Below are 60,948 nucleotides of genomic sequence, written 5' to 3' on the forward strand. Positions count from 1 at the left end.
TTATCATGTGTGCATAACTTGTCTGGGCAAGGCTTTTTCATCTATCCTAATGCTCAAGTGTAATATCCATCATAAGGCTCTGGGCTTATCCTAATGAAGGTTAAATAATCCACTCCTTTGTTCCCAAACAGATTAGTTTCTCATTTTTTCCTCACTGCTTACATGTAGATCTTCTCTTCTTGGTTTTCTTTGTTAAGATCATCATTCAAGGGCACACGCATGTCTAGTTATACCAGTACCTCCAGATATGCGTACGTCCACTGATGCAACTAATTTTGTAATCTTGCAGTCCGAGTGAACAAATGAGTAGCGGTTCATGTGTGTGCAAGCTATTTGTCTGAGCAAGATTTGTGGCACTATTTAATACAGCATAACTGACCGGCATCATCAGTCTCTATTGATTTTCAATTTAAGTGGAAGATAGATCTTTAGAAGAGGGATGGAGTTAATATCTCTAGCTGCCGGTAAAAGAGAATTAAATGCATCTAAGCGTCTAAAACTGTTCGCAAGACTTCAGCATGAAGAGGTGAGTTGACAGAGTTAGAATCAATACCTTACACATTTACTCCGGCTGTAATATCTGACCGGTGTTTGTGGGCAAACGAAAATCAGCAAGAAGTCAAGAGTTTTATGAAAACTGAACCTTCTGCTGTATAAACAAGAGCACGCTCTAAGAGTTTGCACTCCTTATCAAAACAGCAATCAGCTCTATAAATAGCTTCTACAGACGGTGCTGGCCAATTATTTATGAATAATAATGGAATGACTTGCATGGAGACATGTCACAGTTCAAAATAACATCATCCATCTTTCCTTCCATCTCGGCTCTTATTGCCCAAGGGGAAGTGGTGGGAGTGGGGGTATAAGATGTTGGGAGGGGGCGGGGGTTGTAGCGTGAGAGGGGGAGAGACCTGCAAAACGCAAGGATCTGTCATTGTTTGCAATGTGTGAGGTGAATGACTGCCTGGAGTAGGATGTAGAGGCTCCAGAAATAGCAAGAAATCACGTGTTATCTTATAAGAGTGCTTCAAGAAAAATGTGAAAGTATTTTAGGTTTAAATGTATATCAATGTATAGTTTATCTTTTTCACAGTGTAAACAAGAAGGTGAATGAGGGAAACGAGGTTCCAGCGTTCAGCCACGTGTGAATAGATTCCTCATTCTTCATCCCCGAACAAGTGCGGCGCTACAACAACAGTGAGACGGTAATGTAATCAGTATGTCTCTGTCTATCAACAAGGCTATGCAGAACTCATATTAGCAAGTAAATAATATTATTTAGTAAGAAAAGCAATGGTGATAACAACTCCACGTGAACATAATTTCATCATTTAATGTCTAACCGCAGCAGTTTATTGCAGCACGCCTGTCATTAAAAGTGCTTCTAAAGGATGCTCGTTCTGAGTATAATGACCAGAGCCACCGAGGCGCATCACATTCGGGGAACTGAACAAGCTTGGGCCATCATCAAACATTACTCAGCATCAATGTTCAGTTCAGTGTATATACAAACCATTGCTGCACATAAAAGAAGTCTGTGTCATCTTTTTTTAGTGCCGCCTTATTTGCATGAAACACATTTGCAAGGATCAATGTATTTATATATGTACATGGTAATGCTGCTGAATTATATGGAACAGTAAAAAAACAAACAAACTTTAAGATACCTACACAACATCCACCATGCAGTCTGTCAGGGACCCAGTGAAGGACACCTCAACAACTACGAATCCCTAGAAGCTCCACCTTAATCCCAATCATGGTAACCAGTGCTTCACTGCATAATCTCTATTATTTGCTGAACTCCTTTAGTGTGGGATCCTGCAGTTGCCTGACAAAGGCAGGGATAATCTGTCCTTGATTTTTAGTCACACTTCATCCTTCCATCAGTCCTGCATGTGAAAGACACGTAAATCAGGGCAATGCCCCCCTGAGCTCTCCATGACTTTTCTGGGTCACGATGACAAGAGCCAAAACTGAGTCTATATATTTTTATCTACATTTCATGTCTTGCATGACAATATGGCTTTCAGTGTCTGTCAGTCCCTCTTTTTTTTTTTTTTTTGGCACACGTGCATGGTATTCTCTGTCTGCCATCAAAGAGATCAAATCAAAAGTCCTAAATAGATGACCTTATACTGGCCCAAATAACACTGATCCACATATCTCTCTCATACAGACAGACATTATTGAACAGTGATAAACTAGCCTCGGGGTGATAAAAAAACAAAAAAAAATAGGTCAAATTGTTCCTAAGCAAGAATACTTAGATTAACGAGGACATATTCATCCCTGGACAAAGCATGTTCTTGATTGTAGGGCTGGAAATATTTGGGAAGCTCAATCCAATTACAACTCTTGTTATACTGTTCAATTCCTCTATCCGTTGGTAAACTCAAAATCGATCCTCTATTCATTAAACAGAAAAAGGGAACTAATTTTAGAGTCTTACTTGAGTAGTTCATCAAACATTGTCGGCTGCCAGCTAAGTGTTTTCTTGATTTTCTTTTTCTTTAATTAAAAAGGCTACCAGGCATTATTTGGAAGCATGTTGAAGCCTTCTATTGAAGTGTGGTTACATGTTTTTTGGTAAAATAGAAAGTGTTCTGTGTATCATGGAGTAAGTTTTGTGTTGTTACGTTATTATCGTAGGCTAAATTATATTCTTTGCTTGATGAAAATTGACTGGAATGAACTGTTTCAGTTACTGCTGGCTGGGTGACTCATTTACGATTGCTGGATTTTGTTAGTCTCTGGCAGGAATGCAATGCAATTGCATCCCTAGTCATCCACGTCAACTATTATATATAATAGTTAAAAATCACTGAAAAGCGCAGCAGCATTTTTCCATAGCATACCAGAACCTTTCTAACCACAAAACTAGAATTCTAGTCTTCATCATGAAATTGAGGAACAAATTAAAGAGAGACCAAATTAATGTAATTAAAAATAACACCAAATAACAACTTCATTAGAAACTGAAAAGCTCCCATATCCACTGATCCCTGCTGAAAACTCTGAGCTAGAACAGATGTTCAGGAAAAAGACTCAAACTTTGTGGGGCATTGATATAGCACATCACTTCTGCATTCATTTTGCTGAAAGCACGTGTCGCCAGAGCGCTGCTGTTCCTGAATGGTAGCAGCGCTACTCTCTGAAACTCAGCTGTGTTCATGCAGAAAGTGCTTGCTGTATCGGTTAAATATGCTAGTTTTGACACTAGATACTAACTAAAAAGGACAGTCTGAAAGACTTAACTGAGGTTAATCAATATTCTGATTTATTCTGAGTAAACTTTGAAATATTACAGAGGCCAGAATAAGTGGCATCCATGCAAAGTGATCATTCATGCTGCCACAAAGTAGTTTATAACAGCTTTGTTCGATGCAGGCATAGATGACAGCACCTCCTCTTTGCTGCCTACACTTAGTGTTTTCTTGTAAATGAAAAATCTTCACCACCTGCTACAGTAAAGCAAGCCAGCAGCCTCTAAACCAGGCCCAAACACACATCTCCTGGTCTTCTGAGTGTGTAGGCGGACAAACTCCTTTCCACTTGGTAACTGCAAGAATGTCCCCCTTCGTGTGTGAATTTCAGTACTTCCTTCTGCACAAAGCCTCTTATCTATGAATGTCATTAGAATACATGAGCATTACGTGTCTAAGGCTTTGTGTATTTGTTCCAAACTGTTTGGTACAACATGTTCGACTTCCTAGGTTCAGTATCCCTCAGAATTTAGAGGACTGTCAGAGTAGTCTATTTATGTAAAACACACTTGCCTCCAAAATGCTAATCTTAGAAGACTGTCACCAGCCCTCTCGTGCTAATAGGGTTTGTATTATAAAACTGGGGAAATGGGATTTTTATTATTCTTGTGCTTTAACTCTCACCGCACACTTTAATGTGCCTCCCTGCCTGGGCAGAACCTGCAGATTTCTCATCTCACATTGTATGGGTCAATTGTCAGGCCATAATGTGGAGCTCACAGTGATGAAAAAAATATGGTTTTAAATAGTGGAAGCTGAGTGCCAGCAAGCGAAACGGACTGAATAGCACAACCACTATCTTACTGTAACAGCGAACTTTTGGCTTTTGTGCTTCAAAGTGTTTCTTCTACAAGATTTATGCCAGTAAAGAGTAATCATTACATTATAGCATTATCTTTTGAGTAAAGTAACTTGTTAAAGCACTCTTGGATTACAAAAATTAAACATCCGTTGCATTTTGCGTGTCCTTAAAAGTATTTTACTTTTTTCCGAAACTCCTTGAAAACCCCATGTGTCATTTCCATAAAAAAAGAAAATCTGTATGTTTGATCTGATCTTTTTACAAACTTTGTCTAACATGCTGAAATCACCTCTGTGAACTCACTAAAAACAGACCAGGTGCAGATGACCTCCTGGTGCAACATAAATAAAACTGAATTTGCAATTTATATAATGTAAATATTTGTCATTATACAAAATATTGTGATGCTATGCTATATTGAACCCCCCCTCCTTATGTTCTGCAGCATGTACAGCATATTGTAAGTTTATCTGTGATTGTAATTCCATCTCAATACATAGTAAGCTGAGCTGTGTGCTCCACCACAACAAGCCTGTTAATGTTCCCTGGACAGTTAGCCAAACTAAAAGGCAACCACTGTTGTTTCTGAGCTGTGGGCAGCAGCCTCACTACAACTGTTGCCGTGCTGAACTGGCCTCACATGTATTTCTTTGATACCTGAACCAAATCTCGTTAGCAATAAAGACTTACTGTAACAGGTGTCATTTCCCAGCAGGCAAGGTGGGCATCTACTTGGCTCCCCAGGCCTGTGAGGGGCCAAGAGGGCTAATAGACTTTAACCTACCAACCGTGGCAATGTGCAAAGTTTGCAGTAACCTTCCTAGGGGAGATCCTCTTAACTCATTCCCATTGCCAGTGGTGTTAATGATTTGAAACCCTATGACTGATGCCAGTTTGGAGGACTTTTCATTTGTGGGGTAAAAAAGATGGAGAAAAAAGGGAACTAGGGTGACCAACCGTCCTCTTTTCCCCGGACATGTACCCTTTTGACGTTCTGTCCAGGGCGTCCCGGGGGATTTTCAAGATGGATGAAAATATCCGGGTTTTCCTATAGGCCTACAGAGGACCCATATGTGCAACGTCATCAACTGCTGTGTTGTAAGTGGTTGTTCCCCGCTCACAGACGGGACAGAGCGCGGAGCGGCAGGCTGAAAAGATGCCAAAGTGCATCTTTTCAGACAAACTGCAAAAGAAATTTCCCTCGTACCATCCCGGTCGGAATAAATGGGAGGCGTAGTGCACTGTGTGCGGAGCTGGCACATACGTTTGTTTGTCTAACAAAGGTGCCAGAGATCTTGTTGCTTACATGGACACAGTAAAACATAAAAAGGCTGCGCGAGGCGAAAATTCATCTAGTAAGTTGACAGTTCTTTGTTACACCTTGGAAAAACGAGGATGCTATTGTATCTGCAGCAGAAGGTGCACTGGCATTTCATACTATGAAGCATCACAATAGCAACAGATCCAAGGATTGCACTAGTGTGTTGCAAAAAAAAAAGCATTTCCAGACTTTAACACAGCTAAAAAGTTCAGCAGTGCCCGCACCAAAGTTATTTTCACTCTTGAAGCTAATGAAATCCAGTACTGGGGCATTTCTCAGACTTAAGTAACCATGGGACAGAAAAAATATTCCCAATCATACTTTGACTGTAAGAATGGTGGCGTGCAAACAAAATTAATAGAGGTTAATTTTGTACAAATGAAACAGCAGAAACCATTGCACAATACCTCACTGGTAATTTTTCTTATACAGATGAGGCATTATTTCTGCTACATTTTTTAATTCCAGAGGTTTTTAAGTTATTTTTTTTGCACTTGTATACTTGTAAAAGCCTATATGACATTTTTTATTTCACCATTTACTAACCGCACAGAGAAGGCATCTTTTAAATATGTTAACATTTTCTTTAAACAAACAGTATTATTAAAATTCTTCATGACTGGGCCAAGTGTCCTCTTTTTTGGAAATCAAAATATGGTCACCCTATTAACTTTAGTGTTAATAACTAAATACTGCTTATCTGTAACATAAATGCTACTAGCTTCACACTATTTCCTTTGTTTTCTTTGAAATTTAACATTTAGTTAAATTATCCAGCAGAGCAGCCTGGTGTGTCTCTCTCTGCTAGCTACCACGTGACAGTCACCTTGCATAGCTAGCAGGCTAAAACAAGCTAGTAGTAGTTATATTATTAGCACTTTGTAACTCAGCTTAGTTTTGGGCATTGTTTTCGAAATGATCTCTGCCATTAGAGTAATGTTTTACCTGCTGTTTGGCAGGACACCAGCAATAAGGTGATTGGATAATATTTTTTTTGTAGTTAACTGATGAAAGATGTGTCTGACAGAGCTAAAAGTCAGGCTGTGAATGCAAATTTATAAAATTTAGATACATTTAGACACATACTCTAAGTTCTTGTGGAGTATTGGTGTAGATTATTGTCTTAAATGTGCAGTGTGGTGTCCGTATGTTTTCATATTTCCATGCCAGTCAGTACAGGCTCCAGTACACAAGTTTAATCACCTGTAATGGAACTATATCATTACATGTATCAAATGAAAAGGAAATAGTAAACACTGAATAGTGAACGCTGTACCCAAGAAGAATATTCCAAATTTCAGTTTAAGCAATTCTAATTATATAGATCATCAAACCGTGTATTTGTTGATATTTATTTACCCTGATATTAAAAACGTATATATTAATATTGTGCCAATAATGCAGATATGTATGCATATTACTGTAAATAACCGGGTCATTGCTACATTTTCTAAACATGTTTTCTATTTATATCACAACAATGAAGTTATTGAGAATTTTCTGACCACAACAACAGTGAAGAGAAAATCTGGCAGGCAGCCACGTGACAAGGAATGTTGCAAATGCATCAGTGATCGCAATAAAAGCGAACAGGGAAAAGCAACTTATTTTAAAACTTACCTAATTACCAAATTGTTAAACTACAAAGTGCTGCGTTACTCATTACAACAAAAAGGTAATCTGAGTACTCAAAGTACTCATTGCATAATACCATACAATGTAATTTATTTATTTAATAATTCAGTGCAAGACGCTGGCTGGATAGTGTGCAGATGACTATGATTATGCATAAGATAAATGACATGTAATGTTTTATGTGTGGTATGTGATGTTTTGCATATTAAAAAAAGACCTCTACTTAAGCGTCATCAGTTTTTAATAAAACCAGATGATCATGTCTTTAAAAAATTATTACTCCTTTTAAATGATAGGTTTCTAAAATGCAATAATATGTAACTCTCACTGCTTAAAACACACTGAAGAGAAAATTGTAGGAACTGTTACATCCCTAATCAACACCGCATCATTGACCACAGTGCAGTACAGATGCAGCACAAAAGTGAAGCGGAGACAGACAGAGATAGACAGACAGATCTAAGGGAGGGCACAGAAAGGATGCATTGAAAAAGAGTGTGAGAAAACATCAGTGCTACAATACAGTATTCGTGAATTTAGAAACGTTAAAACAAATACGATTATGCAACTGACACTGTGGGATTTGATTGCATAAAAAGTCAAAGACAGAGGAGGCAGAAGCACAGTTGTTTGAGTGCTGTGCTTTAAAGACTAGATCTGAGGAAAGAGTGGGAGCGAATGTATCCACCCTCTTAAAAAATGACACCTTGTTTTAATGTAGACAGATGGCCTGACATCATCCATCCTGACCATTTTTTCCTTGCATTTTCTTCCACATGCCCAACCTTGCACTGGACTGACAGGGCCCTGTTGCTTGCCATCTGTTTGCCACGTTTGGCACTGTGGCATGTATTTCCTTTTTGAGATCTTTCCTGTTGCGGGGCACCATCGATTACTCACTCTGCCACTCCTTCCATAAAGACAGCTTATCGTTTCTTTTTGAATCAGTTCAGCTTCTTATTCATTGTCGTACATATTCTTAAGTCTAGAGTAAATCGATCTGGGCACAAGGTAATGTAAAAAGACACTTCGAATCAGTTGTTAGATGTTTGTTTTTGCTAATGTTTCTGGTAAATTTGTCTGGAGCCAAGCAGAATCCAGTCTCATCCAAACAGCAAAAGAAATTTCAATCAATTTGTCAAGTGGAACGAAAATCTAATCTGTCTGTTTAATGATACGAAGCTCTTTTTACAGGGCCCACTAAACAGCCTGTTTGCAAGCCCTGCGCCTTCTTGGCTTATCACATCCAAACTTTAGATGCCGCCAAGAACCTCGCTCTAGATCCACACAGTCGCAGAATCAGTTTTAGAGCTATCATCACCGTACTGTTAGCTTAAGGGTTTTTTGTGTGACAACATGTGCACATTGCTTGAGAGTTGTCTGCCACATTTAAAAGTGACACAATCACTGGTCACAGGGGTAAAATGTAGATTCCCTGAGTGGTTCTAGGAGTTTGGTGGTTGCTGTTAGGGGCGCTAAGAAGGTGCTGCATGATTATAACACCCAGTAGGTCACAGAAGATCTCAGAAAAACATCGAAAGAACTGCAGCCCCCACTAGGCTCAGTTGATGTCGTGTTCATGATTCAACAATAAGAAAGAAACTGTGCAAAAAGGGAGAGCTCTGAGGTCAAAACCACTTCTTGTCTCACATTTCCCAAAACACATCAAATGATCCCCAAAACATTTGGATAAATGTTCTGTGGACTGTTGGAACAAAATCTGAACTTTTGGACAATTTGATTTCAGTTACATCTAGCATAAAAGTAACACAGCACTTCATAAAAAGAACATCATAGCAACAGTCAAACATGGTGGCAGTAGTGTGATGGTCTGGGGCTGCTTTGCTGCTTCAGGACCTGGATGCTCAGTGTAAATGATGGAACCATGAATTCTGCTCTCTAAAAAAAAACACTGAAGGAATCAGTTTTTGCTTTGAAGGTCAACCAGACTCGGGTTCTACAGCAGGACAATGATCTGAAACATACCAGCAAGTCCACTTTTGAATGGCTCAAATAAATACATAAATAAATAAAATGAAGTATGGATTTAAATCCAATTAAGCTGCTTTGGCATGACAATAAACATGCTCAAACCCTCCAATATCACTGAATTACAACAATTCTGCAAAGGAGAGTGGGCCAAAATTTCTCCACAGTGATGTGAAAGACTCATTGCCAGTTATTGCAAATGCTTGATTGCAGTTCTCGATGCCAAGTGTGAGACAACCAGTTACTAGCTTTAGTGAACAATGAATTTTTCACACAGGGGTGGTAGGTCATAGTAGCTTTTTCCCTTTAATACATGAAAACATGATTTAAACACTACATTTCGTATTTATTTAGGTTACCATTGTCTATTATTAAAATGTGTTTGATGGATCTGAAACATGTAAGTGTGTGTTACTCACACATTCCACAATAACTGGATTTTGTTTCAAATGCTATCTGAAATCATTTTACAGTTTTTCTCAGTCGCTTTGGTGCGTTTCTCAGATCAGAATTGAAATTCTCATAACTATTAGTTCAACCTCCACAACACTCAGTCATTTGTGCACATCATAGTAGCAATTTCTCCTCTCTCTGAACAAACTGCAAATGATTTTGGACATGAATCAGTTGCTTCCATACATTTCCCTGCTGCTTTCTGACATTTCCATTTGCTTATGTCATGTCAGTCAAAAGTAATCATACCTATGGATGCTGAATAGTCATTCCCAATAAAACTAATAGTCATACATCCATTGCTTAAGTCATCACACACAAAATTGTTGAACTAGTTATCACATGCCAAATATTGGCCATCTGTCAAGCAAATCCTATACCTTTCTGTATCATTGTTCCTGGAAATGTCTCCGAAATTGAACAATTGATCTCAGGTGAATTACAGCTGTCACTCATGAGGAGGCTCTACCAAATGGGTGATTTTATGTTTACATGTATTCTACAGTGAACAAGTGACTGTAGCATATTTTTCTTTTGCACAATTCTGTAGGATTACAAACACTTCTACACAATGGAAATGTGAAACGTACGTATTCAGTGTCTTAGTTACTCCCAAGACTCCCATAACATCTACAGTGACTTTACTGCACATTTCAGATGGCTGTACAGGTAGGCCATAGTGCTGTTGTCAGCATTTTCAGGTGTCACCAATTGTTTTTGCAATGGGAAACACTGAAATTATAAACTGTCATAGTGGAAACATGACAATGCCATTTGACTATCTTGTTCATAAAGATGGTGTCAAGACTTTTCATTTTGATGGCACTGACTGTTTCGTTGACATGGATACTTGCTTTTGAGGTATGGATAATCAATTCTGTGCATGTGACGTGCTTTTGCAGGCTATCCACTAGGTTTTGCAGTTTGCACTAATTGTTTTGGGAAATGCACTAACTGCTGTGCAAATGTTAATGGTGTTCTGAGGAACGCACCAAAGCGACTGAGAAAAACTGTAAATGGAGAGGGTAATAAGACAATAAACCCTAGTATTTATATGCAAGTGATGTCACTTACTTTTTCTTTCCATTAAAATAATATGACCTGCATATTCAGGCTCAGCCTACCTTGCTAGTTTATAAAAAGAGCAAAAAATAATATTACTAGGGCAATAGATACAGTGACTGTAAGAAGGACCCCTGCTGGAGTGCCATTTACCTAGAATCACTAAGATAGATAGATAGATAGATAGATAGATAGATAGATAGATAGATAGATAGATAGATAGATAGATAGATAGATAGATAGATAGATAGATAGATAGATAGATAGATAGATAGATAGATAGATAGATAGATAGATAGATAGATAGATAGATAGATAGATAGATTCTTTGTTTTCTTGTATTTTTTTGTTTTTTTAAAGTGACAGTAATTTCACCCACCGCTATTTTACACCATCACCCACTCAATTAAATTCCCAAGTCACCCTCCCTGGATTTCTGCCTGGATAAAGTACGATCAATTTGCATTCTGCTGAGATGAGTAAGCTTCCTCCATGCAGACAGCAAGACTTATTCATAGTGGAGGCAAAAATCTCTTAATGGAAAATGATAGCTAAATAATAAACCCCACAGAGATGTGTGAATAATATTCTAGGTTCTTCCTACTTTTTGAATGAACTAGTGCACAATTTCCTGTGACACTACCGGATGAAACTGTTTGATCACAGACTACAATTAAGCGCACGAAACAGGATGTGCATGTTAGAGTGCAAGCGGATGAGTCAGTCACTATGTCATGTAATGATGTACTGAGTATATAGAAATATTTTGGCAGTCTACTTTAACATGACTAATAGCAAAACATAGGAAGAAAAAAAAACAGCATCAAAATTAATAGCACCTTAAAAGAACAGACCGGACACCTACGAGCAAAAACACTTCAGTCACACACATCTGAGTGTTATTAAACTACGTGCAGTGAGAAGTGCAGACAGTACTGACCAGCCCTCTTACCTTGACCCTGTGCCAGACAATCAAGGGCAGGAGCCCAGTATGCACACAGACAGGGCCCATACCCTACAGCTGCCACCCACGCAGACTGTCACACTCCTAAGCAGCAGTCATCTCAGTGAAACATGGGAGACTGGACTGAAATGCACCTGGTGTCACTGATGCTCTGAAAAGGCTAAATACTCTGCAGTGACACTGCAGTAATTCTGTGCAAGATAAATCGTCCACGCCACACCCGTCAGAGGTCGAGATCCATCCATCCCAAAATAAAATAAAGAACTCAATTCACAGCTAACGTCGTCTTTGCAGTAAGCAGCGGAAGATGAGCAGCCTAGTGCTGAATTTTACCCTAATTATATATAATTGACATCTATTTCATCCCATTCACACAGTCAAGAAGTAGGAGTGAGAGCTGTCTTCATGCTTTTTTTTTTTTTTGCACACATTGAGACCCTTTACATCTTGTCTTATGGATTAGAGGTTAGGTCAATTTTAATTCCTTACTTTTATATGATTGATAGTAGCCTTCACCAGCTTCACTGACTTGCTTCTTTGCTTTCACCAGACGAGCGGACATGCAGCCACGATACCATCCCTGCTGAGGCGTTCGAATTGGCATGTGGATTATGAACTGAGTCTAAGGAGGAGCCGAGATGCTGTGAAGATCCCCAAATGCTGTGGCATATGCAGACACAAAGGCTCTGGTCTTTGTGCAACAGTGGCTTGAGGCAGGCCTTATTGGTAGCAGGTGAAGAAGATGGGCACATCCTGGCTGACAGAGCCAAGGGAGTAGGCCATTAGTGGCGAACCGCTGACAAGAGTGGCCTCAATGACAAGCGGTGACTAGGCACAAGGCAAAAGCTAGCAGTGTCTAATTATCGTTAGGCCCTACTAAGGAAAGTGAGAAAGAGGAAAGTATGCAAAGGCACAAGAAAGGGCAGAAGCAAAAAAAAATTCAAGGGAGAGAAGCACAGCAAAAAGGCTTGTGCTATACTGCCTGTGTCTACAAGGTGTAATATTGGAACCCTTCCCTGCAGACAGTAGATTTTATTTATGAGGCACTTACAGTAAATGTAATTGAGAAAACAATTTTGAAGAGACAGAGTTGAAGGAGAGAAGAAGAGAAGAAAAGGATAAAAGTAAATTCCAACGTCCTTGGTGTTTTTTGCTTGGGGCTTGACCACCGAGCAGTCCTCTTTGGCCTCGGTCCAAGTGTACCTTTGGAAAAGGTGAAAGGAAAATCGTTCTCACATCCTCCTTGAGATTGATGACGAACAGGTGAACACGAGTCTGAATCTTATGGGTAGTGAAAGCGTGTCTTTTCCCAGTTATTGAACAGTTTTATTGTTCTGGCTTGTGTTATACTGTGGCGCTAAATGAAGAGCTTCAATAAAAGCTGTGATTTAATCTTTTTTATTTAATTTTTTTTTTACAGCTATTACTCAACAGTTGAATATACAGGTGCCACCATTATGTAATCTTTGTCTTCCTCTCTCTCTCACTCTGTCATTTTGTGTCTCTCTCTGTCATAGTCAATCACCTGTCCTTCCCTGCTGTGCTTAGATATGACCTTGGTACTCTGCCTGTGATTTGCAGTCCTGATGATGCAGCAGGTCAGTAGGGCTATAACCATAAAGTTGTAACTAGGTGAGGTCAACTGTTTAACTTTGAGCAAGAAATTGGCGATTGTCCATCGAGTTTCTTCAATCCCCAATAGGCTCCGCAAATGCTGACGCCTGGGAGACATTCCTTGCTTTTTTTCTGCTGAACTGTGACCTCGTCACTGTTCTCTGTCACTGAGAATAACAGCTTTTTTTCCATCAGCCCCTCAGAAGTCCATTTCCTGTTGCAGCATAACATCTGTTTACGTTAGCAATGTCAAAGAGAGTTGACCAAGGCGTGGGAACGCAAGGCGATGCATGCGGGACCCCCACACGCTCACAGGGAGGTACGAGTGCAGTGAGAGCCTGAATCTTGGGGGAAGCACGTACAGGCAAACCACACACATTCTGCAGATAAACACGCAGATGCACACGTTCAGGCTACTCCCTACAGGCAGGCGGCCATCAGAGCAACACAGTGCTTGTCATCTCAGCGTTTCATCAGGCCAAGCTGCTGCCCTTGGGAAATATGGCTTTTTTCTTAAACAGCCACTCTATATGAGCAAGCAGTTAAAGGACTTCAGTAACCAATTTGTTGTCATTGACTATTTAGTAACTGGTTTGGGGGATTTTTTTTGAATAGTCCATGCTTTGAATACACATCAGGACAAATTGATTATTTTTCAAGCATGCTTTGTGCAAAGGACATCTCAGCCCCAGAGGCTTGAAGTCGGTCTGCACACGTCTTTGTGTCTGTTTTTATTGTGTTAGTATTATTACAAAAAACAACAACAACAAAAAAGAATTCAAACAACTTTATTAATCCCTGTAGGGACATTTTTAAGCAGCTTGCTCTACATAGAACATAGTAACATTAGAAAACATAACACTAAGTGACACTGCCAGTGCCCGAATGTTGTCGGTGCCTTTGGCTTTCTGACTAACTACTAATACAAATCCAAATTTCTGTGCTCACTAGCCATCGGAGACCCACCACAGAAGGAAATCCTTGTTTGAAACACACAGACAACAAAGATCATTAGACTCTGAAGGCCACAGCAACACTGGGTATCTTTGCTCGTTAGGAAGGGATGGAAAACATGTATACGAAGTCATCTTTCCGAAGGGATGATCATGATCATCATGTAAACATAACACTGCTCCAAAAATTTAAAAAAACACTTTGAAAAACACATCACATCTCAATGGGAAAAAGAAATCATAATGAGTATCTATACTGGTGTGGACTGGGTAATGATTTAAGAATGAAAGGATGCCAAACTGTTTGATGGAAATAAAGATTATCATCCTACAGAGGGCTGAATTCAAAGGCAACACTGAAATGTAAAAAATAAAAAAATAAAAAAATGCTTGTATGCATGCCTGACAATACCGGAGCATGCTCCTAATGAGATGACGGATGGTGTCCTAGGGGATCTCCTGCCAGATCTGGGCCAGAGCATTACTGAGCTCCTGGACAGTCTGAGATTCAACTTGTTGGAGTCGGATGAACGCAAACATAATGTCCCAGAGGTGTTTTATTAGATTTAGTGTGAGGGCTGGTCCCTGCTATCAATTCCTTCATCCTCCATGAATTGCCTTGATGGACGGCCACATGAGGCCGGGCATTGTTGAGAATCCAGGACCCACTCCACTGCACTAAGGTTCTAACAATGGGTCCAAGGATGTCATCCTAATACCTAATGGCAGCCAGGGTGCTGTTGTCTAGCCTAAAGAGGTTTGTATCTGATCTTTAAAAGACCTTCTACAGCCCTTTCAGTGGCCTCCAACTATAAAGCTATTCCTGTTTTGGGAGTTGCCTCCTGATTACCCCTCTGGTGCACCTGTTGTTAATTTCATTAACACCAAAGCAGCTGATTAACTAACACCCCCCTCTGCTATTTGACTGACCAGATCAATATCCTATAAGTTAATTGACTTGATGCTATACTCTGATTAAAAAGTGCTCATTTAATTGTTTTGAGCACCGTATGAAAGTACAATGTTTACTGTTACATTCTAAGTGTAAATGTATTATTCACTGAAGGTTAAGGTCAGTATGTTTTATAATCTCTCAGAGATTATGCATTACTTTAAATGTTTGAATCATTTTAGCATATTTTATGAAGTCATGCGTAATATTACCTTCATACTGTAGAAATTTTCCAAGTTACAGTAATTCAATCATATATCATCTCCAGCTGTTATAATCTAAAGTCAAAGTTTTTAATACAGGCTGATTTTTCGAGAATAAACTATTAAGCATCAATATAATGAGAAATTTCATAGCTTAAATATCAACTCTGCATTAATTTTGATTACCATATAAACAGTCAGATAAGTCAAACTTTACTCAACTCAGTCTTCTTGCTTCCTCCACTTCTGTACCATTGATTCGTTAATGTTGAATTCTCTTGCAGTTGCTCTGTTCCCATGTTTTTGCAGTATATTAATGACTAACCTTGTATTGTGGATGGATTATCTCAGTTGTTCTCCTGACTGAAGTTTGGTCCGTTTACAGCATCCTGCCATGCGATTGCATTTGTCTCTAACCATTGGGGACCCTCGCGTTAACTTTTATTGAGTGGAAAAAAGTTAGCATTTATCATCCAGCTTTACTGTGTTTATGTTATGCTAACATAGCTGTATCGCTAGCGATCACGTAGCACATCATTATATACCAGCTAGCCCAACTTCGGTAACCCTACAAACGACACTGCTGTTTAGTTTTCTGTCTTTGTTTATGTTGGAAGTGATAGCAGAGCTGTATGTTTTAATTTTTTCAGAAATCTCTCAGTCAGAACATGCTATATCATGCTTAGGTGGAAACTAGCGAGCTAACTTCCTGCTAACTTCTAAATTGAATTTAATAAATTCTGTTTTCATGGATGCCTGGATGTTAAACTTAATTGTTACACCCTCACACTCATTTTATTAAGGATTAAAGAATTTAGACAGTTTTTAACTCTCAGTGATGCTGCAGTGTTTGTTTGACTTTGTGACCTGAAACAGACAGAGTTTTGGACCCAGATTACTCTGCGAGGCTCCTGACTCCGGCAGCCGTAATGCTACAACAATCCATCAAGCGGTGTGGCTTCATAGTTTACCAAAGTCATACTGAAACATTTTTTGACAGATTTTTGAGCACCGTGTACCACATAAAATCGGTTTGAGGTCAGTAAGCACAACCAGAATTCATACATAAGGCGCACCGGATTATATGGCGCTGTCGATTTTTGAGGAAATTAAAGGCTTTTAAGTGCACCTTATAGCCTGAAAAATACGGTATGTTGAGTAAAAGAAAAAATATATAGTTTTTACCCTGGATAATTTACCTGTTTTCTGATAATTCACTGGAGAAAACGCTCAGAAGTACATGTGGAAACTTTCAAAAACTTATATCACTGTGTGGGATAGGTGGCTGGACAAATCAAGTTAGAGCATATGAAAAAAAAAATCTAATACAATATTTTTTTTTTAACATGAACAAATTTGGAGTATTCAAGTCTTGTTTGATAATCTTTCAAATTCCTCTCTGAGGATGGAAACAAGCCCACAGCACAAAGTGACAGAACAAGAACATAACGCTATCAGATTGTGCTCAACTGTTTACAATCTAACACATTTTTGAAAAGAACAAAATACATTGGACCAAATTACAATGCAGAATAAAGTTTAAAACCATTCAGCAGGTCGTAACAGATGCCAAACAGATATGTGTTGTGTTTGTGTCATGAACAGAACAGAGTCATACAAAGGCCCTTTTTTGTTATCAGTTTACGAGCTCTCTAATCCTTTCAACTTTAAGTCCATGTATGGTTTCTGCCACTACTGCTTCAAGGCATGCTTATACCTTCCCTCATCCTTCTTAAATAGATAGGTTTTCATCAGGGTTTAGGTCAGGGGATGATGCCACACCATGAATTTCTTTCTCTTTTTATTTCCATAGCAACCAAGAAGTCTTTTTTGTGCAGCATGGGATGGTGTGTTGTCCCTGCATGATGATAATACTATTCTGGAAGATATCTTCTTTTCACACCATAGAAGAGATTCTAATGAGATATTTTCATTTCACTGGTCAATATTCCAGCAAGATCATCTGTCCACCACCTCCTTTCTGATGTTGTAGTCTTGTTAGGGCTGAGTGGCAATTCACTGCAAATGTTTCTCTGTCTGGGTTTTGGTTACAAGTACCCAAAATGCTGGTTTGAGTTTCCTGCTGATGCCACTTTGCTGCTCAAGATGAGCTTTTTGCAGCTGTTCTTTTAATACCATAGAAAGTATTTGTCTGTGTTCTCAATTGCTTCCAAATCTTTTGACAGCTTCATGATCTCTCATTTTTAGGACATATGGTTTTCATGACTCCAGCAAGACACTCCACTCTTTCAAGCTTTTTATGTTCACAAAGTCATTTAATCCTCCTCATTATTCCATGAAAGATCGACCTTCATGAAGCTAACAACTCTCATTTTGCCAGTTTAATTTTTCACTCTAAGTGCTGATTGCACAACACAGTGGTTATTTAGACTAGCTCATCATTCAGCCCTCGTTGATCCTAAGAGTAAAAATAAGAGTTTGGCATTTGATTTCTCTCGAAAGCAATGACTGATTAGCGATGAATAGGCAAATGAGGGATTTAAGCCATAGCTGGGAAGAATTTCCTACAACAAGAAAAGCAAATACAGGAGCAGCTTAGGAGACATCATTTTCCTTTCTCCTTTTCCAAATGACCGCACATGTTCGCATGAGGCTAAAGCAGGAGCTCCTCGGGCTTTGTTAAAAGGGCAGTTTCCATAGATCAGGTGAGAGCAGTTTCGTTCTGGGACAAATCACAGTGGCACCAAATTGTGTCCTGCACAATGCATGCTGCAAGACAGAGATAAAAGTGAATGCGGTAGGTTTCTCTGGCCCATATTGCTCCCTCCCTGTAATGCATGATTGCCTGCTGATGTTTGGCATGCAAATTGTACACTTGTTATAAGACAGCCCCTGTCTGGCAAATCTGCATCTGCTTCATCTGATGGGCTAAGGCCAGAGAGGGTCCTCTTCACAGACACATCACACATTCTGTGACAAGGAGGATCTTGCATAGGCGAAGATATTCACACATTTGAATATGTACAAAAACATGCATACAGCATATCCGTGGACATCTACAGGCACGCAGAGACTAAATAATAAAACTGCAGTGAATATCAGACAGTAGAGTATATGAGATGGAGCGAAAAAGCTCAATGAAATATTCATGGAAATGAAATACTAACCTTATCCTTTCTATTGATAGCTTTGAGAATGCATTTTTATTTGCAGCTACCTTTTCACAGCTATCACTCTATGGATTTTTTGCGAGAAAACACATGATTCAGTGATAGTGATGGTGAAACTGTTTTCCCCTTGACTTCCAATTTGGTTTACACTGAAGGAGCTGGCATTGGTACAGTGTCAAGCAGTTGATTCCATTAAACCCGCTGCAAAGCTCACCACCTCACTTTCAACTAGAGTTCAGCAATATGTGAAAAACTAATTTCAACCGGTGTCCGTCAGCCCCGCATATATTTTGGTAGAAGTGTGCACTGTAACACTCATAGAGGAAGATACAGAATCATCCACTAGAGTTTATTTTTGTTTCTTGCTAATGGAATCTAACAGATTGCCATGCATCCTGTAAATGATCAAATGAATGACAAATTCTACTAAACGTGTTTAATCAGCGTGTGAATCTGTTAGAGAAAAAGTAGAAACACATAACTGCCTGAGCTGCAAGCTTATTAGCTCAGAAAAGACTTCCCATATCTCAACTGGTTTGTTACCATACAACGCCAGGTCTATGTGGCACTACCAGTTCTACAGATTACGTATTTCCATCGGTGTACAACTCTTTTTCAGCTCTAGCAGAAGAACAGAATAAAAATGAAAGAGGCACCGCATTACATTGGCAAAAATAATTCTTTACAAATAGTTGGCTATAAAAGTTTACCCAATCTAATGTCATAAAATATAAAAAAAAAAACTGTCATCACAAGTTACCTTTTCACACTTGTGGTTTTCAAACCGAATCGATGAACAACAATGTAAATTTGAAATTGAGCAATCAGAAAATCCTCACTTTTGAAGTGCTCAAGCTAGTGAAATATTGACATAAAAGGAGAAGAAGATGCATGGATGTATACTTGATAGAGTGACTGATTTATTTGAAACTGGGTGCTGTAATTCATAGTCTTATTTAGACCTTTGATACAAAAAACTCTAAATGCCTTGCAAAGTAGGTGGCAGATGATAACGTGCAATTACTACACTTACTGAGCACTTACCAACCCCTCTTTCTCCTTTAGCTCTCAACGCTGGATGCTGGAAATGTTCCTGAGTCCATGTTAAAATTATTGCATTATGTCACTTCTGCCGATGTGTTAGATACACATTCATCCTAAAAATGTCTCAATTCTACAACATCCAAGATTCTGAATCTGGATCTTCAGAGCACATGCCTAATAGGCTACTGTCTCCAATGTTATATTGACAAAACTATATTAACACAACTTTTGGATTGTGATATAGTGTAATAACACGACAGGAGTAGCCATTAGAAGATGGAAAACAGGGGGCTATTAAGACACATATTCAGCAGTGATACCGAGATAAGCATTTACATATTCATTGACTGGTTTTAGGGGCCTAAAGTGAGTGAAGAAAACATTTCCCACACCATCGCACACAACCACAAACATGGACTGCTGATATAAGGCAGGTTGAAACTGCAAATTAAAGCTTTTGCAAACAATCACTTTATTAATTTTAGGTGTATTTTTCATCTTCAGCTGCCCAGTTTTGGTGAGCTTTTGACCACCACAGATTTCTTTTTTCACCATCACTCATTGACTTCAAGGTTGGATATGTTGCGCATTCCCAGATTTTCTTCTCCTGAACGCATTTGTAAAGGTCTAATTTTGAATCTAAGTGTGGGCTAATTGCTCTTTTCAAGTCACTATGCCAGAATGACAGTTGGCATCATCTTCTTTACTGCAGGCTGTCAGGTACCAGGATGCCCTCTGACAATAACTGCACCTGACAAATGAGACTTGAAAAAGAAACAGAGGGTGGTCAACCTCTCACTGATCTGACAAAGTAACTTAATTGAAACTATCAATCAGAGCCCACAATACTCTATCTCCTGTTTCTGAATTCTACCTTTCCTGCATTATCCATTCCCCCCCCACGTAGAATTGACCTCTTCTCTATCAGCTTTGCTGTCTCTCATGCTCACTTGCACATGCAAAATTAGACCTGTGCACAAAAATCAATGCTGAAATATTGGTTCTCTCTTCTGGCTCTCCATCCTCATCATTCCTTCCACGGTCTACAAACGCATTATTTGTTCATTATATTGTGACAGAGCTAATTAATACATCATCCTGGATGCATTACCCCTGTTTTTGCTTCGAAAGTCTGCCCGGTTGCTTTTGAAGCAGGATGTGTGATTAGCGCAGTGACATCTAAAGTCCCTGTGCATAAGTGTAGTAGTTTTTTTTTTTTTAATCCCACGCTGTTCACTACAGGCTCACATGGAATGCTACAATCACTGACAGGGAAAGAGGAGAGCATCAGAACAAAAGGAAATACCTCCCCTTGCCAGAGAGGAAAGAGTTAAGCCTATTACAGAAGACCAATCAGGACGGGGAGAGCACTGCAAACCTCCGCAGTAAGAGAGAGAGAGAGAGAGAGAGGGAGGGATCGAGGGAGTGAGGGAGAAAGAGGGGAGCAGAGCAGGAGAGAGATACCAGGAGTGTGATGGTTTGCACTCCTATCCTGACAGAAGGAGCGATCACAACAGAGAGTTGGGTGGCTAAAGGAGTTTTCACAGTGCGCATGGATGGATGAAAGTAAAATGGGTAAAAGAGGGAAAAAAGGGGAATCCCACCAACATCCATGTCAAGACTCATCTTTCTGGACTTCTTCTGTCTGGTACTCAGGAAGGAAAGAACATCTGTCAGTTGTGTGATCCTTGTATGTTCATCACTATTCAGTCCTGGATTCCTGCTGGGAGAAGTGCAAGAGAAAAACATCAGCTTCTGTCAGTCGCACCGAATTGTTGCAGAGGTGGAAGGACAGGGGACAGCGTGGTGAACAGACCAGCTCAGGAGCATCTGTGTTTACTCTGCATGGTGAGCTTTGCTGTGCTGTGATGGGGCACTCTATACTTATTGCTTTGATCTACAGCGCTAAGCCGAGCAGAGAGTATATGGCAGCAAAGATTAATGAAGGACCAAACATCTCTGTTAGAACAATTGTGAAGGATTAGAAATCGCAAATATAATTTCCTGAACAGTTTCAGTCATGATGTGTTTTTGGAGGACTTTAATTGAGAAACATTTGGTTTTGCTTAAACCAATTAGTAGCTAAATAAAACCAATTCTGGTTTTTAATGGGCAATTCAAGGAAGCTAATTGTCTAAAAGGCTTTTTCTTCTTTTTTCAATTTTATCCACTGCAATGTACGTGTATTCCACTGTGGGCACACTTGTGTCTTACTGCTACACACCTACTTACAAACAAGCACATGCCCTATGCTCTGTGATATAAGAAACTAAACATGAAATCTTGGTTGTTCACCTTAAAATTGTGCTGTATGTCTTACGTGCTACAGAGGAACGATCATTTATGATGGCACTCTGGTATACAAGTAAAGGCATATCTCACTTTTGCAACCTTGAAGAGTGACAGATGTGTTCTTCCAGAGAGATTATATGGATCACATATCGGGGCATGCGAGGAGGCATCCATGTCTCTGTAGCAAGTTTCCCAACGGATCGCACTCCACCAAAGCTTTAAGCAAGTCTGTGCCGTTGGTGAGAATGCAACAACAGCAATGTCACCAACACTGTTGCTGCACAAGTAGCATCCTAATAAGCATTTTCCTTTATTGATATGTACATGCATAACACGAATCACAAGATAATGCTGCAGTTAATCTTGAATCTCAAAACAGAACGATGAGATGTAAAATACTCCGTGGCTTTTGTGCATCCCTTTATTAGTGCTACTGTCTCGTTCACCAAGTGCATCAGGTTCTGCACAGGAACACGATAAGACATCAGAGGCTTGCTGCTTTGTTAATGAGAATTTCTTTGTCGCCTCTCTATTGAGGATATGTCTACTTTCACTAATTCGTCCCCCACACTTCCCTTTTCTTCTCCTTCTACTCCCTCTCTGTCCTTATCTTATTCTCGTTATTATCCATTTTCCTGTCCTCTCTCTTTTTCTCTCTGTCTCTTTAGGTCACTGTGAATGAAAGGTGTGGAACTGAAGGACATGTAGATGTTACCGTTTACACATCCGGCCTCCTAAAGACTAATTATTGTCTGGGATCTCTTTACAAATCTAAAAGGCAATTTCTCTCTCTGGTGAACTGACATCCACTACCTCACGATAATGACCTTTGCCTGAATTGCAGATTCAAGCCCCCACCCTACCCCACCCCAGCCCTCCTGAGTACCTTTAAATACTGGTAATCACAAATGACAGTGTTCACATATGTCATTGCGACTGGATACACATACGCTACAGTCATGCCATCTCCGGTGATTTAGGTTTAAGCATGTCGTGGGACAAACTGGAGATCTGTGCTCAGTCAATGGCAGCTGGAGCCAAGAGAACAGAGACTAATGAGAAAGGTAGAGATTGAAGGCCTGTTCCATTAGTACTCCCAGGGGAAGCATGGGCCTGTATGCTGGCCGGACACTCTGACCTCTCCCAAATACATGTGGGACATTACTGTGGTGTGCACCGGAAATATCTGCATGGCAGACAGACAACTGCGCTTCTTGGAGTACCAGACATGGATATGGATGTAACTATTTTCTTATACACAAATATCTGACTGCTATTTTCTCACTGTATACAAAAGAAGCAAAAAGGCTCATGTTATGAGCAGTACATTTTAGCACTGCACTGGAGAAAGAGAGTCTGCGTTTCTTTGTTTTCTTGGTTGGCTGTGACTCTCCTGCCTGGGAATATCATGCGACTATAAACAGGAGGTGGCTCAGACATCTGATCCCTGCTCTGCTCATCTATCAGTTATCTCAGCATTACCAAATCAAACCAGAGATCTGAGAGAAGAAAAAAAAAATCAGCCTAGAAGACATCAGCCTATGTTCCCCAGCATCCACTGGATACAGGTGGCTAATTGCTTAGCTTTCTTGCCAACAAGGTCAGAAAGGAGAAAAGTGACAACTCATTGACATCTTTGGTGAGACAGTTGGGGTTTTTCGGCCTCTCTGGGAGGGACTAGCAGTAAAAGGAAAAGCCTCGCTCTAGTTGAACGGAAGCACTTTTCTACAAGCGATGTTTGGATGCGATGCTCGTCTCTGTGGATCTAACATGGACTCTATGGCCTGATTACACCGCTCTGGTGTTCAGATAGTGCTGGAGGCAAGGGTAAATATTACAGAAACATTTGTTGTTCTCCATGTCATCTAATAACCATATTCAGATTTGACTGGGGTTGGCTAGATGAGTTTAATAATGCATGCACTAATAAGCTGTTATGATTTATCCTAGAGTAAGATATAATTTTTCTTCTTCCTAACAACAATTTTATGACATTTCCAAATGCCAGCAGCTTTTTTTCTTTGATCCATTGATTAGCCTGAATGGACACTCAGTATTTTAATGTGCATCTCTAATAGCTGGAAGTCTGACAATGTAAACATCCCTGTTTGGCAGAGTCATCTTGTTATAAACTATAATTCATAATTTTGCAGTGGAGAAAATGCTGTGAAAAATGATTAGTTTAGTTACTAAGGAACATATAATGTGTTATAAAGTGTTATTCAGTAGATGCTCAGAACTACACTGTGCCACAAGTAGGTTTTGACAAAACAACAATATACCAAGCAATCTTGAAAATGAAAACATTGGAATTCAGTCTGTGATATGACTCCGGTGTAGACGCAACAGCCTGAAATAGGATCACTGAGACAGTATAGTTACAAAGGAGTCATGCCAATCACGTAGTGAGACAATCTAATCTTCAGGGCATAACAGGAAAGAAAATCATTGCTCTATTTAAGTGTGTGCTCTTGGTATTTCTCATTTAAATGCTGACGCTTCCTTCTTACTGGATAACTTCATCTGATAAGAGTTATCACATAAGTGTTAAATGGAACTTCCCAGAGATGCACAAACAAAAACCCGTCATTTCCTTTTCCACTTCATAATTTTTTTTTTTTTTTTTCACTCCCTACACACAGGATAATGTGCCCTGAAAAAGAAGCCACCATGAGCAACGTCACGGTCACCGACAACACTGAGCCCATCAGCGGCACCATGAGTCCGGCGACCCCCAGCCTATATCCTGTTAGTTTTCAGGTCTCCCTGACAGGCTTCCTCATGCTAGAAATCCTGCTTGGCCTGAGCTCCAACCTCACTGTGCTTGCCCTTTACTGCATGAAGTCAAACCTCATTAGCTCCGTCAGTAACATCGTCACTATGAACCTCCATGTGCTGGATGTACTGGTTTGCGTGTGCTGCATCCCTCTCACCATTGTGGTGGTCCTACTCTCCCTGGAAGGAGACACAGCCCTCGTCTGTTGCTTCCATGAAGCCTGTGTTTCCTTCGCTAGTGTTGCCACTGCTGCTAATGTACTGGCCATCACCCTTGATCGTTACGACATCTCTGTCAAACCAGCCAACAGAGTCCTGACCATGGGTCGTGCCCTGGCCCTGCTGGCCACCATCTGGGTGCTATCCTTTGTTAGCTTCCTTGTACCCTTTATTGAGGTGGGCTTCTTTGCTCAAGGCCACACAGAGCAGAACCAGACACTGGTGGAGAACGTGGTCCCCACTAACCAGTACTACAATGAACTTGGCCTCTATTACCACTTGCTTGCTCAGATTCCTATTTTCTTCTTTACTGCAATTGTCATGCTAATCACCTACTCAAAGATCCTGCAAGCGCTCAACATTCGCATTGGTACGCGTTTCCATGCTTCACAGAAGAAGAAAGCTCGCAGGAAAAAGCGTCTGTCCATGACAACCATGACAACACAGCAAGAGACCACGGACGGCTCGCAGAGCAGTGGCACCCGTAATCCCACGCTGGGTATGCGAACCTCCGTCTCCGTCATTATTGCCTTGCGCAGGGCAGTTAAACGTCACAGGGAAAGACGAGAACGCCAAAAGAGAGTTTTCAGAATGTCCCTCCTCATCGTGTCTACTTTTTTGCTGTGCTGGACGCCCATCACGGTACTAAACACAGTAATCCTCAGCGTGGGCCTCAGTGACCTGATGGTCAAGTTGCGACTAGGCTTCCTGGTCATGGCTTATGGGACAACTATCTTTCACCCACTACTCTATGCCTTCACAAGGCAGAAGTTCCAGAAAGTCTTGAAAAGCAAGATGAAGAAGCGAGTGGTGTCAATAATTGAGGCGGACCCTACCCCCAATAACGCTATTATTCACAACTCTTGGATTGACCCAAAGAGGAACAAAAAGGTGACGTTTGAGGACAAAGACGCCCAACTGAAATGTCTATCTTCAGAGAATGTGGAGTGAAGGAACTTATCATCTTATCAGCAAATACAGTCAAAGCAGCTAAAACTGACATCAGGTCATGACGAAAAAGGGAAAACGTTAATCCAAAGCAGTAATGTAAATGTTATGGGCAGTAGAACATACAACAACATGAGTTAGATTATTTATTACTATTTATTGAGAACAAAACTAGGTTTCATAGATATACTGTCTACTGTACTGTAGATATTGCATGGCTTTTTGTATCAGTCGCAACATAAATAACATTGTGTACATACAAATACATGTACAGAATAGGGTAAACAAAGTATATATATACATATATATATATATATATAGACAGAGAGAGAGAGACAAAGACATAGAAATTGTTATGTAAATGTATATTTATAATAAATTTTGTGTTCACTCGTACTCTCCCCTCCCCCGAGTAAAATGTCTGTGACTGTGTAACAGCTGTGAGATTACTCCCATTCATCACTGTGCAACTCGTTCTGACACCAGACCCTGATATCACCAGTGACCACTGACCTTATTGCCGAGAAAGAGCACTCACACTTAAATGAGACAATAAGCGTGAAGCCACACCAAAACACACACAGGTCAAATGTAATGTGGAAACATAGGTATTGGAAGTTGTGGATGTTTTATTGCTTTAGCTAAAAGTGTAAAAAAAACCCTTTGAGATTGCCGCTCACAAACACCGCTTTTATAGTCGACAAAGACCAAGATCACATTTCTCAGACGCAACAGAACGCCACAGTTCTCATCATCACGTCTGACATAAAAACAGATGTTATGAAAAATCTGTTTCGCATTAGCAGTCACCTCTTTGAGCCAAATGGAAATTCTACAGTTGCCTTATTTTCATTTGATGAATTGTGTTGTGGCAGAACAGGAGACTGTGACAGTGACGAGCACATGCTGAACACGCTGAATGAATGATCAGCAAGCATTGTGTTTATTTTCGATGGCACAATAATCCACAGATAACGTTTCAATACACAAGTTTCTTAACCGAAGGGAAATTGTTGTATTATCGAATTGTCTGTGCTTAACAACAACAGCCAAACGACAATGCTTTCCAAATAAGCAAATCCGTGACTGTAATAAAGGATCACTGCAAATATCATGAAGGAAAATAAAAGATTTTGTTTACAATACACAACAATGAAGTTCTTCTTCCATGCTTGCGTGTAACTACCAGTAGTGCATGCCTTTGATTGTTTATCAAAGAGAAAGGACGGTAAATGTGTTTGTATTTTTCAGCTGATAGATTATGATGCAGCCAGCTTTGTATTTTTGGCTCAACTTGTCTAGTTGACACATTTGCCCTAAATAACTCAGAATAATTTATTCATTCAGCTGCAGAAGATTTTCTGAAGTAAAAATCTGCAGGAAAAAAAAATACTGTCACCTTAATACATTTGATGTGCACTTTAATACCAAATCTGGATGCAGAGTAACAATATTCATCAGCATGTAAAACCCCCCTCAGCTACTGTGGCAGTCTACTTCATTTCAATCCCAGGGTCAACAATTAGACTCTATCTGTGATGTGGATACACACATCGCATTTCCATGCATACATGAAGGTACACACAAATTCATTTCCATTTGTTCCCATGGTACATTTCTGTAATGAACTTTTTACATGCGTGCCGTTGCTGCATCAGGTATGGTAGAAAACTGAAGAGCCCTTTAAATCCCGAGAGCACAGTTGTGTTGGCTACCAGAGTGATTACACAACCTCGATCAGATGCCTCTCTAGCTGTCGGCGTCTGGTTTGTAGCACAGCAGAAAGGAGTGATATGGGAATATTGATGCAGGCGAGGTTCTTTATGGCTCCCGCTGTTAACAAGCAGTGTGGATGTCATGGTGCCTTGAGGGCACATTTGTGATTGAGAGTGGAGATGGGAACATTGCCAGCAATAGATTAGCTGACAGGGCAAAGAAAGTGACCTACAAGATGGCACATTTAGCCAGAGGATAAACCTAACATGAATATGTATACAAGTCGGAATTTTACAAGACAGACTTCCAAGGTGAGGCATCAGAAATAAGTCTATACATTTATACGGGCATACAACAGTGAGACACAATAACCAACAGGATTATCTTCCTGGAAAACACGTGAATTAGATCTGTGCTCAAATGCCAGGTACTATTCTAAACTTCATCAGTGCTGCTGGAAAAAAAATCTTTTTTATTGATTCCCTCCTAAAATTACCCCGCAAAGACCAATACAATTTATGTTAACAATTTGTTTTCGATCCACAAGTGCAGCCACACTGGAGAGAAACAAACAAGCCAAAAAAAGATCTCGTGAACACACCAACATATCCTGATGTGCTGGGTAATGTATCAGTTCCCTTGATGTTACTTCCTGCACACACAGAAATGTGTGAGTACTGGGTACATCATTTAATGGCAATGCTAATACCATTATTTGCATTATTTCTATTATACATACTGACCTTAAAGGGCCTACTTGGTTAGACTTCTGTTGTGTTTTGTAGCTTCTTGTTCCCATTACCAGCTATTTTAAAGTCAGGTCACAAGCCTTGGTCCTTATCAGTTCACAGAGACCGTTGAAAATTTCTCTAAGCAGGAATAACACCTCCACATTTATGCAGAGGACATATGAAAAAGACACTTTTTCTACCACACTAACCAGCTGACATCTTATTTATACATTAGTTTGACTAGTGGCAAAAATCTTCACAAAGTCTACTACAGGTTAGTGTTAATGGCCTGTATTGTTTGCTGTCGCCACAAATGAAAGCTGCTTTGTTGGTCTGGAAGTTTGACTATCTACTTAATATCTAATAATACAAAATTATTATTTTGTCACACTGTAGCCCATTTCATAGAAAAAATGGAAAGGCTAGCAGTGTATTAAACCAAATCAATCTCCACTCATATTGCATTATTAAATGCTCCAAACTATCCCAACTAAGACCTTTTTTATTGATATGATGTTGTTACAAACACCATGACTATAACAGAGGAGAAAATATTCTTCATTGCAAAGGCTCTTCTCCTGTGCAACTGAAAAATGAACTAGAGTAATGTGTAAAATCAAGCCTGGGTCTCTTGTCAATATAGTTGGCATTTTTCAGACTGACCTTTTTGAGCCGCAGTGTCCTCATTCATTTCTGGATTACACATACTGCGCTATAAAATTGTTTTAATGCTTCATTTCCTCTGTGGCAACAAAACACATTGCACAAGCCTTCAGAAAAATGTGTTTTCTAAACTGGGATAGCAAAACACTTTGAGTGCTGACCATAGGTTGAAAATTAAAGATGGATGTAGCCACTCTGGCATCACCTATTGGTTAGTGAAACACCATGTCAAGCCTTAAGCAGGAGGACAGCTGTCATAATGGGAGGATCAGACTGATAAAAGAGCCACACTGCTCGCTAGTACCATAATGACTTGTCAATCGCAAAAACATATCCTGCTTCATACTTCGCTTTGACTCTAATGAGGGTCATAGGTTACAGAAAATATATAATAACGCTTGAAACTAGAGAACGAAATGAAAACATTCTTCTATTTCCCATTATGTTTTACTTTATTTATTTATTTTTATTAGAGGTCAGCTTCTGCTGTCCAAAAAGTCTCAAGCCACTCCTCATTTCTCCCCATTTTGCTAGCAAAATAGGAAATATGTAGAACCATTTATTGCAACATATACAAGCATACGTTTTAAATATGGCCGCCGGTCCCAAACCATGACAGAGCCTTCACTGTGTTTTACTGATGGCTGTGGACACTCACTGTTATACCTCTTTTCTGACCTCTCCTTGACAGTGACCCTGAAAATGAGACCATTTCTGTTGAGGCAAGCATTAAATTGATAAACTGAAGGGCCAGATGTATTTTTCAGGTCCTGTGCCAGTTCTTTCCTGTATTCTTTCCTATTTCTTAAGGACATGACTCACTGATACTGTTCATCTGCTGTAGTTTTGTTTAGGTTTGCTACTTTGTTTTTTTCCTTCACTTGACCAATTTCCTCACATATTTTAAGCATACACTGCACCCCATGCCAAGATATGCCAAGTTTCAGATAATAGTTCTTTTGGAATTCCCTTTGTTGGTGCAAAAATCCTATTTTATATCTGTCAAAATGTTATTTCTGGTCATTTTTTTCAGATTAAGCTAAAGTAATGGGAACAAATTATGTTTTTTTTAACAGGCTGCTTCTAAAAAGTGCCTAAAGTTACAATTTAAAATTATATTTTGGTTCTTTGCTAAATTGTCTGTTGTGTTTTTGGACACAGTGGTTCGTTACTTGAGTTAAGGATTTCTTTTTTAGGTCAGTGTTAAGTGGCTTAACAAACAAAAATAATATTTGCTTTAAAAATGGTCAGGTACAAGGACAGGACTGAAAAATAATGAAAAAAAAACAGGCAATGTCCAAAGAAAAACCTGATCTGCAGAAAGCCTAGAGAACTATTGCTCAGGACCACTTCTTAACATGACAGAAAGAAAGTCTGGAGCCTTGAGAGCAAAATATAAAGAAATTAGGGGTGATTCAAGACTTTTGCACAGTACTATACATCCATATTTTATATGCAGTTGCTCACCAGCAGCATTTAAACTACAGATACATCTTAATCCCTTCACACTTGCAGTAAAACACCACATTACACCGATACGCTCTCTACTCAAACAATGCTTTCAACATAGTTGTCATAGACCATGAATATATCACACATTCCACTGTTTCAAAACCAATTTTAAAAGATTGTTTTTGTCTTATTTATGTTTAAAGTAGTTAAATATTATTGTGAGGTCCTTTCTTACCTAACACAAAATCAAAACGGCAACATTAAAACGATGAATATCTTTCTTTGGACATTGCTTACTAACAGGGCTGTGAATTTCTTTTCCCTTTAACTGTTTTGTTGTTTACGTGCACTAGTTTGTAGTGTTTATCTCTGTAATTGTTGCAAAAATGAAATTTCATTTGGTTTTAACGTATTGCAGGCATTTGTTAGTGGAAACGAGTTCAGTCTTAATAAAGACAACTATTGTGGAACATATTTTGTCTTGGGCTCATCTATAACAATCAAATCTTTTTGAATATTTTTCCCAGACCATATGTTTCTAAGATATACTGAAAATGTGCGGAGCCTTTAGTTACATCCTAAAAAAATCTTTTAAAATCTGATCAACATCTTTTGTCCATCGAAGAAACCAAACATAAAACAAGCAAAGAAAAAACAAACAGTCTCAGTCATTCTCCATTTAGCTTGGGACTGATAAGCTTCCCAAAAAGTTTGATTCTGTTCATCTGGACGTAACGTTTTCATCGGGAGAAACATTTCATCACTCATCCAAGTGACTTCTTCAGTCTCAGCTGACTGCAGGTTTCCCCAATCGTATAAACAGTACATATTTGCACAATAACTGAAACCAGCCCATTGAATGAGCAATGGACTGTGAGGTCAGTTCCTTGATCATTAATAAGGAAATTGTCACGATCATTGATCAAAGACCACTGATCAGTGGCCATGAGTGCCATTCACAGAGAGTTGGGGAATGGCTACAATGCTGTGATTGCATTAATGCATTGATGAGTGACGAAACATTTCTCCCATTGGAAATGCTACGCAGGCTCGATATTTAAGCATTTCCGTACTTTCTTATTTAGCAGCACAGTTAATACCAAAGGGTCAGTGATGCTTCACTGAGAGCCTTATAATAATCACTTGACCCCAGGGAGTCCTTGTCTTTTTCCTCTGTCCTTCTCGTCTGCGGTCCACATCCAGGCTGCAGCTTGCATCACATGCATTATGTCCTTCCATCCCTTGTTCAATGGCTGCCTCTCTCCAACAGCCATCCCCAATTCAGATGGCATCTCTTCGGGGCTCCTCTCTATCTAGCAGCAGACACAGAATAAAAGCCTGGGAAATCACATTACTCTGTCCGTATGGAGCCTCTATTGCATTAGGTCAGCGAACACTCAACTGTAATTCTGCTACTGTAGAGAAGAAGAAAGTGTATTGAGCACACCAGCCAGCACACTTTGACAAATCGTTGCTTGTGGTCATTTTCCAAATGTTACTCTCACCAAGCCACATTTAGTGAGATGGAAGGACACTTTATAGAGTTGAAAGATATATGACTCTGATAAAAACCTATAATCTCTGTACAAGAAAATCTATGGCTGAGATATTAAAGAAAAGAAGAAGCAGGAATTAAAGGCAGACAGATACAATGGAACATAACCTCCACCTGACATGACCCTAATGGCATCATTGATACAGAAAAAACATGAAACACTGCCTGCCTTTTAAACAGTGCTGTGCAGATCAGTATTCCCTTGTTGTTATCAGCAGAAAGCAGACACTTAATGAGACAAGTGCTCATCTCTAAAATCCACTGTATGTCAGAGAACAAAGAAATCCAGAGGGGTAAACATGGATAAGCAACTTGGATACATGCTAAGTAAGAAACTACAGAAACTCTTATTTATCAAGCATAGTTATTAAGACTCATGGATTTGCCATTATGTTGTGAAATCTTTCTCATCCTTCAGTCTGAATAGACAAAAAAGGCGGACTTGAACATTCTTATCATTCTGAACCAAACTTGTGAAGGACAAAAAGAAGTCACAAGTTTTGCGCTGACATGGCTACATGGCTGTGTGTGTCTAACTGCACCTGCCAGTCAGAAACCAATTGCATGTGCACATGTGTGTCCACTATTCACTATTCAGCATTGTGTGCACCCTAAATTCATGAGTGTATATGCCAGCATGTGCTGCTATGCCCATATAATGTGTGCACAAAGCCACATATCAGTCCAAATGTTTATCAGGCAATGACAGAGTGTCAACCACTGTGTGTGAGAAGGTAGACAGCAGAGAGAAAATTGCTGCCCTCCAGTTCTCCTCACAGTGATGACTGCTGTCTGGTGATTATACACCAGTCTCCTCCCCCCTCGTGGAATGATATCAATGGGACCGCCATAACAAAGCTCACTAACAGAGCCCAGCATCTTAAATTTGGCACGATGCGGTTTGCATTCGGTGCAGACATGATTGGCAACTGAATTTTAAATTTACATTCTGCTGGATTTCAAGTGTCCCGGTGTCGCAACAGAGTTGCAAAATTTCAGTGGTTGTGGGATATTACACACAGGTGTAGTGTTTGTCGAGCTGGGAATACCTAATATCTTTCTTTGCCTAAATAAAGTGCTTTCTTACACTTTTAGTCCATATTTATCACAAAAATGTGTATTGTGTGTATTGTTAACATAACTAAAATGGTCTCTGTTTCTGAAACAAATATGCACCAAGCAGTATCATAGGTAGGCGAATGATTGGTTGACAGTTTTTAATCATGCATCTTGCCAGATGGAGAGGCAGAAGAGCCCAACAGAGTGGATTTTTTGGGCTGTCTTCAAGTTATAAATGACTACATCCATATGGTCTGTCTGATATCATCACGTTTGTGTTGTTACACATAATACTGTTTGTCCAGGATCAACATTGCATCTGGCCAATTACATTGTCATAGCTTTGCAACTTGGGGAAAAAAAACTGCAGATGAAATTCAAAAAAGGGGCATTTGCGGTTGGGGGGGTTAGGATGTGATTGTGTTTAGGGTTAAGGTTACAGGGCTATAGTCAGGGTTAGGTTTACGGTTATGGGGTTAGTGTTGTGGTTTACTGTGTCGTGTGATGTGTTTTGCAAATCTATGACATCACTACAATGTGATTGGTCACTCACAATGTTGAACCTAAACCAAACTGTTTTATTGATCAGCAGCAGCACCAACACGACGATATCGGATCATGCACATGCGTATACCCCTCAACATTTGTATATATATACAATATGTTATGTCACTGTTTCCAGCGTTGTATTTCAAAAGCTAGTTATCAGCTACAGTCTGCTATTCACAGTTCAGCAGACAGCACTGAACTTTATTGTTTCACAAACTACGCTGCAATACAATCTATATATTAAATCAATCATGGTACATCAGTAGAAACAACATAGATTGATAATTCTCTGTTACTACTTCTGCGATTTAAAAAAAGGTTTTGTTTTCAGAACTTATGTCATTTTTTAACGTTTTCAGTTAGCAAAATAAAGACGATGTACAAAACCTTTCCATCCTCAAATTATAGTGTTCTCCATCCTTGCAGAGCTATAATTTCTTGCTTATTAACTATAACTAGCATTTGTTTACAAACCCAAAATGTTTTGGATTTGATCTTTAGGAACGTCACATTAAATCTATCAAATCACACCTTTTGAGTTTGGGTCAATATGTGAAGGGAAAAAAAATGTTACAAAAAATAACACAAGATGCATGCTCTGTGAAATTGTCTGTTTTGTTTTTGTTAAATTATGCATCACCTTATTTTTCATTTCCAGATCAGGCTTGAAATTGTGTGCATGCATGGTTGAATTATCCTATGTGTCACTAATGCTCATTTTCTCTCTACATTGTTGTGTGGATAAAGGCATGTATGTTTTTTTTGTGTATTTTTACATCATTTCAATCAGGTTGCACAAACATTTATATTTAACTATAAATATAAAGATTGTAGCTTTGAACCAAGGCAGAGACAGTGACCTGAGTCCTTAGCTTAGTGGAGTCTTTCACATTCAGTGCTCATAATAGTTCAGATTGTGACTTTGGCACTTGCATAGGTGTATGCAAATGAGACCACAGTTCCGTGTCTTTAAAATACCTAAGTCTAAAGCAAACACAACAGAAGGCAAGTAAAAGCTCTGGGAGTCCCCCAAAATAGTTGGTTGATGAGTTTGGATAACTCGAGGCTTTTGACTGCAGTGAGATTTCTACACCTGCAAATGTAGGCTAAATGTTGATGTTGCAATTAAGTTGATTTAATCAGTTGTGATTTGTTATTGATGACAATAAGCTAGCTAAGAAATTATTATGGTTGTAATGTACTGAAAACCCGTGTGCTTACTACACCTGAGAACAGAAAGATGAACATCACACTAACTGTGGCTGTTAGTCTAGAAAGCAGTGTACCGGGGAAAAATAAAAATCTTTGTAGTTCCCAAAGCAAAAGCTCTCAGGAGCTGTGCGAAATGTGCCTCAGAATTGTTTTTCAGCAAAGGTAAGGAAATGCTGACTTTGGCTTGGGATGACAGGAAATTGAGGCAGGAAAGTACACTTTTAAGGAAATCTAAAGCCCAAATGACACGTCCCTGTGTAAGGACAAAGAGCTGGGGGAGACAATACCCTGGATTTTGTGAGGCTGGCGTGGCTCTTCAATATTGCATCAATGACTCTCAACATGTCCCATTTAACAAAGCAATCTCAGAGAGAGCTGAAATCATCAGCTTGATAACAACTGTAACCAACCACAGAACAATTTTGCCAAGAAGTCACCAAAGTCAGTGAACGGCAGTGAATACAAACACATTTGTGACCTTCCATAACCATTTACAATATGGGTAAGTCTACCTGCAACTGAAAGTAAAACTATGGACATATTTGTCTCTTTATTACAGCTTAATAACAATTCTGTTTTTCAAATATATCAGTTTGGAAATTTATGAGGGCCTCATATGTCAGGCAGCCTTCCCTGACATTCACTGACGCATGCTGTGCATAGCCGGGGACTGGAAGCTTAGCAAGTTAGCTGTTTGTAGTTAGCTTTGATTTGAAATGTCAGAGAAACAAGATATATTGCATATGTTTGTCACATGAAAATGTCAGAAAGAAGGTAAAAGGTGCATATTTTGATGCTATTCATAAACTCTGCAATTCAATTTTATTAATATATACTGCTGATTCACAAAAACAGTTGCCTCTAGGAGATTTATCTTGCAAGGTAAATACTTGATCCAGCCCTCAATGTAAGCTATATGAAAATGTTGTATACCTCATCTTCAAGATAGAGAGTGTCTGTCTCCTAAATCTAAGCTGGGAGCCGGTTCCACAGGAAAGAGCCTCAATAAGTGAAGGCTCTGCCTCCCATTCTACCTTTGAAAACTCTAGGAACCACAAGTAAGGCCGCCACAACTAAAGTGCTCGGTTAAGAAAATAAGATAGTATGAGGTCTTTCAAATATGACCGTCTAATTATTCAAGCTTTTGTGTGTGAGGAAAATCATTTTAAATTGAAGTCTGAATTTATCAAGGAGCCAGTAAACACAAGCTAATATGGGAGAAATATGGTCTCTTTCTTGCTGCAGCATGCTGTATCAACTGAAGCCTTTTCTTCTACTACTTTTAGAGCAGTCTGATAATAATGAAGTAAAAGTAGTTCAGCCTAGAAATAATAAATGTATGAACTAGTTTTTCAGCATCACGTTTAATGTGACAGGAAGTTTCTAATTTTAGAGATATTTCACAAATGAATCAAGGCAGTCCTACTGATTTGTTTAATGTGCATTTCTTGATCAAGAAATGGCTCCAGGATTCCTTGCAGTCGTACTGGAGGCTAAGGTACTGCTCTATAAAATAAAAGTTAAGTGTCATGTTTCTTAGATTTTTAGGATCGGGACAATAACCTCAGTTTTGTCTTAATTTAGCATTACAGGTCATCTAGGCCTTTATAGCTTAAAGACATGCTTACAGTTTAAGTAATAGATTTGTATCATCTTGCTTCTTAGATAGATAAAGCTGGGTGTCATCAATATAGCAATGAAAATGCATACAGAATTTATCTAATAATTTTGCCTATTGGAAGCTGTGTAATGTAAATAGAACTGGTCCCCACACAGTACCCTGTGGAACTCCATGATTAATATATAAGGGAAGGACCATTTACATCTATCAGATATATATATTACAAATCACAGTGTGAAGTTCCTTTAATACTGTTACGAAATCAGTTTCACCCCGGTTCTTTTATTCGTCGAAACTTCCAGAGATGGCACCGGAACTCAGTAGTTATTTCACAAAACCTTTATTCATCTTTATTCATCTTCATTTAAGCATGCACTTCTAGAAGGGAAGGCGAGGCCGGTGTGACTCTCTGCAAAATCTTCACCCCTTTGTTAGTTACAGCCAGCTTTATAGAGGCGACCCCATCATAACCCCCCCCCCCCCCCCCCCCCCCCCACGGTGTGCTGCAAACTCTGTGTCTGTGTCTATGTGCACAAGCAGGTGAGGACCTACATGTGCGCGTTCCCGCGTGTCTATGTGAGTGCTTGTGAGTGACTGTGTACGCATACCTGTGTGTATGTGTGTGCACGTGAGTGAGTGTGCGTGACAGTTAAAACACTGTGGATGTAGGCGACTCCCTAGGGGTCATAAAAACCCATCTCCCTTCCAGACCACAGTTTTCCAGTTACAAATGTTGAGACCTTTCACAGTTCAACTGGGGGAGGGGTCTCCTACAATCTACTCCTAAGTTCATGACACGGTCAGGCCTTTATTACATTGCGGGCAGTGTCAGTGTCTCTACAATAATTCTACATTCTATGTTAACACATTTCTAAACTCTAAATCAGCTAAACATTCCTACAATACCAACTATGTTTTCTAATATCTGTAGTAAAAAAATTGTGGTCATTGGTGTTGAATGTTGCACTGAGGTCTAACAGGCTCAGAGATGAGTCCACTGTCAGATACTGTAAGAAGATTTATCAGTACCCATCACTAATGCTGTTTCTGTACATTGTTGCACTAAATCCTGACTGAAGCTCTTCAAATAAACCAGTTCTTGGCAAATAATAAGCTAACTCTGTGAAGACTACTAAAAGAATATAATAACTAACTGTCTATTAACTAAGACAGATGGATCAGTTAAGGGCTTTTTAAGTAATGGTTTAGCTACTGCCACCTTAAAAGCCTGTGGTACGTAGCCTGTTAATAAAGACTGCTTAATCATATTTCTAGCAAGAGAAATGTGAAGCATTGACATTCATCTGTAAGTAAATGCTGAAGTGGGACCATTTGAGTGAATAAACCACTTGAGTCCAAACTGTCAATTTACAAATGCGTTTTTTCCCCCTTTTACTCTCAGCTTATGTATTTGTAATCTGTACAATCGTGTTACAAATCACCCTACTTATTTGTACCTCGAGGTGGATTGTGCACACTGAAATGCTCTTTTCCCGAGTGGTTATCTGAACCAATACCACCTTTCTGTCAGCTAAAACCGGTCTGGTTGTTCTCGGCTGACCTCGCTCTTGAACGAAGCATTTTCATCCACTGAACTGCCATTCACTCCCATTTTTCTTTTCAAGTATTTTCTATTTCTATTGTGAGTTCCTGAAATATTTAAACCTGCCCAACCTGCAGAATCATGTCTGTAATTGCTTGTTTTTGTTTCCATCGTGTTTTTGTTTCTTTTTGTCCACATGGATGGTTTGCTCCTGATCTGTAGTTGAACAACTTTATGCTCTGCACTGCTGCCGCATTATTGACTGATGGGATAACTATATGAATAAGTAGGTGTACAGGTGTTTCTAATAAAATGTTTGGTGTGTGTACATAATTTCATGTTTATGGATGCCTCCCTGTAGATGTATTATGAGTACAAACAGTGGGTGTAGCCTCTAACATGATGTGGAGAGGAGCGCAATCAAAGCACATTCAGTTCTGCCATACTCATTTACCCGCTCTCCAAAAGCTATCACAGGGTGCAGCTGTAAAGATTTTGCTCCTCAGCCCTCCTGAGAAATGCAGTCAAAAAGGATAGCAGCCCAGTCTCTTTCACAGAGGAAGCCCATGTGAATACACTTTGCAAGCTGAGTACATTTGAGAGGAAGAAATGTCCAAAAAAAAACCCTCATCTGAAGCCTTTTTAAAGGTTACACAATAAGAGCAATTCTATCAACTAAGAAATCAATTTGCTTTTGTAATGAGCTCGTATTTCCTTATTTTACTGACACTTACATTATGTTGGTTTGTAAATAGAACCGTTTATCCACACTTTTCAATGTGCTTATATTTGATTATCACATGAGGAATTGTGTTGGAGTGAGTTTAATGCAGTATTTGCAAAAGATATCCAAGTCGTCCTCCTCCAGGCGCCTCTGCAACAGCTAACTTTAATCAACATCGCCCCCTTCTGGACGGCCTTCTAGTCTTCAATGAAAAGAAAAATCATTTAGAAAAGCCAACATATTTATACCCGAAGTGCAAATATGAATTCCGTTTATTTTCATTATAATATCTGGGAAAAACATCAGTTATATTTGCTTTAATGATTTGCTATAATCATATAATGATCACTGGGTAGGGGAGACCGGGGATAGTTGTAACATTTTTGACATTTCTGTCTGTAAATTGGAGCTCGTTTAAGGTAGTGGATTCAAAATGTAATGCAAAGTATTTACATGTCTCGGCTATTAAATAGTGCAGCTATTTTCTCTGCAGCACAATTACCCATTGCATGGTATGGTCTCAAACACAAAGAGTGAAATGTTACAATTAACCCCATAGTCTGGGTTAGTTGTAACATATCCTGGGGTGAAATGTAACACAATGAAATAAGGGTACTGACAAAATATTAACATGTAATCTTTATTTATTCAACACATGAATGCACTTAGAGCCATTTATGTAGCTGTGTGTGTGTGTGTGTGTGTGACAGAATGCAGAAATCTAGCTTTTGAACATATTCCAACCCCCCCAAAAAAGACAAATTATGGAATTTTCTGCAACTGAATATTTCATTAATTTTGATTGGTCTTCCTTGAGTTTGGCCTCATTGGCTCAGTGGGCATTATAACCTACAACTCTTGCACCAATTTTAAACATAACAATGAAGCTGAAAAAATGTATTTGTTCACCAGCATCGCAATTCCATTACTTTTTATCATACCTTGGTGTGGTTTGCAAAGTGCTTCAGAAAGATGAGGAAATCTGTTTCTTGCACCCATCCTGATTTATTTCCACTACCAGTACTTCCTACTGGTCCATCTCTGACACAGAGGTCTGCATAATATATGTGTGGGGAACACAAACAGTGAAGTAATTGTGTTGCCAATGGCATTAACCACATATACAAAAGCAACCAGTGAAGCTCTCTCTGCTGATGTCGTTGCCCCAACTTGTTTAATATAAGTTAAAGTAATAGTGTGGTAAGTTGTAACATCTGCATTATTGTTACAACTGACCCAGACTCCTATAGCCATGAACTAGCTAACATTACAGCCAACGGCTAAAACACTAGCTCTAAAGACCTACACAGAATATATCCCCATAGACATACAAATAACATAATTTAAATTTGATGAGTTTAACTGTAAAGCAGATAATGCTATTAAACATTGAAATACAGTAGAAAAACTTACTTTTTGGCATACAAATTACATTTTTTCGTGTTAAATTGTCTGTGTTTGACAAAATGTGCTGATTTTTCACATGTGATAGCAGAACTGAATTGGGCATGCACAGGATGAGTCACATCATTTGAAACTTAGCCCTGATTGGAGAAATTGGAAGTGTTACAACTGACCCACGTTACAACTATCCCCGGTCTCCCCTAGTTCTTTTGTACAGTAACATTATGAAGGCAAACAAAAACAACTTCTTGAAATCATTCTGTCACTAAAAACTAATCTTTTGATCACTTTAAGGGTTTTGATGCAATCCAAAGGGGACTCCCTAATGAGGCCATCCGGCAGAGTTTTATTTAGGGCTGTGGGTGCTCTGAGGCTCCCCAGCAGCTGTCGTGAATGTGTGCGCGCATGTGTGCTCGTCTGGACTTTCCAGTAGCCTACTTTGCACCATACAACTTTGTCCGGTAAGCCAACAACTTTATATTTTTGCTTTGCATAGATTTATATTTCGCTGTAGGCTCCAGCTCAGCATTCAGAACAGCCGGTGATGAATGACTTGGTATAAATGTTGATATAAATGTCCCATATAGAGAAAACAGCCGAATAGCTGCTACTGTTGGCCTGCTTTGTAGGCCTGTAGACACATTTATATGCATGCTCAGAAACTCGTGCGTGGTGCCTGGTTTCCTAGATGAAATTTAGATCAAAATAGAGGAATACTTGGCCACTTTCACACCCACTTCCGCTTGTTTAATAGAGTAATTTAATCTAAAAGCTAGTATCTATCAGACAAATGCTCTCGTCAATGGAGGCAAAACAGATTTCCACAAGTATAAAACACTACCCATAGATCAATGTGCTTATCTCTGCAGAGAATCACAGTGGCAATGACTCTCCAGTGGACGGTGGTGGCTTTCTTCCTGTATGCAGAGATCACAGTCAACCTTATTTTGTGTGTGCCTTTAATATCAGCACAGCGGTAAGGCAATTTTAAAAGCATATCATAAGTCATCAAAAGCTTATTTAGATACTTGCTTTAAGGAGCACAATTTCTGAAATATTTAAAAAGATATATCATCCCAAACGGGCAGTTCACACAAATAGCCAGTAGAGTGCATTCAAATCCTTCCCCAGCAGACCGTCTATACCTTTACATTGCAGGTGGCGTTTGATTTTCAGGTGGCGAATATGGAGCTGGTTATCTCCTTACTGGAATAAATGCTTTTTTACAATAATAATGGTCCTTATTGTTCTTTTCCTGGGTAAGCGAGCTTTTTTGAGTCAGACATAATCTCCTTTGTGTGACAGATATTAAAAAATAATAGCAAGTGTATTCAAATCCCACTTGGTCGTGTTTCTGTCCACCCTTCCAGACGCTTTACGCGAGGTGCAGAAGTATTCCGGTCCTGAGCCCATGCAAGATGCTAAAGTGAACCCAAATGTGTACGACCACGTCCACATGAAGCTTTTCAGAGCCCAGAGGAACCTCTACATATCTGGCTTCTCTCTCTTTCTCTGGCTGTTAGTGGAATTTTGTCACTTACTTTGCTCCATCTGCACACCCTTCACACGTGTTGAAGTACTGTCTTATTTTGTTGTGTTTTTTCTGTCTTGTGACTTCAACACAGTATGATGCGTCGGGTTGCCACTTTGCTAAACCAGGTTGCTGTCACCATGGAGGACAGCGCAGGTCTTCAGTCACAAATAGACAATGCTGTGAGAGCAGCTAAGCAGCAGCAGGAGGACAAACTGACCCTCAAGCAAGTGAGAAACAGAGTTAATTTTTTTTTTTTTTAATTCTTTTTCTTTTTTTTTGTCAAGTAACATAATAAAAATTACTTTGCTTTTTTTTGTTTGTTTGTTTCTGGGTCATGCCCACGCATTAGCATACTGTAGGCACACACCATGCTGTGATTTCATTTTCCTATGCTTTCTACTTAACATGTGCTCTGTCATCTGCTGTTTAAATAATCAGCTTAAGCTCAGTAACTAAGGAGAATCCTTTGTGCTTAGTCTTTCCTGGAAAAGGAAAAATCCATGTCAGCAGCAAAGCAGCAGCTGAAGCTGGAGGTGGAAAAGCTGGCGGGTCAGCTGAAGACTGCCGAGGAGGGTGAGCGACCTAATTTAAATACGTTAATGGAAAGCTGCACCTACGTTTGCAGAGCATGTAGACAAAGAGGTCTCTTGGTCATATGGTTGTACAATAGATACATTTTGAAAAGCATTTATGATATGTAGTCCAAATTTGTAATCATTAAGTGCGTGTATGTGTGTGTAGCTGTTCGTAAGTCTGATGCTGATATTGAGGCAATGAGGAGACAAGCCAAAGGTCTGGCTCAGGAGTATGACAGACTGCTCAGAGAACACCATCAGCTCCAGGTAATACATGACAAACACACATCACAGAATATCTCCTGTATATTCACACTGCTAATCCCACATTGATCCTGTTTTTAATTGACAGAATCTTCAGAGCGCTGAAGACAAAAAGGATTGGTGAACATTAAAACACAGTATCAGCTCTTACTTCCTTCCATGGACATTTTTTTCCTTATACCTCTCGATTGTGTGCTGTATCTAGTTTGCTACCCGACCTGTTTTTATTGTCTTTGAATCTTCATTGTTGTTTAAAGTTTGAACTGAGTGCAATAGACAAATCTTGCTATTAACTTACAGTAACTCTTCATTATGAATATGCATTGTTTCTTTTTTTTACTGACTGCTAAGCTGTGTTATAAACACAAAGTGTTAGTGTTACTGTAATGACTTTTATATTGTACATCAATGGGATGCACACTATAAACTATACACTGTAATGGGATGTGCTGTCATGAACTTGAACATTTCACATGTGAATGGAGAGCTGTGTAATTTGAGATGTTGCTCTTAGATTTTTCCTATTTCTGTGAACAATAGAAGGTGTCACTTTGAGGTTAATTTGTGGGGGATTCACAGCCTGTTGCATTATTTTGCATACACCTGAATGCTCCAGACCAGCAAACTGACAGAACTGCTTATAGAGCTAGTCAAGCTTGCTGATCAGTTAATCATGTGCATTTGATTAGCAGCTCCTGACTGCTACTTACCCTCTTATAGTAATTCCTATGAAAGCATTAATGGTGTACTTAGTTTTCCAGAAACCTGCACAGATTCCTGTAAAAACATATACATACACATATATATAAGCTGCTCACAAATGCCATTTCACCAGATGTCTGTGAGCCATCAGCTGATGGCTGATTATCAACAAATCTCATATAATCTATGCTATTTACTGCCAAATTGGAAGCCGATTTGAATAGCACCTCCACTTTATTCTGTATGAGGAGCTCTACTCGTTCTCTGCCTGCCTCGTCTGCCTCTGGGGAAGGCTTGGGTTGTAAGACCCATATCTTCAAGTATAAAATATGGAAGATGGAAATAATAATCTTCTTTTAAGCTAGTGGCTCTAACTGAACTGACTTTAGGAGGGCAAACCTAATCTTGACATACTGTATCATACTCTGGTGACAGTTTGATGGTATAAATATGAGTATGAAAAATAAACTTTCATAATAATTAATAATATTTCCTGAACTTGTTGCTATGATCAGTGTGATTAAGAGGCCCAGTGTTGTATATTTGTAGTAGATGATTGTATAATCACCTAGAAAAGGTGCTTTGAAAGCCACTATACGTCAAAAATAAAACAGCTGTGGAATTTGTGCTATTTAATTTCATACTGTAAGGCACAGTTAGGTCACTGAATACATCCCCTTATATCTGTACAGGAAGTGATGGGTTTTACCCTGTATGGAAAGGAGATACCCTTTCAAGGAGCTACTCCTGTTGCTCAAGCTTTGATCTACCCCTTGACCAATTGTTTCATTCACAAGTAGAAACGCGATGCAGGTGTGAGAGACACTAGACAGACCTGTGCATGCATGAACTAAAAGCAAAGCCATGAGCACAGCACAAACAGGTATGTTAAACCATCATATTCAGGCATCTTAAATGTTAAAATGCAAAATCTGATTTTATCACGTTTAATCATAAAAATGAAGAACAGAAAGTACAACACAATTACAATCTTTTTTTTTCTATGAAAGTCTTCCATTCATGAAAAACACAAACACATACACATTCCAGAAATATCAGACTGTTTTATAAAATGACTAATTTCAGATACCGTACATCTACGCAAATCCTTTACAAATATATATACTCTGTGTGCTATGAAAAATGTCCACAGTGTGTCTTCCTCAGTAGATGTGAGGTGAGGTGCTCGTCGGGCTGAGTCAGAAGAAAAGAAGATGCGCCGAGGCTCACAAGCGAGTTTCTCTGTCGGGATTGCAGTCCAAGGCCAGTACAAACTGCTCACAATGTATAGAGCTGTTCTCCTCTTTCCTCAGTGTTTCCAACTCTGCACTCCCATTGGTCAGCACATGTTTTTCTTCTTTCCTAATATGTCTTTTGATTAGAGCAAATCCCAAAATACAAAGGAAGAAGGAGACTGTTCTCAAGCCCAAAGTCAGACCCAGGTAGACTCTCCTGTACAAAAAAAAAAGCAACAGTTAAGAGTACGAACTGCTCCGTCACGGTTTAGGCCAGCTCTAAGTGAAGCTACAAATCCCTAAAGGTTAGTCACTACTGGACTTTTTCCCATTCAAAGTTGTATAAATAGCATTTTCTTCTAGTCCTTTTGGAAGATGTTGTAATGCCACAATCTTAGCTCTCTACTAAAGACAGGACTTGAAATTAAGAAAAGATAAAATTACTGCTCTTTTTATTTATTACAGTCAAAATACTTTGGTCCAAAACTGCAATCTCTCAGGCACTACCGTTAAAACACAGCAGTAAACCTGACTGTGACAAGGTCAAATCTGTAATAGCCCAGGGATGTTACTGAACTATTTTTGCATTTTGCATGTAGTTGCAGTAACTACTGCAGCTGGTTGCCCAGAGGGTGGGCAACACCCTCAACGTCTAGGATGACCACCTTCTGTCACAAAGCGATTGCACCGGTCACCTGGTGGGAAGCAACCTGTCAAAGAATTGCAGTTCAATTTGGACCGACTGCAATCAGTCTCAGAAAGACGAGTGAAAGTTTCCAAACAGCTGCTGCTGAACGCAGACACACTTCCAACATGTTGTGATCACAAGTGAAGAATACTTGCCTGCAATGCATTTCTTTCCAGTAGGGGGCTTGACCCAACTGCCTGCCAAGTGATTATACTCTAGTTCCTATATTCAATTCAATTTTATTTATACAGCACCAACAGGCGCCTCGAGGCGCTTTGTATTGTAAGGTAGACCCTACAATAATACATACAGAGAACGACCCAACCATCAACGACCCCCTATGAGCAAGCACTTTGGTAACAGTGGGAATGAAAAACTCCCTTTTAACAGGAAGAAACCTCCGGCAGAGAGGGGCGGCCATCTGCCGCGATCGGTTGGGGAGAGAGAAGGAAGACAGGCTAAAAGGCATGCTGTGGAAGAGAGACAGAAATATAAAAGCAGGGTTGCTGAGCGCCCGTGCCACTTTGTGGTTAAATTGCTGTTCCTCAGCAACTACATCACTATTTGTGGAGGAAATTCTGAATTTCTGTTTTAATTCTGTGAGGTTCTGGGCAGACTCTCAATGCACACTTGTGGTTAGGAGTTCAAAAAGAAACTACCAGTTGTAGCCAATCTTGATCATTAACAAGAAGTTAACAGGACTTGGCCTCGTCAAGTTAAAAGGTTTTGTAGAGCCACTTATTAAAAGATTTAAGTGAATGATTTAACTAAATTTAAACGAGTGCACCCAAGTTTTCTTTTTTAAATGTATTAAAAACCTATCCCGTACAATCACTCCACCCTGAAAAAAACATTAAGAGTAAAGTGTAAGAGTAATACGAAAACATGTAGACAGACAGAACCAGGTTTGTCATTTTCAATGATTTTTCACAGTAAACAAGCAAATTGTTTGTCATTGCCAACTTGACTCCATTCAGTGACAAACTGATACTTGACTGAATCCATCCTGTTGCCCTTTTTTCGTGGTCTTGACTCACCAAAGTCGGTCTGAAGATGAAAACTGACTGAAGTGGTCTTGGACCTTGTTTCCATCTTTGAAGCAACCATTTCAAGTGCAAGGAGGTCATTAAACATGGTTGCTATAATTCTGTTGTGCAGAAGTCTCTAACCAATAGTTTCCCTAGTGTGCCTAACACCATCAGTTCACTGCTGACAGCGTGCAGTTCAGTGGTTTTCAGATTATGGGCAGAGCCCCAACAGTAGTTTGGTGCAGTGGGGGGAGGAGGGGGGGGTGGAGAATGAATCAATATTATTTTGTAATGAAAATGTCTGATAGAATTCTGATGCTAATCCTTACTTAGGTAGAATTGAACTTGAATCCCTTTTTATCATTAGTGATTTAAAAAAAATGAACATGCGCTTGTTTTGGTGTCTGAAGCTGAGACAAAGAAAAAGAAATCAATGCCAGAAAGTGTTTAAAATCACTGGTCTGACAGTTGTTAACAATTGTTCTTCACTTTTTATTTTGAATGCACTGTTCCTCCAGCGGTACATTTAAGATCTGCTATGGGTTCAGCATTTTAAATAAATCAACCATAACTCATGGCTGTGCGTAATAACTTGCACATAACTTGATTACAGGGTCACTAAATCAAGAGTTTGAAGGATAGCCAATCCCATAGAAATCACATGCAAAGTTAAAATAAAGGCATCTTACAAGTACCTGTAAGCTGAAGTGTCATATATTCTGCAAGCTCCTCTTCCTCCACACATCTTGTATCCCCATTTGAGGCAGGTCGTATCAATTATGGCTCCAAAGTATATAGGGGCAGGTATTCCAGCTGAGTTACAACATATAAAGTAACTTATGTCAGAATTTCAAGTCAAATCACGGTTCGCCTGAACTCACGTTACAATCTAAACAAGTCAGACTTCCTTACAATAACTTTGAATATTAATAATTATACAGCTAAACTGATAATTAGCCGTACTAAGCTAAATACTTTGGGTTAATTTAACATAAAAAGTAATTTTTATTGGTGATCTCCCAATAACTGTGCTCACTATATATATTATGCTGAAAGTCAGCTTGAGGGAAATGTCTGTGAGCCTGAAATGTAAATGAAATAGACAGTGATGTATGCCAAGAACAGCAAAGGTGGTTCTCACCAAGGGTACGAGTGGCCAAGGTGTGGATTCCAAGAGCGAGAGACTTCAGCTCAGGTTTAATGCACCTTTAGAAACAACACTGTGGTATTAGACAGGACTCAACTTTTAACCTGGCAACACTTAAAGAATGACAATGAAAGAATGACGTTTGTATTTCTTAGAGGGAGACGTTTCAGAACAATACAAACAACATTACAGCAAAAAGTGGCTTTAAGGCACAAAAGCAGAATATGACAGACCTGACAAGCAGCATGAAGCCAGGTGTACCCCCAAGAGAGATGATGAAGGAACTGAGGACAGACATAGCCAGGAAGTATGGAAAGACTTTCTCACAGCTGTCCCTGTGTGGACACTGACCCAGGCTGGCTGTCAAGTTGCCTGGTTGGGTATTAGCCACCGCGAGACACTTGCAATTGTTGAACACCTGACAGAAAAGAAAACAAGGTGTGACTCAGTGATAAATGAGCTGCGGCACAGCAGGAAACACTTGTTCTGTCTGTAAATAATCACGGAAATGTCACATGCTTCTCTGCGGTACGATATGAATGAAAATTGAGAATCAAGCCTGAATATCATGCTGCGTTTACTGAAAAGCATGCAAGTTTCACGAGGGCAGTGGTGTGTGTCTGACCGTGTTCTTGCCAGAGCCAGTGGAGGAGTTGCATCCAGCCAAACACGGGGACACGTAGGTGATCCCGTTCTCTCCACACACTGGATCCCACTCTCTGCTTGTGCACGAGCAATCCGAATTACAGTCAGAGATGAGAGACTGCTCCTGATAAGATAAGCCCCCCAGTCTGCATGTGACACAAAAAAAAGGCATGTGATTGTCAGCCCTTTTAAAACATCGATCAGACAAGAAAAACAAGCCATGGAATTAAAAACAGTGGCAGATTAAATAAATAAAACCCCAATCCCTTTTTCTCTGAATCTACTTCCTGGTTTGATGACTATCAAGTCCACTAAGGAAAATATACAAAGGTATTACATACCCACTATATGAAACTGTGATGCCTGCGACCTTAGCGTTCTCACAGCCCATGGCAAAGAATAGGAGTGACAGAAAGTAACCCAGCAGAGAGGTCCCAAAGGCAAATTTAGCTGCTCCCATGATAGACAGCTTGTAGTTTTTCATCACAACCCCTCCGGAGAACATCCCAAGGGCCACTGCAGGTATGTTGATCATGCCTATGAAACACCGCAGAATACAGCGTATCCTTAAATGGATGGAGAATCGAGAAAGAACTTAAACAGGCGATATCAGGCAGCAACATCACTCGCCAGAAGGGATCAAAGTCAGAACACTCATGTACATCAAAGCACTCTCATTTATATTTTACTTAAGTCATGTTGCGAAAGATGAAAATAAGTTATGGTGGTTCAGAGGATCTGGGACGTATTTCTCATCAGCCGATGTACTCTTAACCCACTCGGTTACAGGGGACAAAAAGAGCAACGTTGTCTCCATTCGCATCAGGGAGACATGTTAATTGGTCTGATTGCCTCAAGTGCTTTTAAATCAATGTCTGTCGTTTGTCTGTCAAATGCCCAAGGACTGAGGTAAACCAGGTTGTCATCTTGAATTTGCAGCATTTACTTAAGAGGGAAGTGGGAGTCGGGGTATAAAAAATTGATCAAAAGCCAGCTCATGAAACTCTTATGATTACCATCCAGCTCACATCACTTGCATCCTTAAATAGGTACTTTTCAGCCAAACAGCAGTGGTTCTAAGCAAGCTTTTAGCTCTACAAAGATCTCACTTACAAAGACAAAAGAACAAAATAATCCAAATAAGGTAAACAATATAAATTAGTATAATATCTTGCTCACCCATGAGAAAATTGGCTTTTGAAGCTGACTGGCCGTAGTGTTGCTCAATGTATTTGGGCTTGTAGGTGACCATACCAATGAGAGAGTTGAACTGAACAATGGTCACACATAAGTAGATGGTGTACACAGGATTTCCAAGGAGACTCTTCAATGTGGGGACGAATTCTGTGAAAGGATGTTTAAATGAGTGATTTTCACTTCTTGAAGTAACCTCAGCCTTTTATTTTGATTTATCATTAAAACTATTTTGATTTTCTCACATTGACAAGAAGGAATAAACTTCTATTTGTGTTTACTGTCGACAGAAATGACAGTATTATATATACTATAGCAGTAAAACAGATCTTAGAGCCGTTAAGATTCCATTAATTGCACACAGTCAGTTTAATAATACGGTTAAAATGGAAAATCAACATTCTTTCATAAAGCACACTGTGATCACTATCCTACCACTGGCCATCAGATGTAAATTAGCTGGCTCCTCGGGTCTGAACATGTGCTTCAAGCCTGGGGAATCTTTAATAAATCTGGTTTGCTCTGGTGTGCAGTTGGTGTCATGCTTTTCCACAGGCATCGGCAGTGATTTTGGCAGGAACCAGAAAGGAACGGCCGACATGAGGGTGATGGCACCAGCAATGAGATAGCCCAGCCACCATGCGCCCACCCAGCGGGCATCGCCAGGAGTAATAGTGATAGTTTCTGTAAAGATAGAAGCACATTATTGGCGCTGTTCATTCTTTTATGGTTGTAATTAACCACAATTATGTATTTACTAAAGTCACATGCTCCTTAAGCACTTGAGTTGAAGCAAAAACGATCACTTTTTACTTTTACTGATTACCTTTTCAAATTCTTAAAGATGTAGTTGATGGTTAGATGACATGTTACTCACCCATGTCCACATATCCAATGTCGACATAGATTTTGGCACACAGGGACCCCAGCAGGTACCCAAAGACAGGACCAATTATTGATATTGTCTGGACACAACCTGAGACACACAAAAAACACCTACTTATAGCCTAATATATATTGGGTTAATCTCTGTATCGTTAAAAAATCATAATCATAATCATAATGGATTACATTATGTCCTATAAACAAAAAGAAATCAAACTGTACTGGATAGTTTAGTAAATCTTCTTAAAACTTCTGAAAACTGAAAATGAAGAGAGCCACTACAGGCAAAAACAGTGTAACTGTAGTCAGGCACCGTTAGTTGTATGATGGAGCAGCTGTATGATGATATTTAGTGTTTTCTAATAAAGATGCATTAAGTTTTTTTAAAGGTTATTTTCTCAAAATGGGCTTTCTTTCCCCTCATACTCTGAACTTGACATCTTTGCTTTGGTTGTGCTTACATACAACAAACGTTCCAATTTTATTTATCCATCCATCCATTCGCTTCCGCTTATCCTTTTCAGGGTCGCGGGGGGCGCTGGAGCCTATCCCAGCTGTCATAGGGCGAGAGGCGGGGTACACCCTGGACAGGTCGCCAGTCTGTCGCAGGGCCAACACACAAGGACAAACAACCATTTGCACTCACATTCATTCGCACATTCACACCTAGTGACAATTTGGATTGTCCAATTAACCTATCCCCACAAGCTGCATGTCTTTGGACGGTGGGAGGAAGCCGGAGTACCCGGAGAGAACCCACGCAAACACGGGGAGAACATGCAAACTCCACACAGAAAGACCCCGGCCTGATGGTGGAATTGAACTCAGGACCTTCTTGCTGTGCGGCAACAGTGCTAACCACTGTGCCACCGTGCTGCCCTCAATTTTATTTATATTTATATTATTTATACAATAGGAATGGCTCAAATACACTGCTCAAAAAATTAAAGGAACACTTCGAAAACATGTCAGATCTCATTGGGGGAAAAAATAATCTGGATCTCTATACTGATATGGACCAGGTAATAGGTTACCAAAAAAGAAATATGCCAAATTGCTTCATGGAAAAGAGCTATTTTCAGAGTGACAAAATGATGCATGAGGCTCGTCCATTTTAGTAAATGGCCTGTATTTGTATAGCGCTTTACTAGTCCCTAAGGACCCCAAAGCACTTTACACATTCAGTCATCCACCCATTCACGCACTGGTGATGGCAAGCTACATTGTAGCCACAGCTGCCCTGGGGCGCACTGACAGAGGCGAGGCTGCCGGACACTGGCGCCACCAGGCCCTCTGACCACCACCAGTAGGCAACGGGTGAAGTGTCTTGCCCAAGGACTGTCAGAGCCGGAGCTCGAACCGGCGATCTTCCAATTACAAGACGAACTGCCAACTCTTGAGCCACGATCGCCCATTTTGCCAAAATTTCAGCTCATAATGGTGCTCAGTAGTTTGTATGGCCCCACCGTGCTTGCAGGACAATACTAATGCATGCTCCTAATGAGACGGCCAGGTGCAACCTGGCAACATTGGATGAACCGAAGCATAATAGCTCCTAGATTTTTTTTTTATTGGATTTAGCTCAGGTGTGTGAGGGGGGCAGTCAGTGGTATCAAGTCCTTCATCCTCCAGGAACTTCCTGCACACTCACCACATGAGGCCGGGTATTGTTGTGCACCAGGAGGAACCCAGGACTGACTGCACTAGAGTCTGATAGTAGGGCCAAGGATTTCATCCTTATGACTAATGGCAGTCATGGTTATTTTGCATAGCCTGTAGAGGTCTGTGCATCCCTCCATGGATATACCTCCCCAGATCATCACTGACCCACCACCAAACTCATGCTGAACAGTGTTACAGGCTGTATAATGTTCTCCACAGCTTCTCCAGAACCACTTTTCATCTGTCACATGAGCTCAGGGTGAACCTGCTCTCATCTGTAATAAGCAGATGTTCGCCTACCTGTACAGTCCCTGCAGTATATTATTGTTTAAGTGCAACTCAAACAACATTACAAAACTTTTTGTTTTTCTGCCTGTTGACAGCACTTTTGTTTTTTTTTATTTCTTTTAAAGACATCCAATATTCCCTAACATGAAAGCACAGTGAAACAAGAATATTCCTATTACAGAAATCTATAGAAGGTTAACTCATCTTTAGTAGTATCTAATTTTCTAGTTTCAAAATAACCTTCCAAAAAATTTCTAAAAAAAACCCCAATTCCTATCAAAGCTATCAGCTGTAACAAAGGTGGATTACCAATATAGAGAGCAGCATTATCGGACTGTGCGTAGTCATCAATATAGGAGATTCCCAAAGGCTGCACTGGAGTCTCTCCAATCCCACGCAGGATATTTCCCACCAGGACATAGATCCACATGGAAACACTGGACTCTTTTTCACAGCCTGCAGTTTAAAAACAGCAGTCAGAATGTCAATGGCATAGAGCCTTATGCAGCTCATGATCCATCTCAATTTCGCAGGTTACTGGCCATAAAACAACAACTGTGACCTTGAGCTTGACCTTGAGAACAGTTTGGATTATGACACACATGGTGATTGTTATGTGTAAGATTGGTTGAATTCTGAACAATACAATAGGAAGACTTGTGTGAACTATGAACGGCCTCGCCATCTGCCAGATGGGCCGAAACTATACATTATGATTTACACTAACAAAACATTGATGAAAAATATTCTATTATCACAATAAGTCAACACATCTTACTATAATCCCCGCAATCTCTCTCTGTTTGTCTGTATGTTTGTTTCTTTGTCCCCCAACTTTGCCTGCACTATCAGAAGTTGGCCACACACTTCTGAAGGTTCTTATCAGCATTAGATATTTTGACATCAACATTTAGAAACTACCAAGCAACAGGCTAAAAGGACCTATTTTTGGCCCTCATGCACCTACAAAGCTTTACGTAAGTATCAAGTCATTTTAATTTCATGACGATAACTTCTCATATCTGCATATATATTCAAAAAAGCTGGCCTTTGTATGATATAACACCATCACATTTCCTAGAAACTTCCCTATAATGGGCTAAAATGACCTTTTTTGCATTTATGTACCTATAGCACCTTCTAAAAAGTACTGTATCATTTTTATTTCACAGCCAACAGAATGAATAGCCTACTCATTTAGTACTATAGCATGGATATGTGCAAGTTATCACAATTCATCATCAAAAATGACTTAAAACATAAACACGCATGTGCTGACCTAGCAACGATGCTAGCACGAACAGTATCTGCAAAAACAAAGTTCAACCTTAATCACATGTTGTCATAAACAACATAAATGTTTTTTGTCTTACCTCTAGAAGGCAGTATAGAGGGTCTGTCACCTGCCCTCAGGGACTCAGGTGAGCTTGCCGGACATGGAGAGAGGTTATTGGTCGAATTCACTGAAGATCTAATTGATGTTTCGATCTTATAGCTGCGTATAAAATACCAATGTGACTGTTAAACAAGGGAAGGGAGAAAGCACCAGGTATTGTTAGATATTCACAATGTGAAGCACAAATACATCAGAGACTACAGAGATCAAAGTAATATGTGAATGGAATTTATGAACAGCGATGCATGCATTCAGACACTGCGCTTTGCCTACCGGCCAATGATGAAATGAGGCATGGCGATCAGGAAGGTTCCAAAAGACATCAAAATACACCCGACTGCTATGATCTTGGGTCGGTGGAGCTTGGCACAAAAATAACTCACAAACGCAATTACCAGCAAATTCCCTACAGGGTTAAGATGATCAGAAAAGAAGATGGAGAGGAGTCAGAGGCACCAAACATGAGATGTACTGCTCAGAATCATAAATCATGAAAAGTCTCACTAACTACATCATACACATGATGTGTTATCTTTGATAAGCACTGATTCTGATCCACAAGTCTGTAACTAACTACATAAACCATTACTCCAAGTCTGCATACTGTGGCTTAAAACAATTTTTCACTCTTCAATAGTCAGTTAGGTATGCAACAAGGCACTATTCAAAGCTTAAATGAGATGGAAGTATGCAATGGTATTGGGAATATTAACATGCCGTCATAATATTCCTGGTTCAAGACCTCACAGTATTCCACAGCATAACTAAGGAATGGTTTAGAGTCACCTGATCCAGTTCTAACTATAAGCTTTGTCACCCGTCTCTACTTTTAAGCCTCCTTTAAGCAGTCTCGCTGTAGCATTAGTATCATAAAAATACAATAAATAGAGAATAAACAAATACAGCCACCAAATACAGAAATGTACACAAAGAGCCAGAGAAACTCACCTATTTCAAAGCTGCCGTCTATGATGCCAATCAGATAGCTGGGGATATCAAATCGCCTTTCTAGCTGTGTAATTGTGCTCTTCATGTAGCTGCCAGATAAAGCCTTGGCAAAGTAAGCAAAGGACAAGGCTGCAAGGAACATCTGCAGAGACACAAAAAGAAAAAAACAATACAATGTCAGGCACACTGGCTCTGATATGGATATATGATTGTTTTTGATTTTGACTGCAGTCCAAACATCTCATAATTTCCTTCTTTCATTTTTCAGGCGCAGATTCAAATACAACTACAAAATAAAAATGAATTTCTGAATGAAGTTCGACTAACAAGCAAAAACACAAGCCTGCACTAATTAACCTTAAACCTATCACAAGACTTAGTGAATGTATTTCTTTTATACGGGGGTTTTAAGGCTTTATTATGACAGAGCAGTGGAGAGAAAAGCTAGAAGAAAGAGTGAGGGAAGACAAAGTAAACTGCTGGGGGTGGATTTAAACCCGGGCCTCTGCAATAGTCTTATATGGGCATATGGGATATGGGTTGCATGCTGAACCCAGTGAGCTACAGCAGTGCACGTGAATGCATTTCTTTGAGGATACATGTGTGTGTGTATGACATGAATTTGCAGTTCAGATACATCTTTATAAAAGGGCAGCTGGCAATATGCGCTGGGCCAGAGAGTGTATTGAGCAGCCTCCTTCTTCTGCTCAGCCGCCTGTGGACACTGACAGTCAGTCACAAAGGGAGGATTAGAGAAGCCAATCACACAAGGACACAGACACATCCTTTGCACACATAATTGGAAACAGGTGTGCGGTAACCATAGCCTGCACTGTAAGGGATTAAAATAGTGAAAGCAGAAGAGACTGCTTCCAAACAACAAACTGCAATGCATTATAAATGCATTATAATAAATATGTCAATATAACCTACTTGTCCAGAAATATCAAATTCTTTTCACTTTGTTTTTTTCTTACAATTTAAAGTTTAATTTCAAAACATAATGATTGCATAACTGACAAAATTATCATAAATAGGATCATTATTCACACCCCATACAGGACACCACAATAAATGCGCAAAACACAAGCTGGACAAACTCCCATACACGTTCGAATATCTCCGAGACAGTGCCAGCCCAGTGATCCATGGCCACAGTGAAAACTGCATTGTTCCTCCAAAGGTCAACTATTGCATAAACTCTCTTCTTTAGTACCCCTGCTACATGACGTTACAGACGTGTATCATTCAGTAAAAAACCTCCACAAGTCTCTGCAAACCCAAGCTAGATCCTTAAGGAAACCATCCACATCCAAGGGCCCTGCCAGCGTACTTGTTCTTTTTCTTTTACAGTGACCTCGGCCCTAATAATTAGCAGACTCTCGTTCCTCTATTGAAGGCATTGAGGATATCATATTGCTTTGTCACTATATCCACATTTGAGCAGCAGCACTCAATCCAGACTTACTTTACTTTACTTACTTACTTCCATTTCATATGCTTCCCTTTGTATTGCACACTGTGAAAAATAATGAACTCTGGACTTTTCCTTTTATAGCAAAAGAAAACGAATTGATTCAAACGAATCAATTTTCACCATTAACACTTTTCTATAGGAACTGACCATCAGCCGTGAGCTTATATATACCAACACAGTAAAAAGAAATCTGTATAAATATGGTACAATGTACATTTTAAAAATGAAGGAATTTTCTGTATTAATTTCTTCAAGAATTTTTTTAACCTATATTTTTTAATAACACATTAAATTTTACCATTTAACATTTATTGAAACCTCTATTAAAAACAGATAATATGCTTACAGAAACATTTTTGTTTTGTACATTGAAGAAAAGGTAACGTTTCACATAAAGAAAATCTTAACACTAATTTAAAAAGAAAACGCTGAAATTTGGACAAGCACTGAAATTTCTCCACAAAACTAAAGCCAAATCTCTGGTGGCTTGTCTCTGTAAATCATTACTAGACAAATGAAACACATTTCAACAAGAATCTAAACGAGAGTTTCATGCAAAGTCAACTGGAATATTCAGAGTGTTTGCAAGTGACATAGAACACATGCACATAGGACAAGCCTAATCTGAGATTAACAAGCATGGAGACTGCTCAGATCAAAAGTATGCAGACCGCTTGTATCAGTAGAACCAGCTGAGAGGTTTGTTATAGCTTTACTATGCAGAAATGGAAAGCACACACAGAGGAAAAAAGCAGCATTACTGGAATTCCATGTAACTGTTTCTTGTAGTTACCTAAGCAGTTCACTAAGCAGCTTTTTAATTATTGCTCAGTGTGCCTCATAATCCAATAAAGAGGTACAAAACCTCCTTTCAGACCTCTTTTACAAAAGCACAAACTTTGTCTAAGAAATTTTTCACAGCGACTTAATACCAAGTCCAAAGGGCACCGTGAGCTGTTGCACTAGACCTCGCATGGTCATTAACAAGGCTTACATGCCCTACACTTAACTCAGATTTTAAGTAGGTGTTTGATAGATTCGTCAACACAGAGAAAAAAGTGTGATAAAGTGTTTTTACACAAACTGGCTGGAGAGTTATCTCGAGTAGTAGCATTTACTTACACAGTGTGTGAATGTGTGTGTGAATGGGTGGATGACTGGATATGTAAAGCGCTTTGGGGTCCTTAGGGACTAGTAAAAGCGCTATATAAATACAGGCCATTTACCATTTACCATTTTTACACATGAAAGCACATAAATGAGTGCCGCCAACTAATGAATCTACTCTGTGTCTTTTAGACACACGTGACCCCACTTGATAGGAAGAGAGAGAGATTTGTGTGCACCCTCTAGGCCAGTCAGATGACTTGGGAAAATGACAAACATGTGGGGCCTTTGTCCATTTTGGCTGAAATGATTTCTACGTGTTCATATGACTTTTCTCTGGTAAACATAACCGTCTCCGTTGGCTGGTCTCATGTGTAATTACAGGCTTTATAAAAGAAACGTAGAAAGGAAGGTCCTCCCAGTTTGATGTTTGGACTTTTTAAGAATGAGAACAAAAGAATTATATATATTTTTTAATATTTAGAAATTAAAAATACATGATGCCAGTTTTTTGTGAATATTAACTCACTTAAGATTGTTTTCGGTAAGAGGGAGAAAGTAGACTACCTTCAGATTTGGGTGACAGGAGTTTTTCACTGTGGAGGAGTCAGGGTTGTTGTCCACAATCCAGCTGTCTGTGGCTGTGTTGTCCATTTTCTTCATAGCAGCCTCCTACTGTGGTTTCTCTTTTGATGACTTACTGTAGCTGTTCTCACTTGGGCCTATTGGAATGAAGTCAGATTTAGAGATTACATACCAAGCCACTATTGTGCAACAACAACCAGTTTAGTCTAGTTTAGTTTATTAAGATCCCCATCAGCTGCTGCAACGCAGCTTTACATTTTGATAATGCAAAGGTCTCGTATCAGGGTAAGCATTGATCACCTAACCTTTGCACAGATAAGACTGATTTACCATCATTACTACAGTGCACAGACAATATTTCAAATTCATGTTGCCATTTTTAACACTGGTCAAAAGTCAGACCAAATCCAGTTCCAATTATTTAATCCAGTTTTACTGGTTTCTTGTATTATCTGCATTGGTAACAAATTCAGTTCTTCCATAGCCTTATACAAAACTGTTCTTTTGATTGAACTAGTTCTTGGTTTGGGTAACAAAAATCTAACTAACCTAACTAGTAGCATATTCTGTCTATACTGAAATACAGTGTTTATACAAATGAATTACTACCTTTGTAACAATAATATTTCTAATAAATACAAGTAAAGAATAAAGAAATCTAAATTTTACAATTAACTGACTTAAGACATTTATGCATTCTTACAATATTTGTTCTACGCTGACAACCATTCAAATCATTTTTGCTGCCTTGTTTTGTAACATTTGCAATTTCTTAATCCGTTCCATTGTACCACCCGACCATACTACTGGGCAATAATCAAGATTAGAAAATATCAATGCTTGGATTAATTGCATGGATTTTGGTGCCAAAGACCTTGCATGGCATTTAACTATAGAAATACCATTTCCTATTTTAGCAGTTATATTAGTAATATATGCCCTGTCCAGGAATATTTATTGTTAAGGGTTATTATAGCTTAAAGAAATAAGTGGATAACAGCATTTGCAGAGTCCCTGGTTCAATCCTGGAAGGAGACACAAATCCCTTCGGGCTTACATCATGTGGAACAACCTGCTGGGGTGACGTCTTATGAATAAGGAAGCAGATGAAAGTAGCTTTCATAACTTAAAGAAATACTCATAAAATGACTTGTACAAGCCTGCTATGAAAAATGTAGGGCACAGCCCTATATGCCCTTTTTTGAGACTTGATGCTGGCATCAAATTAAGAATTTGTTAAACAATACCACTTCTAAGTTTCCACATTTTTATGCTTAAATTCTTCCTTGATCAACACGAGACTTACAAGATCTACAAAATCTCCAGAACCGATAAATTAATGTGTGTGTGGTATAAATGTGACTATTAGTTAGATCTAGTCAATCAATTTTTGTCAAATTTGTACACCAGATTTCAATCAAATCTGCTTTCAGTTAATTGTTCTTATTCACGATTGTTAGCTTTTTGAACTACAAGAATGACTAGTGCAATTCCTTGAATGGTATTTCAAAGGGGAAAAAATCCCCACACCCTTGTTTTTTAAAAAAGCGGATAAAGACAATGAATGTGTGAGCCACTCTCCAAATGTCGCCGTTAGGTAAGCATAGCGAATTCATCTGACAGTCTTCAAAACAGACTGCAAATAATATTTAGAGTAAGTCAAGCAGAAGAGCAGCACTCGTTCTTAAACACTGGGGACATTATGTTAATGATTTCATGATGCAAAAAAAGAAGCAGTGTTTTCATAATGCGAGCACTATATGACAGCATATAACTGCATTCACGTCAGCAGGAACAACAGCTCATTCATGAAGCTAATGGAAAATACAAGCAGCTGATTTATGGATGAAGGGCAGCTCAGTAAATACACCAAATTGGCTATTTCATCCTGGGGAGACGAAGAAGCAACAACTTGGTGATATAAAAATATAAAGAAAAAACCTTGTGTGTGGCATGTGGTCTAGTGTTACAAATGATACAGAATGAGAGACAGCAGGGCCAGGATGCTTGTTCAGTGATGTGAACTTCTCACTGAGTGCACTGAACCATAGCATGGCTTTGAACTACTCCTTTCTGTCTTACAGAAAAAAAAGCTGAGAGGGCTGAAGATGTAAAGGCTTAAACACTCACTCAACAAGGACAGACATTCAGTGGAGCAGCAGTTTCTTTTGACACAGCTAGTCTGGAAACTATACAAATGCCCACACTCATGTTTTGCACTGGCAAAGCTACATTTTCTTTATAAAACCTCGACCAATTAAGGTTGCACACACAACAAAGATCCCCCTGTGTGTAATGAAAGGTTTCTCAATCATTAGTGTGCATAAACATCCACAAAATCCCCCAAACATTTCATATGTTTGGCTTGAAGCCTGTTTAAGTTTCCTCCGATAGAGATGTTGATAGGAAGCATTCCTTTTGTACAATCATACCGCCTTCTCTCTAAAGGTCCTGGTGAATCCAAGTGCCATCTGTTGGCAGGTCCTTTATTGAATCTCAGTGATTAATGGTTACACACCTACAGAAATTGCATTTCTGATGCTACAAATATCAGTGATATGAATGTGTGAGGCTCTTTGCTCTGTTACAGTTTCACTGTGGAAAAACACGCCAGGATCTTTTGCGCTTTCAGTTGCGCAAGACAAATGATCACCGAGCGAAAAGCAAACACTTTTAATCAAGCTGAGCTCAAAACACCGAGAAACTTCAAATGATGGTAAGCACGTGACCCCTGTTTAATTATCCATCGGTGGCAGTGCGTGCAGGTTGATTAATCACTGTGTACTCAGTAAGCTTTCACCGAATTCTCCAAATCACCTGCTGTTCTTGCAGACAGCTGTGTGCACTGCACCATTTAAGTGTTTGATGATGCACAGTTGAAGCTTCACTGACAGTTTTCTGTTGGGGCTTTTTTTTTCTTGTCACTTGAATCTACAGCTATTATTATACCGCTGATTATCCACTAAATACACACATACGTCAAGAAAGGAATATTCTCATTCTCATGAATGACTGGGGATAATAACTCGAAAGAACATCATGATACTTACCCAACTGTGGGGGCTTCAAAGCTTTCTCTCCTAACGACGTATTTGAGGCTACTTCTTATTCAGCACACAAAGAGGAGATGAAATGACATCCAGTGGTTTAAAAGAAAATCTTCAGTCTCTCCTCATTAAGTCGCCTACACTCACACGGTGTGCTCTTAGGCTATGAAGGGAGAACAGCGTGTTTCGCTGGACACGGTAGACACTGAGCACGATCTTCGGTGGAGCACGCATATACCCTGAACAGAGTGGGGGGGGGGGGGGGGGGGGAGCAAAACTATGCCCAGCCTGCGTTTCATTGAGCCCTAGTAATCTGCAGGCTGTCAAACGTTACATATGGGTGCATGAGTGCAGGTAGGTCAAGCAACCCAAATAACTAAGTCGTGAATTTCTGCGTTGATTATCTAATAGATTAGACCTGTTGTGACGCAAATTTGCCGCAAAAAAATGCAATAGCCGCTCTGCTTTTCACATAATTCCGCTCAAATAGTGCATGGATTATTTGCCAGTGGCTTCCAGTCGCTGAACAGTATGCAGTGTTTACAGCTTTCAAGGGGTGAAGACACTAAAGGTGAACAATTCGACGTTCACAGACAAATGCAAATGAAGTGCATAATACTGTCATTAAGCTGATAATAGTCTGATGGCGTAGTTCTTACTTGTAATTACAGCAGATACTAAATAATGCA

The 60,948-nt window shown here is 39.5% G+C and overlaps 3 protein-coding genes across 4 annotated transcripts; 2 read left to right on the forward strand and 1 right to left on the reverse strand.

The window, feature by feature from the left end:
- The first annotated feature begins 20,854 nt into the window (after nucleotides 1-20,854).
- Nucleotides 20,855-26,738, forward strand: LOC308388631 (G-protein coupled receptor 22-like). The gene is made up of 3 exons (XM_080869470.1): nucleotides 20,855-21,237; nucleotides 22,350-23,508; nucleotides 24,324-26,738. Exon 3 carries the CDS (start codon nucleotides 24,328-24,330, stop codon nucleotides 25,624-25,626), a length of 1,299 nt encoding a protein of 432 aa, XP_080725596.1. The 5' UTR covers nucleotides 20,855-21,237; nucleotides 22,350-23,508; nucleotides 24,324-24,327; the 3' UTR covers nucleotides 25,627-26,738.
- Nucleotides 26,739-40,209: 13,471 nt separating this feature from the next.
- On the forward strand, nucleotides 40,210-43,494 carry bcap29 (B cell receptor associated protein 29). 2 transcript variants are annotated; one of them, XM_080874906.1, is made up of 8 exons: nucleotides 40,210-40,313; nucleotides 40,722-40,828; nucleotides 41,029-41,111; nucleotides 41,223-41,370; nucleotides 41,478-41,613; nucleotides 41,863-41,959; nucleotides 42,128-42,228; nucleotides 42,314-43,494. In XM_080874906.1, exons 2-8 carry the CDS (start codon nucleotides 40,737-40,739, stop codon nucleotides 42,347-42,349), a joined length of 693 nt encoding a protein of 230 aa, XP_080731032.1. In that variant the 5' UTR covers nucleotides 40,210-40,313; nucleotides 40,722-40,736; the 3' UTR covers nucleotides 42,350-43,494. The 2 variants fall into 2 exon arrangements, with proteins under 2 accessions (XP_080731032.1, XP_080731031.1); XM_080874905.1 differs by having other exon boundaries at nucleotides 41,011-41,111; nucleotides 42,314-43,492.
- Nucleotides 43,495-43,995: 501 nt separating this feature from the next.
- On the reverse strand, nucleotides 43,996-60,441 carry slco1c1 (solute carrier organic anion transporter family, member 1C1). The gene is made up of 15 exons (XM_080874893.1): nucleotides 60,263-60,441; nucleotides 57,195-57,349; nucleotides 54,044-54,185; nucleotides 53,369-53,501; nucleotides 53,073-53,194; nucleotides 52,009-52,155; nucleotides 49,742-49,840; nucleotides 49,300-49,548; nucleotides 48,850-49,014; nucleotides 48,012-48,207; nucleotides 47,651-47,816; nucleotides 47,259-47,443; nucleotides 47,020-47,084; nucleotides 46,574-46,691; nucleotides 43,996-44,379 (listed from the first exon to the last, which is right to left on the reverse strand). Exons 2-15 carry the CDS (start codon nucleotides 57,288-57,290, stop codon nucleotides 44,154-44,156), a joined length of 2,109 nt encoding a protein of 702 aa, XP_080731019.1. The 5' UTR covers nucleotides 57,291-57,349; nucleotides 60,263-60,441; the 3' UTR covers nucleotides 43,996-44,153.
- Between the last annotated feature and the right edge of the window lie 507 nt (nucleotides 60,442-60,948).

Source organism: Rhamphochromis sp. 'chilingali' (assembly GCF_963969265.1).
Source record: "Rhamphochromis sp. 'chilingali' genome assembly, chromosome: 2".
NCBI classification, from domain to species: Eukaryota; Metazoa; Chordata; class Actinopteri; order Cichliformes; family Cichlidae; genus Rhamphochromis; species Rhamphochromis sp. 'chilingali'.

Bases quoted from the DNA above. Each gene is read 5' to 3' on its own strand.
- slco1c1 (XM_080874893.1), bottom strand. From the start codon at position 57,290: ATGAAGAAAATGGACAACACAGCCACAGACAGCTGGATTGTGGACAAC. The intron at 49,549-49,741 runs GTGAGTAACATG...CTATCTTTACAG, and splicing joins CATTGGATATGTGGACATGG to AAACTATCACTATTACTCCT. The intron at 47,085-47,258 runs GTCTGTCATATT...TTGTTTCTAAAG, and splicing joins GGCTTCATGCTGCTTGTCAG to GTGCATTAAACCTGAGCTGA.
- LOC308388631 (XM_080869470.1), top strand. From the start codon at position 24,328: ATGTGCCCTGAAAAAGAAGCCACCATGAGCAACGTCACGGTCACCGAC.
- bcap29 (XM_080874905.1), top strand. From the start codon at position 40,737: ATGACTCTCCAGTGGACGGTGGTGGCTTTCTTCCTGTATGCAGAGATC. The intron at 41,371-41,477 runs GTTAGTGGAATT...ACTTCAACACAG, and splicing joins TTCTCTCTCTTTCTCTGGCT to TATGATGCGTCGGGTTGCCA. The intron at 41,614-41,862 runs GTGAGAAACAGA...CTTTGTGCTTAG, and splicing joins ACAAACTGACCCTCAAGCAA to TCTTTCCTGGAAAAGGAAAA.